We start from the raw sequence: 61,047 nt of genomic DNA on the forward strand, positions 1-61,047 counted from the left end.
GGGATGTCGCTGGGGCGTGAGTGTGACCCAAGCATTTGGGAGCTGGCAGAGGCTGGAAGAGATGAACGGGTGGATATTCCTGGTGGAAGCCTGTGGATGTTGGCAGGCGAAACTTTGTGATGAAGTTGCCAGAACATTGGCCGGTGGATACGCCTGGGCTGAAGCCGGCTGACGGCAGGGGACGAGCTGTCCTCTTAGTTGTTTTTTACTCTCTTGTTCTCTTGCAGGGCCTGAAGCTTCCTCTTCCCCAGGGGGATGCGAGGGACCAGAAGGCAGGCGTCCTGCTGGAGCTGAACCAGGCCCTTGTCTCCCCTGAGGATACCCATTTAGCCTCTTTTCCAAAACCAATAAAAGAATTTTTCCATAATGGTTTTGAAGTGCTGTCTTGTTTGTCAGGGGCTGTCATGGGATTCTCTTCCCCGTCCCCTCATTATATCTGGGGCCCAATGCCTGGGGTGGGTCTTGCTGAAGACATGGTTTGGAGCCTTGTGATGTCACAGGAATTGGGAACATAATATTTCTCCATGCATGTGTGAGGGAGTGAGTTAGGCATTGTGGCCTCCCTGCCTGAGTTCCCAAGCAAGTATATTATGTATCGTGTTGGACAGACACAGGAAGCCAGCGAGCCCTGGTGCCATTCAGAGAGGGTTGGAGTTGGGTACCCAAACACTATGGCCACCCCTTAACAATAAACGAGACTCGCTCCTTCCCTTCCACCTCTGCTCCTCACATTTGTTTTCCTGGCCTGGAGATTCAGGGGAGCCCTGCCATTTCCTGGCACAGCAGCTCATTCTCTGAGACCTGGCAAGCCTCATCATCATCAACACCATGAGCACTCCATGGACAGCTCCTTGCAGAGTACGTTTAGTCGTTTAGCCGTGTCCGACTCTTCGTGACCCCATGGACCAGAGCACGCCAGGCCCTCCTATCTTCTACTGCCTCCCGGAGTTGTGTCAAATTCATGCTGGTTGCTTCGCAGACACTGTCCAGCCATCTCATCCTTGGTCGTCCCCTTCTCCTCTTGCCATCACACTTTCCCAACATCAGGGTCTTTTCCAGGGAGTCTTTTCTTCTCATTAGATGGCCAAAGTACTGGAGCCTCAGCTTCAGGATCTGTCCTTCCAGTGAGCACTCAGGGCTGATTTCCTTTAGTACGGATAGATTTGTTCTCCTTGCAGTCCAGGGGATTCTCAAGAGTCTCCTCCAGCACCACAATTCAAAGGCATCAATTTGTCGGCGGTCTGCTTTCTTTATGGTCCAGCTCTCACTTCCATACATCACGACAGGAAAAACCATAGCTTTGACTATTCGGACTTTTGTTGGCAAGGTGATGTCTCTGCTTTGCAGAGTACAAGTGGGGAGAAAATATATGCCACTTCAAAGATGCTTCCAGTCCAACCTCTCACGCCAGTGCCTAAACCGAGGAAATGGAGATGGGCAATGATTTGGAGATGAGCGTACATTAAAATTCATGTGGATCCATGCCATGGAGAGATGGCAAAAATACACGGGTACTGCAAAATCTGCTGCCTGAGGGCAGTGGCTGCCTCTGAGTGCCTAGTGCAGGGATCGTGAACCTTTTTGAGCCCGTGTGCCCAAACTGCAACACAAAATCAACTTATTTATTTCAAAGTGGCAATACTGCAATTAAAACCTGAATGCTGAGGTTTATTTTAGAAAAACAACAGCTACTCCTGCACTGGAAGGGTGAAATGCTGGGGTCCCCCCATGGGCAGTATTAACAAATAAATACTTACTGGTCCTCCAATCCCCCATTGGGCTAGACCGGTAATGGTCGCCATTGCACCCCTCCATTGGATCACTGCACCAGCAGAGGGGAGTGCCGAAATCCGGGATCGGAGGACAGGTAAGTATTTTTCTATGGCTTGTGTGCCCACAGAGAGGGTTCTGTGTGCCAGGTGTGGCACACGTGCCATAGGTTTGCCATCCCTCTCCAATCCTAAGCTATCTAGCCAGCAGAGTGGCTGTAGGAAGTGCAAAAACGAGGCTTGACTCCTTCAGCACCAGCACCATGATTCATTGAGGGATACTGCCTCTAAATATGGAGGCTCTGTATAACCATCATGAAGTCATGGATAAGATTTACATTGTCAGTAGTTTGTCAAGCCAGACTGGACACATCTCTGACAGAAACCGAGTTGGCTATCTATAAAGTGATACAGTTCACTTGTGGAAAGCTGTGAAAGCCCATACATCCAGCTTTATGAGAAAGATGTGCTAATCAGTTGCCTGTTTTGCTTCTCTTAATGTGGAATAATGCCTTAGGTCACAGCTGACACTTGTTAGTGTGTTTGGATGCTAAATGCAGCTATGTTGTTTCCAAAATGCCTTTCATGAAGATACCGGAGTCAAATAGGGCAAAGTGAGCTTTTTGTTGTTGTTGTGTTATTTTTCTCCATTACCCTGGCCTAAACACAGTGTGGTTCTTTTATTACAACCTCTATGCCGCTGGCTAAAGGAATAAGAGTGCCCTTAAGTCTTTTGTCTCTTTTCTTTATGGGTTATTGCACCGACTTTTAGCTTGCGACCAAGCAAATCGTGACGAATTTAGTTCTATAAAGCATCCCAGATTTGATCTGATTTGTTAACCAATCCATTTATTACGACAATACTTGAAATAATATATTATTTCTTTCTAGTAACCCTGGGCACTGGGAGGTTCCTGATTTACTCCACAGGACAAGGACTATAATCCCTTACCATTTCACAAGCTGGTAGCACCGATGGGAAAAGGACCCCTTAAATATCTGGAGGGCACCTCCCTTGCCACAGAAAATCTCAGTGTTTGAAACGTACTGATGTTGCATCAAAGTGACTAGAAAAGTGCCTCAACTGCGAATCAAAAGGGGTGTGTTCCTAACTTGGATTTCCTGAAATCATAGGACTAAGTAAAAGTGGTAGTGCATTAATTCTCCTAAACTTAGATTCAGTGTGAGTTTGGGCTGGCTTAATATGCTTGTCCGTGATGGAAGTCAGCCACAGAGCCACAGATGCTAGGTCAATACAAAACAGTGATGTGCTCTCTGTTTTTAAAAAATTCAGTAGTCCTCTGGCGGCATTATATGAAAGTCAGTGGTAGGCAGCAGGGAGGAAAAAAATATTGATGACTCCTAACGCTATTGATTACCAAAATGCCCCCTTGCATGTTTTGTGGATGGGTGTCTCTTTTTTGTGACTTTTTGCCTTTAGGAAGTGAGTTTCACTGCGCTTTCTCCTGAATGCATTAGGAAACCACCCTTTCAAAATTAAAGCTGTTTTTGAGGCAGTTTAGCATGAGGAACAGAAGGCAGGGTCCTAAATACTGTCCTTTGTGACTAATGAACATGTTTAGTCCTCATTGACCCATTTTTGGATTGACATGTTTTTACCTACCTTAGGTTATGTATTGTTGACCACTAATGATTACTGGCATTTCTAAATACACCAGGTTTCTTCTAAACATCTTGATGGACTTGTCTCTCATTGCCCTATTTAACCATAACCCCATCAGTGATCTCTAGTTAAAGGACGGTTTTTAACCCAGTGCATTTGGGAATTCTTGCAATTGTAGTCCAAAAAAGTAAAATGTCCAAACTCTGGGCTGAGCTCTCAGCAAGAGTAACTGGAATATTTAGCTAAGTATATTTGCAATCGATCCATCGATCCATCCATCCGTCCATCCATCCATCCAACCAATAATATTTCTACTCTACTTTTGTCCTTAAAAAGGACCCTAGGCAGCTTATATTTAAATACAGTATTTAAAGCTAACAATGCTGAGAATACAAATACAGAAAGGATTTAAAAATATTTAAAAACACAATCAACACGATAACACATTCAATGAAGTAAGGTACAACAATCCATTTAAAAAACCCACTCAGGCAGCCAGTCAATCAGGGAAAGCTTTCTGGAAGAGAAAGGTCTTTTCCTGCTTGCAAAAGGAGAGTAAAGATGTGGGGTCGTCTGGGCCTCCTGTGGGAGGGAGTTCCAAAGTCTGGGAGCAGCCACAGAGAAGGCCCTCTCTCATGTCCTCATCTGTGAAGGTGGCAGGACTGAGAGAAAAGCCTATCTTGATGATCTTGAGGAGTCTCATAAAGGAAGATGCGGACCTTGGGATAGCTTCGGCCCAAGCAATTTAGGCTTTTATAGGTTAGAACCAGTACTTTGAATTCAGCCCAGAAACTGATCAGCAGCCAGTGGAGCTGCTGTACAGGGAGGAGTTATCGTGTGATTCCTGTGGCCAGCCCCAGTGAGCAATCTAGTTGTTGCATTTTCGACCCACTGAAGTTCCCTGACACTTTCTGTAGGGTGCATTACAGTCATCTAGCCACGATGTAACTAAGGCTTGTGTCACCGTGGCCATATCAGACCTCTCCAGGAACCGACACAGCTGGCGCACTAGTTTTAATCATACAAAAGCACTCCTGGCCACCGCTGAAACCTGGGCATCCAGGCTCAGAGACAAATCCAGGAGCACCCCGAAAAGCTGAGCATCTGTTTTCAGAGGGAGTAACTCCATCCAGTACAGTTTGCATTCCTGTTCTTTGATCTGCCTTTCGACTGCACAGGAGTACCTCTGTCTTGTCTAGATTAAGTTTCAGTGTATTCACCCATTACTAATGTCCATTACTGACATTAGACGCTGATCTACAGCCGGAATAGCGTCCTCGGATTTAGATGGCAAGGAGAGATAGAGTTGGGTGTCATCTGCAGACTGGTGACACCAAACCTCAAAACTCCGGACAATCTCTCCCAGCAGTTTCACATAGCAAAGCAAAAACAAAGCAAAGCGTGCTGCTTATATACCGCCCCATAGCGCTTCAAACACTCTCTGGGCGGTTTACAATTTAATTATGCAGGCTACACATTGCCCCCCCCCCAGCGAGCTGGGTACTCATTTTACCAACCTCGGAAGGATAGAAAGTTGAGTTAACCTTGAGCCATCTATCTGGGATTGAACCCCAGGTTGTGAGCACAGTTTTAGCTGCAGTACATACAGTAGATGTTAAATAACATAGGAGACAAAACTGAACCATGAGGGACCGGCAGGCCAGCAGCCAGGGTGTCCAAAACGAGTCCCCCAGGACCACAGTCCAAGTTCTCTCCTCCACAAAGGACCAATTATGAATTGTTTATAAAATACAATTTTACTTGCCTACAAAATAGGTTGTCTGACTTGGACTAAAGGAGTTTTATATAGGCATTAAAACAAATTAATGCACAACTAACAGATGCAAAAGTACAAGCTGGTGCTGCTTCTTACCAATTGAAGTGCTCACCCAAATCTGCATCACCTTTTACATACAGCTAAACACACATTTTTCGGCTGGAAAGTGTTTTTTTAAAAAACACACACCAAATTTGAATTGATTCTGATAGGCTTTTAAAAAATTGTTTTGTCATGTGTGATCACCTGTGCTGAAGTAATTGTGTCTGCAGAGTGTGTTAAATATTGGCTGCCAGGATCATGGGGTTTCAGAACTCTCACATTTATTTTCTATCTGTTTCTATTTTAGCACTGTGTCGCTTAAGCACTGGAAATTGCTGCCAGTTGCCTCGCTGGTGTTTTATCTTCTTGTACCTCACCAGTTCCTTAAGGTTCCAAATTATAACTGATATGCCTCCCTTTCTGATGAGGTGCTGAAAAATATCTGGCAAGACATTTTAAAATACAACTATCTGTAACATGCATCTAGCGCTATGCCACTTTGAAATACATTTAAAAATATAATAGTAAATATTAAAAATAATTAAATATAATGAAATTATGATTTACAGCAGCAGTAAATGATTCTGTATGCAAGGACAAAACACAACACAGAATAATAACATTGCTTTTGGGCATGACAAGAGACCTGGAAAAATAGGGATCTGCGGCACCAAGTTGCATATTCACTGCAAATGCAATGATTTTAAAGCCTGTACATTTCCCTAGAGTGATATACTGCACAGCTTACAACTGGATTAAAAGGTGTCCCAAGAGGACACACACGTTGACACAAAAACCATGTGACTTTAAATCAGCATCAACCCCCCCCCCGATCCAGCTTCCAAATCATTTCACCAGTGTAGCTGTACCCTGAGTGACTCTCTTCCTGCTTAATTTTACAGGTCTTGCATCGCAGAACTTCCTCACAAAAAATTAGCCCTGTGGATCAGATTTAGGAATGTGGAAAATACTTATTAAATTCTTTGTTTTGTTTTTTCAATCAGTTAAAGCTGTCTTGATAAGATCTATCTACAAGGAATTCTCAAGTCCTGCAAGATTCCTTGACTTTGGCAGGAGAGCATGATAAAGGGCTTTTTAAAAAAATGTCACGGCCTTAACATTTTGCTAGAAATGTCTCTGTGAAAAACTAGCATCTAGTCCCTTTTAGAATTACAACAGGAGCATATGACAAGCAGAGGAGGACTTAGTGATTGTTCAAAAAGACCCTCAAAACGCCATGAAACAAAGCTGCAGCCATTCTAGCTTTGTGCAGTTCGTGTTGCTCTATTAGCATACACCATTATTTCAGATGCAAAAATCATCAACCAAAAAAATTGTCACCTGCTTGCAGACAAGGAGGGCATTATGTTGAGGTTCTGGGTGGGTGGGTGGTAAGGCTGTTTCTTGTCCTCAAATACAGTTTTAAAAAAGATTTGCATTTACATTTTGCCAAAGGTTCTCTCTATCATCCCTCAGTTGTCACCTGAGACAAATACAGTACTTCACTTTGTCTCATGAGGCAGAGCTGCTTCCGTGACTACCTGAAAAAAAGATTGTCCTACCGTCCTTCAAAAGCACATCAGCTCATGCGTTAGTAGTTAGTGTTTCTGGGTTGGTGCACACAATAGAACTGTAGGGGATGATGTGTTTACTGACCTGATGCAAACACCACATTTACCCTTGCCTACTACCCTGGAATATAAGCATGTTCTCCGTATATAGTGGCCCCTCAACCATGACCTGACAGGATTGATTAGCACGTGCCCTGTGGCCTAAACTCCACACATGTGTGCTTTTCCAGCATTTGGGGAAAAAACCCAGCTGCCTGCAATGCTAGGCTGTTACTGCATAAAATGTATCACATTAGCAGGTGGAATCCTGAGATGCATACAGAAAAAAAACTCCATGCCATTTGGCATCAGCTTTGTGATCAAAATTATAGCACAGCAGTCCAAATTCAGCTGCTAACACCAACCATTGAATCCGGGGTCGCCCGGTCTCAGGGTGTTGGCTGAAGTAATTCTCCAGGTTTTCAGTCAGGGTAAGCAGCACAATGCAAAAGAGCGATCTTTGTGCGTAAGGTTTGTTTAAATCCTAGGCGCTCTTCTGTACAAACATTCACAAACCTCACTAGCTCTATTGAGAAAGTATGTTGCATTATCTCCCCTCAACTTTCGATGTGACACCATAATGATTTACCCCCATGGCATCACATCACTGTGGGACCTCCCTCTGATGGTATATGTTTGGTAATTCTTGCATCTTTCCTCATTTTCCTCTCTACCTGAATACTCCTCCATCCTCCTTCCTTCCAACCCCTGCTCTCGATATGGGTGTTTAATCAAGTGCTTTTTGCAACATTGCATATTTGATTACTTTGTATATTTGATTGCGACTTGGTGGCGCTGTGGATTAAACCGCAGAAGCCTCTGTGCTGCAAGGTCAGAAGAGCAGCAGTGGTAAGATCTGCGACGGAGTGAGCTCCCATCGCTTGTCCCAGCTCCTGCCAACCTAGCAGTTCGAAAGCATGTAAAAATGCAAGTAGATAAATAGGTACTGTGACAAACCCAGACCTACTGGGATATGCCACACGTTAACTAAGCTGCCACCAACCATTCCCTATAAGAAGTCACACAGACCAGGGATGGATTTTCAACAAATAAAAGAATAAGGTTTATTTAAAACAACACACAGGGAAAATAAAATGATCAGGTGAATAAGATATAGTAACGTGGCTTAGTTTCACTCATACATACACACAGTTTGGTTCACACAGAACCCTTAACTTGAAGCACAGACCCTGAACCTATCAGTTCTGGCTAACCAACAGACACCTGAACCTATCAGGTTGGTACTCTGACACACAGTAGTACCCTGTCTGACACACAGACTCCCACACCAGCTTCTTCTTCCCAGCTGCTGCTTCTTCACATCCCAGCATCTCCTAACTTCTCCACACACGCTTCACATATATATATAGTACAGCCCCTCCTCCTGATGTCCCGCCTTCCACTCTCCATAGGATGGAACTTTCCCTCCAAACCCATGACAGACAGGTAACATCAGTGCTGTATGTAACACCTCCCCTCTTTATAAGTTGTTTTGTAGGGGGAAAGCTAAGGTGCTTTTTCCCAAAAAACAACCTGGATAAAACACACAACAACAGTTATACATACCATATCATACTTACTTATACTTACATTCTAAGTTAACCATATCAATTAGGCATTTAACCATTTACCATATACATTACATCAATTTACCTTTATTCTTACAAACCAAATTCAAAAAATAGGTACATTTAACTTTTTGTCATCAATATATACACATAGTCCATGTTTCTTTCGCCGTCTTCATTCTTCAGGTCTTCTTGACAAGGCGTCAGCAACACAGTTCATTGACCCTCTGACCACCTTCACTTCAAAGTCATAGTCCTGTAGGTTTAAAGCCCACCTCATAAGTTTGCTATTGTGGGTTTTCATTGTCTTTAACCATTGCAGTGGTGAATGGTCAGTGCACAGAACAAAATGTCTTCCCCAGATGTAAGGCTTGGCCTTCTGGATCGCGTAGACTATGGCCAAACACTCCTTCTCCACGGTTGCCAAATGTCTCTCACCTTTTTGAAGTTTCCTACTCAGGTAGGACACTGGATGCTGGTCACCATTCTCATCCTCCTGGCACAGAACTGCTCCTACCCCGCTGTTAGACGCATCGGTGTAGATGATGAACTCCCGGTCGAAGTCTGGAGCACGCAGCACTGGATAGTTGATTAGCGCCTGCTTCAACCTCTGGAACGCCTCCTCACAGTCGCTGTTCCACGGGATGCGGTCATCAGCCTTCTTCCTCGTCAGATCGGTCAGCGGAGCCGCAATCTCGCTAAACCTCGGGATGAACTTTCTGTAGTAGCCCACCAACCCAAGAAATGATTTGACTTTTTTCTTGGTGTTGGGTCTGGGCCAATCACGAACGGCTTCTATTTTGGCCTCTAGGGGTTTTATCACTCCTCCCCCTACCATGTGACCCAAGTCTTTTGTTTCTGGGATACCCAGCTGCAGTTTGTTCTCTTTGCAGAGCCTAGGCCAAAGCACTTCCTCCCCTGGGTTAAAGTGCCTCTCTCTAGCTTTGTGGTCATACCATGTTTTCTGTCTGACCTTCTGAGCTTGCAGGTTTTCTGCTGCCAGCTCTAGATTTCTCTTTAGGTCATTCATCAAGGTGTCTATGTATGTCACAACGTCTTGTGGGTCATCCTGGGTGATCTGCTCCCAATTTTGTTTGATCAAATCAAGGGGCCCTTTCACCCTTCTCCCAAATAAAAGTTCAAATGGACTGAACCCGGTACTGGCTTGTGGCACTGATCGATAAGCAAACAAAAGGGATTGCAGCTTCTGGTCCCAATTGTTTGGATTCTCTGCCAAGTAAGCCCTAATCATGCGCATTAGAGTCCCATTGAACTTCTCAGTTAACCCATTACTTTCAGGATGATAGGCAGTGGTTTCCTTGTGCTTAATTCCACAGATTTGCCATAAGCGTTTCATGAGCTTTGATGTGAACGATGCGCCCAAATCTGTGATTATTTCTGAGGCAAATCCCATCCTGGACATATACCCCACCAAGGCATCTGCCACTGTGTTAGTTTCAATGTTAGTCAAGGGAATGGCTTCAGGGTACCGCGTGGCATGGTCCACAATGGTGAGAATGAACCTGTTCCCCCTCTTTGTGGCCTTGGGCAAAGGTCCCACAATATCCACCCCTATGCATTTGAACGGAGTGTCAATCACAGGCAAAGGGCACAACTTTGCTTTGGTCCTGTCGCGGTTATTCCCCTGCCTTTGACACACATCACATTGTTTACAGAACTCCCTGATCTGCTTCCCTATGTCGGGCCAGTAAAAATTCTGTGTGATTCTCTGCTGTGTTTTGTTCACCCCTAAGTGTGCAGCAAACATGTCAGAGTGCCCCCTTTGTAAGATCATGGGGCGATACTTTTCAGGTACCACTAGCTGACTTCTGATCCCATCTCCCCCTTTTGAGATATTCCTCAGGGTCTCTCTATACAAAATCCCCTTTTTCTCCAGAAATCTCACTGGGGTTTCAGGTGTTAGCTGGGCGTCAGTCACCTGTTCAAAACACTTTTGGAGAGTGGCGTCTGCCTTTGGCTCCTGTCCAAATCTGCTGTCTGTGGTTAAGGTTTCCACCACAGCTTCTGAACTCCCCCCACCTGCTTCCGTCTCTGGCTCATCAGTACCCCCCTGAACTGTCCCCGTGGTGGCTTGTGAACGTGTAATCACTAGCACCCGTTTCACATGTTCAGCCAGGTCATTTCCCACGAGCACGGCTGCTGGCAGAGTCGATGAAATCGCTAGCCGCCAAACTCCCCTCCAGCCTTGAAAGTTCACAGGTACCTCCGCGACTGGCAGTGAGATTACCTGCCCCTCAATCCCTGCCACCTTCATGCTCTCATTTGGGATCACATATTCCCTAGGAATAATATCTGGATGGCACAGGGTCACCTGAGAACAAGTGTCCCGCAGCCCCCTATACTGATGGTCAAGTATTCCTACGTCCACCCCTGCTGTCTCAAACAACTGAGAATCTGTTCTCACCAGCAGGCAGCGCCTGACCTCTACAAGAGGACCATTTTCCTCAGCCTGCTCAGCAGATGTAGCTGTTCCAGATTGAGTAGCCATGGCAACAGGCTCCCTCAGTGACAATGAGCCTTGCTCTTTCTGGACACAGAACACAGCTTTTGGCTTGGTTCCACTCGAATCCTGAGGCACAATTCCTTTTAGCTGCTTTAATTTCTCACACTCTGAGATTAGATGGCCCTTTCCCTGACAGAAATAACATTTTCTGGTGTATTTTGAGTCTCTCTCATCTTGTTTTGGTTTTCCCTCCAAAATCTGAGGTCTTGGTTTCATGTCTGAGGGCTTCCCTTCACCATGGGCCCCTCCCCCTTGCTGGCTTTTCCCTGGTCCCTGAGAGTACTTGCTGTAGGTTTCTTTAGGTTTTCCTACAGATTTCTCCTCACCTAAGGGCTTTCTTATCTGGTAAATAAAATCTGCGATCTCGGCTGCTTCTGCCACAGATTTTGGTTTCCTTTCCCTCACCTGGAATTTCAGTTCCCCATGCAGGACTGAATAGAACTGTTCCAGCGCTATCAAATCTTTAAGCTGCTGAAAGGTCTCTGTCCCCTCCTGAGATAGCCATTTCTCAAGCAGCCTCACCAATTGAGCCCCCACTTGGGTAAAAGTCTGCTCTGGTTTCTTTGTGAGGGACCTGAATCTTTGCCTCAGCTGTTCCGCATTTATCCCATGTCTTGCAAACACCAGTTTTTTAAACTCTGCAAAATCTCTCATCAGTTCCTGTGGCATCTCTGAATAAACCTCAGCCAGGCTACCACTGATTAAAGATCGCATGATGGTCATCTTCTCAGTTTCCCTCACTGAGAAGTCCACAAACGCTCTTTCCACTAAGGAAAAGAACACCTCAGGACAATCTCCCTTGTGGTACACAGGGAATTTCTTCAGGTCAGCTTTAGACAATTGGCCTCCCTCAGAATCCCTATTGTTATTATTGTTCTGGTTCATCATTTCCAATTTTCTTAACTCATACGCCATCCTTTCTTTTTCCAGAGCAATTTTCTCTCTCTCTAATCTTTCTTCTCTTTCCAATCTCTCAATCTCAAATTGCCTTCTTTCTCTCTCTAATCTTTCCTCCTTTTCCATTCTCTCTCTCTCTAATCTTTCCTCCATTTCCCTCACCCTCAGTTCATGCTGTTGGGCTAGGAGTAATTTTCTGAGTTCTGGGTTCTGCTCTCCTGTGCTGTCACCCTGCACTGAGCCAAATTCATCCTCAGAACCTTGGTCAACCTGGGGGTCTTTCACTTCACCCATTTCTGCCATTTGGCTTCGAGTCAAGGGCATAATCCCCCCTCAGAACAGGCTGCTTTAAAAAGTCAAGCCTCAAAATAAAACGACCACTTTTTTTTTTCTTTTGCCTCAGAAGCAGCTTTCCCTATAGATTGCTGCTGTCCTTCAGCACTAATTTGCAACAGTTGCGAGCTAGAGTCTACCCCCCTCTGCTGGGCCTCTCAGCAGACAAACTAGCTCACTGCTATTTCACAGTTTTGCCTCAGCTTTTTTCCCGCCAAAAACAGGTTGCCTCAGAGCTCCCTAATCTAGCCCCCAATCTGAGGTTACACGTTCTTCTACTAGTGCACCCCCCCGTGAGGCACACCTAGAAGATTACCTACGCGCTCTCAGATTGTCCCTGACTAGACCCCCCTTGCTCTGGGCACACTTGCCAAGGCTTTGCTGGACCGCTGGACTACTGGACCAGTCGTATCCCACACGCTGGACACCAATCAATGTGACAAACCCAGACCTACTGGGATATGCCACACGTTAACTAAGCTGCCACCAACCATTCCCTATAAGAAGTCACACAGACCAGGGATGGATTTTCAACAAATAAAAGAATAAGGTTTATTTAAAACAACACACAGGGAAAATAAAATGATCAGGTGAATAAGATATAGTAACGTGGCTTAGTTTCACTCATACATACACACAGTTTGGTTCACACAGAACCCTTAACTTGAAGCACAGACCCTGAACCTATCAGTTCTGGCTAACCAACAGACACCTGAACCTATCAGGTTGGTACTCTGACACACAGTAGTACCCTGTCTGACACACAGACTCCCACACCAGCTTCTTCTTCCCAGCTGCTGCTTCTTCACATCCCAGCATCTCCTAACTTCTCCACACACGCTTCACATATATATATAGTACAGCCCCTCCTCCTGATGTCCCGCCTTCCACTCTCCATAGGATGGAACTTTCCCTCCAAACCCATGACAGACAGGTAACATCAGTGCTGTATGTAACAGGTACCACCATGGTGGGAAGGTCACAGCGTTCTGCGTCTAGTCACGCTGGCCACGTGACCACAGAAGATTGTCTTCAGACAAAACGCTGGCTCTACGGCTTGGAGACTGGGATGAGCACCGCGCCTTAGAGTCGGACACGGCTGGATTAAATGTCAAGGGGAACCTTTACTTTACACATTTGAGTACTAAATAAAGAAGTTGAAAAGCAAATAAATCAGTAGGAGCAGCAATTCCTTGGCCTTTGTTCCTTGAAATTGGCACGAACCATCCTCAACTGTCTCTCTCCTACACTGACTAGTTTCAGATCAATACATTATGCCATTTTTAAGTAAAATTCTTAGAACCTGGCTTCCCTCCCCTCCCCTTCCAATTTCTGACCATATCGGTGGGATATAATTCTTTCTCATTCTTATTGTGTAAGTAAACACTCACACCCAAAAGACCAATAACAACAACAAAGTGTGTGTCCCTGCATGTGTGCTTGTTTCCTTTACGGCTCCATGACCGTGAAACCTAAACGTCTGAAGCTTGGCACAAATATCAAGGCGAACCTAAGGTTGTGTGCCCTGAGGTTGTTGTTTTTTTAAAGTGGATTACTTAATTTGAGTTCAGATCACAGCATGTGTGGAGGGGAAACTGCCAATACACTCGTGTGCACACTGTTGTTAGCCTTAAGGGAAAAACTTGCACTGGCGCCAAAGGATAAAAACCAACAATACTGAGAAAAGATCTGAGTGCCTACTTCTGGGAGTCCATCCTGAGACCTATCTCACTGCTGCATTTATTCTCCACTTTTCTGTCAAAAAAATGCCACAAAACTAAAAAAATTCAGTAGATAATAAACATGACATTTCACCATAACTGTCATAATAAAAACAGAGAGCTGCTCATTGTAACAATATAACCACTATTCTATGGAGAGTCCAAAAACATGGGAATCTCCACGTATGTGTCTGTTATATACGTATACATGTGCATGGTTATATACACATTATGTACATCCTCCATTATAACAAGCATAGCTCACAGCACAAGACTAAAGATTCATTCATTTATTTTAGTTTATTAAACTCTCTCTCTTTCTCTCTCTCTCCATTAGGCTTTGAAGCATTTTATTTTTCTTTTCAACTCAACAGTTCAGCATGATGAAGAGTCTCGGAAAACTCAAAAGCTTGCGCATTACTTTTGTGAGGCAGCCTAGTATTGGACTTAGACTCATGTTTTATAACTTGTGTGAATCACCACAGGTTGATTTATGAAAGGTGTTCCCCTATAGCTACCCATGAAGCTTGTTTTGTAAATGTGGCTGTGGTTATGACTTCGAAAACTCTTTTATAGGGTTGCCACCAGTCAGAGGTGTAACAACAGATTCGCAAAGGTCATAATCTTCCCCACTGGGGTTAAATGCATTGATTTTATTTCAATTATATTTTCTCCTTTTATTTCTGTACATAGGTATTGACAATAATCGTGTCAAGTCAATTCAGAGTTACCGCGACCATTTCCAGGGTTTTCCAGGTAGAGGATGCTCAGAAGTGGCTTACTGTTCCCTTCTTCTGGGGGTGCCCTGGGACTGCACAGCTTGCCCAAGGCTACCCAGGCTGGCTCTTCTCCCGGGAGGACCTGAACTCCCAACCTCTGGCTGTGCAGGCAGATCCCTAACCCATTGAGCCTATCCAGCCAGCTACAGTTGTGTTCAAAATTATTCAACCCCCACTGAAATTGAATGTTTTGGCCATTTTGACATTGATTTTGATCATTCAGTCATCTTGCTTACATTTACATGAAAGAGGCACTTGTAGGTCAGAGAAATATAACCTTAAGTTTATAATGAAATAACCACAAATGTCTTTTCTGTGCTCACATCATTATTAGTTTTTATTCAACCCCCAAGTGACATTCAATCTTAGTACTTAGTACAACATCCTTTTACACTTATAACAGCTTTTAAACGTGAAGCATAGCTTGACACAAGTGTCTTGCAGCGATCTACGGGTATCTTCGCCCATTCTTCATGGGCAAAAGCCTCCAGTTCAGTCAAATTCTTAGGCTTGCGCACTGCAACTGCTTTCTTTAAGTTCCACCAGAGGTTCTCAATCGGATTTAAGTCTGGTGACTGCGATGGCCACTCCAAAATGTTCCAGCCTTTCCTCTGCAACCATGCTCTAGTGGACTTGGAGGTATGCTTGGGATCATTGTCCTGTTGAAAGGTCCAACGTCTCCCAAGCCTCAGGTGTGTGACGGACTGCATCACATTTTCATCCAATATCTCCTGGTACTGAAGAGAATTCATGGTACCTTGTACACGCTGAAGCTTCCCTGTACCTGCAGAAGCAAAACAGCCCCAAAGCATTATTGACCCTCCGCCATGCTTCACAGTAGGCAAGGTGTTCTTTTCGTCATATGCCTTGTTCTTCCTCCTCCAAACATAGCGTTGATCCATGGGCCCAAACAGTTCTAATTTTGTTTCATCAGTCCACAGAACACTATCCCACAACTTTTGTGGTTTGCCCACATGACTATAGTCGACTGCATACTGCAGTCGACTCTTCTTATTCTTGGGAGACAGCAAGGGGGTGCGCCTGGGGGTTCTGGCATGGAGACCTTCATTACGCAGTGTGCGCCTTATTGTCTGAGCTGAAACTTCTATACCCACATCTGACAAATCTTTTTTCTGTTCCTCAGCAGTCACACGGGGACTTTTCACCACTCTACGCTTTAGGTAGCGCACAGCAGTCGAAGTCAGCATCTTCTTTCTTCCACGACCAGGTAGCATTTCAACAGTGCCCTTTGCCTTGAATTTGCGAATGATGCTTCCTATGGTGTCTCTTGGTATGTTTAACTTCTTTGCAATCTTCTTATAGCCATTGCCCTTCCTGTGAAGACAAATCACCTCTTCTCTTGTCTTCCTGGACCATTCTCTTGACTTCACCATGTTTGTAACCACACCAGTAAATGTCTAGAAGGAGCTGAGTATCACAGTCATTTTAAAGCTGCCTAATTGGTGCTTGTTATGCTTGATTGGTGCTCGGTGACATCCACAGGTGTTTTCAATACCTGATCGAAAACACCTGAATGAACCTCTCTTCTTCAGAGTGGTAGTCTTTAAGGGGTTGAATAATTGTGGCAATGAAGAAACCACAAAAGAAACATTTACTACTGTATTACATAAACAATTGATGTTATTTTAGTTGCATTTGGTTCTTTAAAACGTCCTTGTAGGATTTCATTCTGAATACAATTCCAAATGTACACTATAGTCCCTAAACCTCTTTACAGCATTGGGGGTTGAATAATTTTGAACACAACTGTACATATACAAAGAGGATGCCGGTTTATATAAAATTGCATATGCACACACATTAGCAAATACTGTACAGTTTTACATAAACCAGCATCCTCTTTTGACCTCTTTCTCTGGCGAGCTTTACACGCCCACCCTCAATAGCAGGCGAGTCCTTCGGCCACTTGGGTCCCACTATTCACACGTGACTCGCCTGCCTTTTGTCAGAAACGAGAAAGAGGCGTTTCCCCTGCTTCCCTTCCTCCGGGGCTTGCCTTTTCTCTCTCTCCTCGGCCCGCCCTCCTTCGCTTGGCCCAGCCCAGCGAACGTGTGGATGGGAGATGCTAGCAAGTGATTCGTTAGTTAAAAAAAAATAACACACACCCCCAAGCGTGGCAAGGGATGCGACGAGCGGGGTGGGTGAACCAGAGCAAGGAACTCCTCCACGCGGGTTGCGGCCGAGTGAGGGAATGCATTTAGTTTGCACCAACATGGCGGCTGCCTTCCGAGCTGCCAGCCGAGCCTGGCACCCATGTAAGTGAGTCGGCGGCGGCGTCTTTGCAAACAGCCTGGCTGTGCAACGAACTCTCTGGCGGGGAGGGCGTCTTGCTTTACCCCCCCCACCTCCTCTTGCCTCGGGTTTGGGAACTGGGCAGCATGGAGCCCCCTCTTAAAACGCTGGGCTGGCTGGCTTGCTCCCTCCTTGCCTGTCGGGTGTAACGGAGGCTGGGGTGCAATCCGGTTTGGCTCCGCTTTCTCTCCCACCCCTTCCAGCCTCGTGTACGTCGTGGTGGGAGATGCCCTTTCTAGTTGTTGGGGGAAGGTGGTGGTGGTGGTGGAGGCATATTTTGTGGGGTGCAGGGAGAAGAAACGGAGTTATGCAAACTGCAGTTTCCAAACGCATCTACCCGACTTCGCTTATGTAAGCATTTTTTTTGGCATGGATGCCAGAAAACACGGAAGCTGCCTTTGCAAATATGATTATTCTGCACAACTCCCCCCCCCCCTGCGGGATCAAGTCGCCTTTGAGGGTGGGGGGGCTTTTAAGAACTGAGTAGCACACGTCTGCTTTGAAAACGTTTTCAGCCCCCCTTTCGTAGATCCAAGCCGCCAAGGCTAGGGTTGAGTAAATCGAGGGGTTTTGCTCCTCCACGCCCCCTCCGACCGACCAGAGTAGACCTGCTAGTTCACGTTACACGCTTGTTTGCGGTCGGTGGTTGTTCCTGTTGCAATCGCCGGGACCTTGTTATACAACGTGTTTGTTGCGGGCGAGACTTTCCATAAAGAAGTTAAGCACCGTCACTCCAAGGCTTGTATCCCGCGTGCAAATGAGGGGGTCCCCAGCGGTGCTGAGAGAATTGCCCATCTGGTTATGGGTGAGAAATGTAGACATGATCTGCTTCCAGGGAGTAATTTCCAGAGCCTGAAAAAGTTACTGGTTAGGACTGCGACTCAAGCTTGCATGCAAGTGACCCTCTAGAAAGCCTGTCCACCCTGCCCAGTCATAGCAGCTTATGGTTACTCAACTGGTGTACTGTACTTGTGAGTTTTCTTGAGCTGTGAATACGAAAATGTAAAACCTCAGTTGTATGCCCTCAGATCCCTGCCAGTTTAGACCATCTGATTAATAACCTCCATCTTGGTCTGCTTAAGTATTGCAAAATAAAGACCATGGCCTCCTTTATGGAATCAGTCTATCTCATGTCATGGCTTCCTGTTTTGCTATGGCCTTATTATCTAGCTATTTATTGTCTTTTTCACTAAGTCTTCTCAGAATATCCTCCAGCTTAATCAGTTTAGCTTCTAGTGAATTAGGCTAGACTTGATTTAATAGTAATAATTGTATTCTGTCAAGTCAGTTCTGTCTTGGCAGTGACCCATTCTAGAGTGTTCTACGACTCTGTAGCTTGCCCAAGACTACACAGGCTGACTCTTCTCTTGGGTAGCATAGTGGGGAATTGAACTCCTTGTTGTTGTTGTTAAGTCGTGCCCGACTCTTCATGGACCAGAGCACGCCAGGCCCTCCTTTCTTCCACTGCCTCCCGGAGTTGGGTCAAATTCATGTTGGTCACTTCGATCACACTGTCCAACCATCTCGTCCTCTGTCATCCCCTTCTCCTCTTGCCTTCATGCTTTCCCAACATCAGGGTCTTTTCCAGGGAATCTTTTCTTCTCATGAGATGGCCAAAGTACAGTATTGGAGCCTCAGCTTCAGGATCTGTCCTTCCAGTGAGCACTCAGGGTAGATTTCCTTCAAAATGGATAGTTTTGTTGTATTTGCATTCCAGGGGACTCTCAAGAGTCTCATCCAGCACCACAATTCAAAAGCATCAATTCTTCGGCGGTCAGCCTTCTTTATGGTCCAGCTCTCACTTCCATACATCGCTACTGGAAAAACCATAGCTTTGACCTTGCGGACCTTTGTCAGCAAGGTGATGTCTCTGCTTTTTAAGATGCTGTCTAGGTTTGTCATTGCTTTGAACTCCTTAGGTAAAGGTTCCCCTTGACATTTTAGTCCAGTCGTGTCTGACTCTAGGGCTTGGTGTTCACTGAGCTATTTAGCCAGCTTCACTTATCTAGAACTCACTTACTTTATTTGTTTTTCTGGCATTCCATACCACGTAAAGTCTCCAGCACCCAACTTTGAATAAATCCATTTTCCCCCATCAGCTTTCTTTACTGTGTAGTCTTCATTGTGCATAGTAATCCAGAATACCATAGTATGGATGATCTTGACTTTAGTCTTCAGTGACCTATGTCTCTTTAAAGTACCGTATTGCTTAACTGAAGTTTCAAACTTCTTCAGATTACTTGGCTGTATTCTATATTTAGATTTGGGCTCAAATCAAGGTATAGCAACGTGAGCCCGAAAAACCCACAACAACTGATTTTTGTTTTGTTTTTTACAGTTCGTCTGTGGTTCTTTTTCTTTTCTGTAAGTAATGTTCAACTGTAATTTTGTTTCCCCTTTATTAGTAATGATTTAATTCAGTGCTGTTTTCTGTACCATCTGAATATCTTACATTATTGATGTTTCTCCCACCAGTTTTCTCTCATCCTTTCGCTGAGCCTAAGTCTGCTTTTTGAGTAGGTTCTGCACATAAATTGGATGATAAATAGCACACTTGCCTGATACCTTTTTCCAACTAGAAACCATTCTGTGCCTCCACATTATGTCCGAATAGTAGCCTCTTGTCCATAGTGTACGTTACACATTAGAATAAATAAGGGTCGTGGCACAGCCGTTTCTTTTACAACTTTCTGTAACTTTTCATGTGAAAAGCATTGCTGTAATCTGTAAAGTACAAAGCATTCTGTAGTCTATAAAGTGCTAATCTGAAACTTCTTGTGATGCTAGGGTAATACCAATATGTATCATCATCCCATTTCTTAAAATGCTTTTTCTTAAAAAGAAGCTAGGCATCCTGCAGGGTTCACATGCAAAAAGTTAAAACAATCGTGTAATATAAAGCAGCACCTTATCTAAAGAACAGATTACAGAGGAATCAGTCTAAATCCAATATTTTAAGTAAAATTAAAGTAAGCATAAGAACAGTGTAACTGTTTATTATGCTTTCAGGGTTTTTTTAAAAAATAAAGTTCACGATTGCAGGTTCCTTGTCAGGTTGTTGAATGAGCTATGGAATATCAACTGTTTGTTCTAAAAAATAAATTAAGAATATGATTTTCTGTTGTGTTTATGTTCTGATTAAAATTGAAGCAATATACTTACATATGCCAGTTTTTAATGGAAGTGCTATAGTTGAGGGGGTACTTTTTGTGTTCTGCACACACAACATTTCAGTTTTAAGCCATGGTAGACCAAAGGAATGTGTGCTGCCAGATGCCCTTGGACATCAGTTCCCATCAGCCCCAGCCGGCATGGTCAGTGGTGAGGGCTGATGGGAGTTGTAATCCAGCTGGATCTTAAGGGCTGCATGCTCTTCAGACCAGTCATGTAGGCAGTATGGAGCTGAGCTGCATCAATCATGGTAGTATAATGCAGCTTCTTATGTATTTCCCTATAAATAAAATATTTATTTTCAGAAATTAAAGTTCCCAGTTTGGTAATACAGAACCTGTTGTTTGTTGTGTTTTTCTTTGCTCTGTACAGTTGCAAGAAGCAACACCTGTGGTCAGCTGAGAGCCCAGTTGCCGTGGAGATGTCAGTCAACAGCAGCGGCGGCGGTCGAGGTGAAGAAGACAAAGCCTCAGGTTCAACCTGAAAAAAGGTGGGATAGCACCGTGTGTAAGAATTGATGGACGTTCTATCTATAGCTGTAACTTAAACTTTTATTATTTAGTGGCATGCTTGTTCTCCATGGATGACCAAGAAATCCAATCTATGCAGGTGAGATCTGGATGAATTATTTATTTATTTAACTTATATGCCGCCCACACTACCCGAAGGTCTCTGGGCGGCTTACAGCATTTAAAATACAATAAAAAGGCAAAATAAAAGGGCAAAATAATTAAAATGCAATTAAAATATATATTCTAAAAATTGCCATCAGACATACAGCTGATATTATTTCAGTTAAAAGCCATTTGAAACAGGAAGGTTTTGACCTGGCGCCGAAATGTCATCAGCATCGGCGCCAGACGAATCTCAGTCGGGAGGGCATTCCATAGTCTGGGGGCAGCTGCCGAAAAGGCCCTTTCTCTACAAGCCCTCCCTCTTATCTCCTTAAGGGATGGCTCTTTCGAAAGGGTCCCCTGGTTAGATCTTAACTGCCGGGTATGTTCATATGGAAGGAGGCAGTCCTTCAGGTATCCAGGGCCCAAGCCGTTTAGGGCTTTATATGTCAAAACAAGCACTTTGAATTGGGCTCGGGCAGCAACTGGTAACCAATGTAAATTAAACAGAATCGGCTTGATGTGATCTCTAGCAGCTCCACCACTCACCAGCCGCGCAGCTCGATTCTGGACCAGTTGCAGTCGCCGGACCGTCTTCAAAGGCAGCCCCACGTAGTCTCCTTTCTTTGCCTGCGCTGCTCAGATTCACTTCGCTTCCTCCACCGTCTTCGGCAGGACTTCATCCTGGTCTGTTCAGAGCCTAGCAGCCTGTTTAATCTACTGTATTTTTCGCTCCATAAGACGCACCTTTCCATAAGACGCACCATTTTTTTAGGAGAAGAAAACAGGAAAATATAATCTGTTTTCTTCACTCCATAAGACGCACAGACTTTCCACCCCCCCCTGTTTTGTGGGAAAAAAGTGCATCTTATGGTGCGAAAAATACGGTACTTTACGTGAATTTATGAGCTGGCCTCAGAAGAGAGGCCTTTGTCTGTGTCACGGGCAACATCCCCTGGCTACTAGTGTTCTGTCGGGCTGATAAGGAAAATGGTGCTCACGACTTATGTGGGCTTATTGCAAACCTGGTTAAGAGTCAAAACTGTGGAACAGAGAACAGGAACCTTCATCCAGTTTGCCTGCCAAGCCTGTGGTCTGCGCCTCTGAAGGAGCTGGCTGCAACATCTTGTGCTAAGTAAGACTTGTTAGTCTGTTAAGGTTTTTGCTGCAACACTAATGTGGCTACTTCCCTGGGAATCGAAAAATAATGTACTAAAACATTTAAACTTGTGTTCTCTTTCTCATATTCACAGGAAGCCCAAAACAGGCATCTTGATGTTGAACATGGGAGGACCAGAGACTCTGGAAGATGTCCATGATTTCCTCCTCAGACTTTTCCTTGACAGAGACCTAATGACGCTTCCAGTCCAGAAGTAAGGAATACCTGGAATATATCCCATGGGTAGCAGAAGCCATGATGAATTGTTTTCTATTTATGCAGTACAGTCGTGCCCCGTTTAACAATTACCCCGTATAATGACGAATCTGCAATTGTGATGGCAAAACAATGTTTTAATGGTTTTTTTTCGCTTTGCGACGATCAGTTCCCTGCTTTGGGAACTGATACCTTGCATTATGACAATCAAAACAGCTAATTGTCGGGTTTTCAAAATGGCTGCCGGCTGCTCAAAATGGCTCCCCACTGTTTTTAGGAGGCATTTTTTGCTTAACAGGTACCTGAAAATGGCTGCTGTATGGAGGATCTTCGCTGGACGAGCAGGTATTCAGCCCATTGGAACACATTGAACAGTTTTCAATGCATTTCAATGGGCTTTTTTATTTTGCTTGACGGCGTTTTTGCTCTACAGCGATTTTGCTGGAATGAATTAACGTCGTCAAGCGAGGCACCACTGTTCTGTCTTATATTAATGTATTTAAAAAGTCTGGCATTGGCTTATCATTGGGTAGAGTGTGGCATCTACCTCAGGGAACAGAAACTGGTTGCATTATGGAAGGATAGCCAATATGGTGGTTATTTACTTGTTTTATGATAGGTTTAGCTACCAGGAAGCAGTATATCGGGGCAGAGATGTTCCAATTATTTATTTTTACTCCATCTCCCAGAATTTTCTGAGAATTCTTGGCGTTTCAGCCCACAGGTCTGCATCTACAGACATCTTCATTTTGCTCACCAGCAAAAAAAGCCTAGTCGCAAGGTCTACTGGATTCTTTGGGTTCATTTCCTGTCACTGTGCTGCCTGGGAGGAAGCTGCTCTTATGCTTCCTGGGGATCAGAGTCTTGTTGCCATTTTTAAGCTCTATAAAAAGTGCCTGCTGAAGAACTATCACACCTAAGAAGCACTGAAGCATCTTTCTCCCAGGCAGCATTGTGGCGGGAAAGGAAGGCATAGAATCTGATGGAGCGTTGGAAGGCTAGGCCTTTTTCCAGGCGAGCAAAAGGAAGAAACCTATGACGGTCTATGAACAGAAATTCCCAGAATTCTGACTGGAGAATTCTTGGAGAATCCTGCAAGTGGGTGTCCAAAAAACAAGAAACAAATGGCATATTCGTAATCTGGGATTTTCTGCCATAATAACTTAGTAAACCTTGGATGCTATGTACTTTGACTTCCAGAATGGTGGCAGCATCATTTACAGTTTAGTCTCCGGCAGCAAACATCTTTGGCTGGCCCATATCTTTTTCTGAATTGGATTGATCATCTAATTCTGTACATATAGTGACTGAGGCCTGATTTAAGCAGTACACTGAAGTAAATCCATTGTTGGTCCCCACTGGTGCAGCCTCATGAAAATCATGTTTGCTGCACATGAGTAACAAACACCATTCATGTTCGTGGCTCTGTCTCATTTGGGGCTCATTTTGAGATCTTTGGCTATAAGATGAGATAGAAATATTTTAGTTAGTTAATTAATTAATCAGATAATCTTGGGTCCAGCTCACTGTCTTTAGAGTTCTAAACTGGCTTAGAGTTCTAAGGGGGGAGAAGGTCGCAAGACGTGGCTTGGTGTCCTGACCGCTATCCCTCAATGTTTCAGTAAGCTGGCACCTTTCATTGCAAAGCGACGCACTCCTAAAATCCAGGAACAATATAGTCGGATTGGTGGAGGATCGCCAATTAAGAAATGGACGGCTACTCAGGGAGAAGGCATGGTGAAACTGCTGGACGAAATGTCTCCTCATTCTGGTATTTGAGACCTTTCTTGTTTGAACTTTCTTTCATGGTTGTTGTTCTCCTTCATGTTGTCGTTTTAGTAGAAGACTTGTTTTGGGTGTGGGTGCAGGCAAAGAGTTTAGTGTTCTGTGGAAGATACTAGCCTAAGCCAGTCTGGTTTTTATATTTCAGCTAGGAAGTTCTAGACCAAGGGTGGGCGATTTCAGAGTTTGAGGGCTGGATTTGTTATTCCATCTCGCTCTGAAGGCCATATTTTGTTGGGGAATGACAGCTGTCGGCCATTTTTTTGTTAAATAAATAAACAGGAAGGGTTCAGATAGCAACTTGTGGTTTTGTTTTGTTCTGGAGAGGGTTTGTGGGGGGGAGACAACCCTCCCCAGGTCCTGATGTAAAAACTGCTGAAATGGAAACACCCAACAGAGAAACTCCTAGGAGGACTAAGGGGTTCACAAAAATGCCTCTGGGCCCCCCACACTTGACCAGCCTTGGTCAAGGCCAAAACCTTCCATCTTAGCTGTAAATTCGTTACTGTTCAAACTGTGTTTAGGTGATCCCTTTAAGATCTGGCCAGAGTTTTCATTTGGATTGTTGATCTTACTTGCTGGGGGATTCTGGGAGTTGTAGTCAAAACTCTGCCTGATCTTGTCTTGTGATTGCTCTCATCCCAAAGAAAAGCCATCACCCGAGGCTTTCTTTCTTTATTGATGGCTTGCATGGATTCCATGGCTGTGTGGATCCACCCGCTATCAGCTTCAATTGAGGCTCCATGTTTCTTGGTCTTGTAATCAGCTGGTGCGATTTGTTGAAGTGGTATTTTCAGAATTTTAAAATGTCCTTTGTGAATGCAACTATAGATTTGTCTAGTTGAATCCTGTGTTCAGGAGCGTGAAACCTGCTGAAGTTCTCAAGCACAGGACCTGGTGAAGAGACTAGTCATGAAAGGCAACTTAAGAGATTATCTAGTCATAAGGGACTTGCCATAGTAAATCCATGGCGGCAGCATCTTTGATAGCTGTCTAACTGGGCTTTCTTCCCTTTTATCTGCCGCTGAGGTGGCCACCATACAACATACTGAAATGGAAAAATTTGGATGGAAACAAATGGATGCAGTTCCATTGAGCTGTAGAGCCGTCTCCTATTTTGTCCCTTGCATTCGCTAAGTAGAAATATAGTACAGTACATTTTGCTGTGTTTTGGACTTCCCATGAGATGTCTTTATTTACGAGATGGGGGAAAGGCTTCTATCATCAGCTCTCCCATCTAAAATAGCGCAGGAACAATGGTGAAATTAGTTCTGAAATACTCAAGGGCCCTTTTTGATTTTTTAAAAAAGCTTTATCCAGGGCACATTTTGCCAAGTGATGGGGAGCTACTGGCCCTCCTATGTTGAACTACATCCTCTCATAGGCCTCATAGGCATCCTTCAGTCTCGAGAGACTGTGGTAACATGCTCTGAATCGAGGAGTGTCCTCTCCAGAGCATGAAGCCCGGGTAAGGTAATATGGAGGATAGGCTGTTACCCAAGCAGCAGATCCCCCCTCTCCACATCGCTGAAATGGTCCAATGGAAAGGCAAGAGCCAATACAACTGGTTCCAGCAATGTCGCAGGAGTTGGCAGAACGACACATGCTGCCTTCGGGACTCCAGCTCCGGATTTTGCCTCGAGGTTAACTCCTGAAGCCTTTTCCATGAGTGGATATAGCCACAAGGCAGTGGAGGTTTGAAATTGGAGTTTTCCTTCTCCTGTTGAACTACAAATCCTAGCCAATATCATAAGTGGAAATGGATTATGAGAGTTGTTCCTGGTGTTGTAGCATCATATGTTCATGCCTGCATATTTACAATGTACATGAGGCACCACTTAGTATCTAGTCCAGTGGTTTCCACCCTTGGGTCCTCAGATGTTCTTGGACTGAAACCCCCAGAAGCCTTTGCCCCTCGCTGCCCTGGCCAGGGTTTTTTTTTTTTTGAGAGAGATTCAGACCACCTGGGGCCCAAGATGTTCTGGGAACCCCTGATCGAGTCAGTTTGGCTGGTGTGGGCTATTCCCCATCTTGTGCAGTTAAGCGGAGGAGCTGCCCTTGGCTCCACCTGATAGCTAGGAGGTTCTTCCTTTGAGTAAAGCCAAGCAGATAAGGAAGGCGTAACGGCTTGCCTGGCAATAACGCCCGCCACTCTGCACGCATGCTTCTGTGTGCATTCTGCTCAGTGCCTGTGACTTACAGAAGCATGTCAGAGCTGATTCAGATATCAAGGACTCGCAGGTGGTGATATTCTTCTGGAAAATAAAATGCTAGATTGTCAGATAAGGGGTTCAACTAGGCTGAAACCTGCTATCTTTGTGCACAGGGAATTTTCAGCACTGGGAGGATTCTGTCAGACAGAGAGCGTGGGGTGGGGTGGGGGGACAGGAGAGATTCTGAAGCAACTAGCCTAAGACAGTGCTTCTGTTCATTGCTCAGGTGGGTTTTGTTGGCCACAAAGAGAAGCAGAAGCGCGACTGAGGAGCCTCCTTTTTTGAACTTGAACATAAATGCACGGGGGACTTTTAATGTCTGGTGGAGCTGAACAAAGAACAGTCTGGTTAACATGCACAGATTATGCCCTCCTTCATTCATCACAGTCTCTAGTGAAGTGCAAAGGAGCCCACTCTAGATCAAACCCACCAACAGATCTTTGATACCGGTCCAAACATGATGCTTTTAAATTGAATCTTCTCTCATCATTGCTCTGGAAATGTGTGGTGCAAGCATTTGTGAATTGCTGGAATGGAACTTGCATCTCTATTGCTTTGACACGGGGAAGCCAAAGTGTGACAGATCTGAAGAATCAGTCTCAACAAGTCCCTTATTCTGCAGGCACATCATAGCCTTCTTAATAAAATTAGCCTCGTTGAGGGGCCGGGGACTCAGGAGCACGGAGTTAATGGTTTAGGGAGTGTTATCTCCTCTTGTCAGCCCTCATCACTCCCTCTTATTTTACAATGTGGTCTCCCAACTGAAAGCTGCCCTGTCACTATCTATTTGTACATCCTTTGCATCTTAACTTGGTCTCCCATTATGTCAGTGAGGCGTGTTCTACCATGGCTGCATGCTAATGTGTTTTGCTAGGGAGATATGCAGGGAAGCGAAGTTCAGACTCACACGTGTAAAACTTTGCCCCGCCCTAACATTAAACAAGAGATTGGGGTTCACCTCAGAGAGCAGATTTGAGGAAAGATAGCAAAGTGTTACTCAGCTTTAATATTTTATTTTAACTGCCACAAAGATCAGATGTCCTGCCTTAGATTTTGGAATTATTTGATTGGCCTTGAGTGTTTTGGATCTTGAATTGAGTGAGGCTGGATGTATTTGCTGCTCTGCCTCAGGCAGTGAAATGTCTTGGGCTGGCTTGAGTCCATCATGGGGGACATTTTCCTCCACTGGGAGATTTATTTTAGAACAGAATCATTTGCTTCTGTTTTTCTTTTCTGCAGGTCAATCTTGGTTTTGCTTTCATAGTTCATTGTCGGGGCCTTTTGTAATATTTTCCTTTTCCTCGCTCTTTTAAAGAGAAATGCAGCTCTTTCAAAGAAAAATACACAAACCAGACATTTGCCATTATGCATCAAAGCCCAAAGGTTCTATGGCGTAATGCAGCCAAATGAATTGGCTGTATTTAAATCTTAGTTTAGCTGAGCTGGCCACTGAAGTTGTTGTCTGTGGATAGATTTTTCTCAAATTATGTAAGTGAATGATAGTAAATGCTTAATTTCAGGGCCCTTTCCACACAGCCCTTCGGCATCCTTTCTAGGATCCAAAAGCAGAAATGTTGTGTTCCCCTTCCAGAACCTCCAGCGGCAGCATAAGTCATTATGACTGGGAGCCTCTAGGAGCCTGGTACCTGAATTTATCTAATCTTCCTTGAAAACATCTTCTTTGCTTTTCTACTCTGTGGCTGTTGCTGCTCCTAGATATTTATTTATTATTGCGTACTGTATTTGTTTGAGTGAGTGCAACATGACATACATTGTATTCGCGAAGGCTTTCACGGCCGGGATCTAATGGTTGTTGTGGGTTTTTCGGGCTGTTTGGCCGTGTTCTGAAGGTTGTTCTTCCTAACGTTTCGCTAGTCTCTGTGGCCGGCATCTTCAGAGGACAGGAGTTTTCATTCCTAATAGGAGCAGATCTTTTGTAAAGCAAAAGGATCTTAATGGAACAAGACCAAGTCATTCCCCAGATCCTTTGCATAATAGCAAAGGTTGCTTACAACAACACAAGGGTGCAAGGAACCCTGTGAGGGTTGCCATTAAAAATTCCAAGGAATCATGGAGCAGGGAAAGCGCCTGAAAAATCCACAACAACCATGGCATACATTCTTTTCCTGTTCCCGACATTTTCTTCTTAACAGCTCTTTGAAGTTGGCCAGTTTGAGAAAAAGTGACCAGTGCAGGGTCACCTAGTGACTTTCATGGTGAATGATTAAGACAGGCCCATCCATTCTTCCTCTATAACCCAGAATGGAACCTAGCTGGCTACTACAGAAGGGACTGTGGTCATGACTGGGGGTTCTATCCCAGGTAGCCTGCTCAAGGTTGACTCAGCCTTCTCTCCTTCTGAGGTCAGTGAAATAAATTTAAAATCAGCTGGCCATTCGAAAGACAGATTTCTCTTTACAGCCTCTGCTATCCCCAGCAAGCTTGTTATGACAAAAGTTTTTTTTTCCAGGTAGAATTATTTTGTCAGCTTACTTATAAGGCTGTAATGGAACTTCTTTTGCACTTGCTTGATAATTTTATTTTGGTAATTCTCACAGCAATCCTGTAAAAGTAGGCCAGGATTATGATTGTCCTGCTGTACATTTTGGTTAGGGTGAGGAAACATGATAATACAGTGGTCCGCCTGAGGATATCTATTGAGGGTAGTTCTTCAGATTAGTTCCTTGAATTGTATGCATTGTATCACATCAACAAAAGTAATCCCTACAGTGCAGCACAATTAAAAATAATCACATGATGTCAAGTTGATTGCAACTTAGGGTGACTCTTTCCAGGGTTTTTTTAAGGTATAGAATACTCACAAGTAGCTTACCATTTCTTTCTTCTGGGGCTGCTCTGGATTGTGCTGCTTGCCCAAAGCTACGTAGCCTGGCTGTTTTCCTGAGAGACACTGTTTCCCTGGGAGACGCCTCAAAATAAGATCCCACACCTTGTAGCTTGAAGCTCTGGATACTTCCAGTTCAAAGGATCACGTAGCTTGAAGCTTTGAAGAACTGCAACTGGAAAAGATAGACCTGGCCAGATACCTGAGCTTCATGATACCAGGTGGGGATAACATGATGGCACTCTTCCTCTCCTTTGGTGTACAAAATCCAATAAGCCTGCCATTTTGAATGTACGTATGCTATATAGTTATAGCAGCGTGAAGTCTGAGGAATCCTGAGGTTTGTCGTTTGAATGAAATACTTAGAATTGCATGCAAGAGAGCTTTAGCTGCATTCCTCTGAACTGCAAGAGAGAATTGTAAGCACCTTCATAAAGTACATGTTTCAACGATCCTTAGGAAAGCAAAGTGTGCTGCTAAAATACCCCAACATAATGCTTAAATCCCTCTCTGGGTGGTGTACAATTTATGGTGGCGCTGCAGGTTAAACCGCAGAAGCCTCTGTGCTGCAAGTTTGGAAGACCAGCAGTTGTAAGATCAAATCCACGCGACGGAGTGAGCGCCCGTCGCTTGTCCCAGCTCCTGCCAACCTAGCAGTTCGAAAGCATGTAAATGCGAGTAGATAAATAGGTACCACCGTGGTGGGAAGGTAACAGCGTTCTGTGTCTAGTCGCACTGACCATGTGACCACTGGGCCTCCTGTGAGTAGAGCCAGCCTGTGTAGCCTTGGGCAAGCAGCACAGTCCAAAAGAAGGAAATCATAAACCGCTTCTGAGTAGTCTCTTTCTGAAAAACCCTGAAAAGGGCTGCCATAAGTCATAATTGACTTGACAGCACCTGATTATTAGATCTGGCTGGATAGCTCAGTGAGTTAGAGGTTGGGAGTTTGATTCCCCTTTGTGTATCGCAGAAGAGCCAGCCTGTTTGGCCTTGGGCAAGCTGCACAGTCCCAGGAGGCCCTTGGAACCACTTCTGAATTTTCTCTGCCTGGAAAACCCTGGAAAGGGTCACCATAAATCAGAATTGAGTTGACAGCACACAGTTGTTATTAGGCATAGATAATTTCCATTACTATGGTTAGTGGATGTTCTGCACAATAAACAATAAGCGGAAAAAGACATGAGATCCTCTAACTTTCCCTCCCCTGCTTAATTCATAAATTGGCAGGTAACTCACCAGCTGACTTCTCCTTCCAGCCCCTCACAAGTATTACATTGGTTTCCGCTACGTCCATCCCCTGACGGAAGAAGCCATTGAAGAGATGGAGGAAGACGGGGTTGAGAGAGCCGTCGCTTTCACACAATATCCACAGTATAGTTGCTCCACCACAGGTAAGCATGTCTCGAAAAGACACTCATCGGCAGTTCCCAAATGTGCTTGTTGCTTAAAGCGAGGAGGGTGAACCCTGAGGCAGTTAATGCTGTGGTTCAAAGCCTGGAGTGAATGAAGTGATGGCAAAGAATCTGCCTATAGGTACGGCTGAAGTGTTTTTGCCGTCTCTGTTGAAAAGAAACACACTCCACTCTGCCCAGCTGGTATTAAGGGCCAGGCTAGCCTCTCATGACTAAAAACTAGGTATGTTTAGCTTAACGAAGAGAAGGCTGAGGGGAGAGATGATAGCAGTCTTCCAGTATCTGGAGGGTTGCCACAGGGAAGAGAGCATCGATTTATTCTCCATTGCGCCTGAGGGTAGGACAAGAACCAGTGGGTGGAAACTCATCCGAGGGAGATCCAACCTGGAAATAAGGTGGAATTTCCTGATGGTGAGAACCATTAAGCAGTGGAACAGCTTGCCTCCCGATGTTGTGGGTGCCCCATTGCTGGAGGTTTTCAAGAAAAGATTGGACAGCTATCTGTCTGGGATGGTATGAGGTCTGGGATTGTATGAGGTCTCCTGCCTTGGGCAGGGGGTTGGACTAGAAGACCTCCCAAGGTCCCTTCCAACCCTATGACGATTCTATAATTCAACACGTTCCTAGAATTAAAATTGTTCTGAACAAGTTCCTCTTGAGTTTTGACAGCTCACTTGACCAGTTTTGTCCATCTTCAGCCTGTGCTGCTGTTATTTTGGGGTACGAAGGGGTTATCACATGGAGTTCACAGGAAAGCCTAGGGCTCTGTCTTCTACTGATTCAGAGACCTTGTGACCCAGTATTGTTTGCACTTTCCCATTTTCAGTGTTTACACTTACCCATTCCCACTCTGTGACTTTAGGCTTCGGTCATCTCTTGACCAAGCTGACTGGGCTTAATAGGAGATTTTAGAGTGCAACATCCCAAGGGGACCATGTTGGGGGATGCTGGTGGATGCTTATGGGCAGCAGCTTCCAAGAAGTTGCAAGGGATTGATCCTGGGTAGACATGGGATATTTGTATTTGTCTCCCAGGGGAGCGAACAGCACCGTTGATGACCTGGATGCAATGGACTTCAGATAAAGCAGCCTTTCTTCTTGTCTTTCTGATCAGCTCAGTAGATCCACTTTCTGCAACCTTTTTTAAAAAAATTTGTATTCCAGGGAGCAGTTTAAATGCTATTTATCGGTACTACAGCACAAAAGGGGAGAAGCCCAAGATGAAGTGGAGCACAATTGACAGGTGGCCGACACATCCGCTTCTCATTCAGGTATGGAATCCCTGGGGGAAATCAAAGCCAGAAAAGGGGGTGTGTTGTGTGTGTGTGGCTTTTAAAATGTTTTCAAAATGAAGCGACTTGTAGGAGAGCCAAGGGAGACACGAAGTAGGCGAGTCTTCTCCCCCGGCACCTTCCGGACATGCAGCTCTGAGTACTCCCAATATCTCATGGCTGTCTGGCTGGAGATGATGGGGGCAGCACATTTGAAGTACATCAGATGGAGGAGGTTGGCTTAGGAGCTGGTATTGACACTTCCTCTTCAGTCTTGCTTTCAGGCAGCCCTCTGATTGTATCCTTTCTGCCATTCTATGTTAGTCAATGTAGAGAGAAAAACTTGATTTGAGTCTGGCTTGAATGTTGATTCATCCTGAGGACTAGTTAGGGATGTGAACTTAAGTCTCCCAAGTCTAAAGCCGCACTTTCTGTCCACTACGCTAAGGGTTTGGCCTGCCACCCTGTAGCCAACATGGTGCTGCTGTTTTTATCTCTGGTCAGGGTTTGGAAATAAGAGAGAAGGGGCTTTTTTAAAGGCCAGAAATCCCTTGCATTTGCAGCCAAGGAATCATCTTACCTGGTACTGAAGTCCTTGCAGCCTAGGAAGTTTCTCCGGGGAAGCTCCTCTCCCACGGCTGTAATGCCGCTTCTAAGAGTCTTCCCCAGGTGGGAGTGATCTGAGATGTTCTCTGATCTATACAAACTGGAAGGAGGTTTCAGCATGCCAGCTATGGGGAGAAGTCCAAGGAGTTCTGGTAGTCTCATTCTGTTTTTTTTTTTAAAGGCTTAAGACTACGGATCCTTAAACACAGCGATCATGAGACCTGGGAAGCTCCTTTGTGCAGTTAGACTATCTGTCCCACTCCCACCCACCCCCCCAATTGTCTACTCTGAAAAGCAGTGTCTCTTTTCAGGAACTCAGTTGGATGTCTTTTTCCATCCTTTCTCTTTGAGATGCCAAGGACTGACTTAACAAGGGAACGTCTGGCTACCAAGCAGTGTTCTTTGCTACTGAGGATGATCAGGGGACTGGAAACCAAGCCTTATGAGGAAAGACTGATGGGACTGGACCTGTTTAGCCTTGAGAAAAGAAGACTGAAGGGGAAATAGGAGAGCACTCTTCTCAAAGACTCGAACGGGAGTCAAACAGAGGAAGGGACAGGATCTGTTCTCAGTTATCCCAAAGTGAAGGACACTGAACAATAGGCTCAAGCTACAGGGAACCAGATTTAGGTTGAATAGCAGGGAAAATGTCTTTAACTGTTAGAGCAGTATGACAATGGAACCCATGACCTCAGGAGGTGATGAGCACTCGCATGATAGAGGCATTGAAGAGAAAATTGGACCACCCTCTGTTAGAGATCTGCTTTGATTTGGACTCCATGGCCTTGTAAGCCATTGTTCTGATTCTATGACCACAGCTTTGAAGAGTGGCTTTTTTGGGGGGTCTACACATTTCAGACTCTCTCAGCCCCCTCTGTCTTGCTGAGGCTCTTTCCTGAGACAAATTTGTTGTCAAGAAGTAAGCTGCATGGTATACCCGGTATTCAGTGTTCTTAAAAGGACTAATTTAGACCAGTGGTTCTTAAACTTGGGTTATTCAGGTGTTTTTGAACTGCAACTCCCAGAAACCCCAGCCAGCACAGCTGGTGGTGAAGGCTTCTGGGAGTTGCAGTCCAAAAACACCTGAGTAACCCAAGGTTAAGAACCACTGATTTAGACCACAGTCAGTCCAAATCTGCAGCAGAAAACAGTGGATTCTGTGACCTGTTGGTTAGAACAGTTGGCTTTTTTCCCCATATGCCTTGCACTACCCCTTCCCCTTCAAAGTCCTCCTCAGCCTTTACCAGATTTCACCAGGCATAGAATCAAGTGTTACAGGCAGTGAGAAGAGAAACAGACTATAGTTTAGAGACAGGGTGTGTGCTTTTGTGTATGTGAAATTTTGGTGGGATGAAGAGGAACCCTCTTAGAAACCAGTTTGGGGCTCCATTATTTGTCGGACTATCTTTCCTTAGGAACACCAATCCTTATCACCCATTCTTAACAGGCTTCACTTCTTCGAGAAAGGCAGAAGACGGCCACCAGAAATTGCGACGTCTTGGTCACGGACCCTTCCCTTTGCAATAGGTTCCCAGTGCCTATCCGTCCCCTTTCTATCATCTTTTAAAAGGATGCTGAAAGCAGTCCTTTTTCAAGAGGCATTTGGTGATATTCTCCTCTAGGCTCACAACTTTTTCCTTTCCACCATCTTTGGGATTTTGAAATTGTTAATTTACGGTCTATGTTTACTTGTTCATGTCTAATGTTGGTGTGTGAGGAATGGGTTTACTATTTTTTTAAACTTATTGTTTATGGTCTTTTACTCTCTTTGTAAACCACTTAGAGTAATCCTTAGCACTAAGTCAGAGGTATAGAAATGTATGAAATAAATAAATTATGAAATAAATCAACCGTGGAGGAGCATTACCTATCAGTATAGACAAGGACATAATTTTTATATATAAAGGAACATATTTGTATACTGAAATTTTTGCCTTATTTGAGCATAATTGTCATCCTTGGGGAAGATGGAGTTTCATTAGTTCTACTAAAGCAGAACCATTGAAATCCATTGGAATCATGGTCGTTGTGACTGACATCCCATCCATTTTAACTGGACTAATGCTGGATTTAGCCCATGGGAGTTAACCCTCTCTTTCTTTCTTTTTTTAACCCATGCTTTCAGTGCTTTGCAGACCACATACAGAAGGAGCTGTCCCTTTTCCCACCTGATCGAAGGAAAGATGTCGTTATTCTTTTTTCTGCTCACTCTCTACCAATGTCTGTGAGTAAATGGCAATCCATTTCTGAAATCGTTGTCTTCTTGTTAAAAGAGTCTTCTAGCTTTCTTTCTTTCTGTCTGTCTGTCTGCCCCCCACGCTCTCTAGCCCTCTCCCTAAAATCTCTTCCCATTTTTTAAAATTTGCTGTTCTGGGTAATCAAGTTGCATCTGACTTATGGCAATGCTAATAGGGTTTAGAAGATGTTTGAGCTATTTAAGGAGTGGTTTTACTTTCTGCTACTCCCCATGGCCAAGCAGTGATTTGAACCCAGGTCTCCTGAGTCTTGGTCTGTCACTCTATGCACTGCACCATGCTGGCTTTGATATTGTAATGGAATATAGCTTGGCTTCAATCTGTTCACCTGTTTGTCTTGCTGTGCCCCAAAAAAGTAATCTGCCATTGGTTGTATAAAAGCAGTTCGAACCGTATTCAACCATTACTTACCTTGTTGATCCAGCATGCGAAAAGGGGACACCTACTCCATCATTATCATGGAAAACAGAAACTCTTAGAAGGAGAGGTTCCTGTATACATGGATACTGTCCACCTCCCCCAGGACAATCAGTGTTAGATCAATGTGGTTAAGTAAATGCCTCAGTAGGGTTTCTGAGTCTGGACCTTTGATGTAGTAGTCAAGACCTGTTAGCTAAATAAAACAGGAAGCTTCCACAATAGTCAGAGAGAGAGAGCACATTGCAAAAGTAACTGTAAAAGTAACTGCTAGTAAGGAAATGGAGAAGATGACTACGGTGTAAATGGTAAATCCCCATCCAGGTTTTGGGGCTGCTAAACAGCAGTGAGTGGACTGGATAAAGCTAATCGTCTCTCCCCCCCCCCCTTCTGCCAGCCCAAGGTCATCTACTGAAGTTGAATGGGGTTCAGGACAGATAAATGGAAAAGCTGTCACTTAAAACATTGTTATACTTTGGACGTGGGATACCACTCCCTTCTTCTGGGGCTGCCTTGCTGATTATAAAGTTTTCCAATAGTATTTTCATAAAACAGCTTGTCTGAGTGCAAGAGATATGCTGATCGTAATTTGTTCGCCAAAAGGAATGGGGCAATCTCAGAAATGTCCTGGTTATTTCCCCCCCTTTCTCCTCTCCCAAGCATATCAGAATAATTTTGCTGTTTATAGAAATTTGGTGCCATCTAGTGGTTCTCAAGATCAGCAAAAAATATATATTACAGTATACAGAAAAACACAGATAAGTTTGTAGTTTGAAGGGGGGAAATCAAGACGATAAAGAAGGTTAAATTGTTCTTAATATCCCTTGGCAAAGACCACACTGAAAATGTTTTGTGTTAAACTCCCCTATAGACTTACACTGAATTTAAAATTATATCTCAAGTTCAGAGTGACTCTTGATCTTTATAAACGGCAGCTTGCATCATCTGTACACTGAAGGGAGGTATGAATATATTGATGGGAGTGCTACATTTTGGAGAAGCATCAGCCTCTCCACCCCAGCTTTTAGAAATAAAATTAAAGGAGAAGACCTCCACACCAGACCTCTGCTCAGGGGCTAGTTAAAAGGGAAAGGAGGGTGGAAACCCCATAAGGTTGAGAAATGGAACAGAGCAGCTGGCTAGCTAGAACCCTGAATGCAGATGCTTTGCACTGTGAGAAGTCACCTGTTTTCTCAGTATGTATTGAGCTCCTTTTGTTACTGGTTCCCCTTGACAATTTTTGTCCAGTCGTGTCCGACTCTAGGGGGCGGCGCTCATCCCGCTCTTCAAGCCATAGAGCCAGCGTTTGTCCGAAGACAATCTTTCCGTGGTCACATGGCCAGTGTGATTTAGACACGGAACGCTGTTTACCTTCCCACCGAGATGGTACCTATTTATCTACTCGCATTTGCATGCTTCAGTGGGATATCTCGGTGACACACAGCTCCAAATGCATAAATGTCCTCCCTTAGGACATTAAAAAAAGAGAGAGATTGTTGTTTAAAATGGCCAAAATTCAAACAGCTTACTGAAAGAGGCCCAAGGTATTCTGCTGCCTGAAGTGAAGAACAGGAGGACCTTCTGTCATACATATGGAAGGTGTCGGAACTGGCTTGTGTCTCATTCTTTGGCACTGGCAAAGGGGGAAATGTCTTCTACTATGCTAGGCAGGCTAGCTAGCTTGGCAGGTTGCCTAGGGATCGCCACGTGGCACACAGCTCTCTCCTCCTGTATCTTGCCATTGCTTTCCACCATCAACAGCCCAAAACTGTGCATGCCCTTTGTTTAATGGTAGGGCAGGGCCTGCCAATGAGCTTTGAGTCCATTATTGGTTATAGTGTTTTCAGTGGTGCTTTTTCAGAGAGGTTTGCCTGGCCCTTGTATTGCATTCTTTCTGGTACTAGGTAAGGAACTCCCCACTTTTTTTTACTCCTGCAGTTTTACAGATGTGTTAGTGCCTTCTAGATTTTTCCACTCTTCATGGACTAACCTGCAAGACTAACATTCCCACTCACCTTTTCTGTGGTCTCCTCATTCTTTACAGAAGGCCCTACAGCCTCCTGTAAGATCTGGATGTTTGAGACTCGTTATAAAGGAACAGATACCTGTCTTAAGGAATGAATGTAATGGGATGAGGATAGGCAGGTACAGAATCTTGACACAGGAATAACATGTGAAATCAATATTCCTGTTGGCATTCCCAAAAAATAGTATATAGCCCTTATAGAAAAAGCCATGTTTTTTCTCACATTTTTTTAAAACAGGCCTTAAAGACATGAATGTTCGAGGCTGCATTTTAATACCTGGATTCAATCTTTATGTCATAAATAGGAGCTTTTACTGTTTGCTGTTTTAAATGTTTTATGATACTGTTTAAGTAATTATGTTTTAGTGGCCAAAATCTTGTTGCATAGCACAGTAGATTGCTCTGGAGTAGACCCATTGAATCAGTGGGGATTTGGTGACTCAGCTCCTCCTTTTTAAGTGTCTCTGATTCAAATGGGGCTACTCTAGTTTTGACTTCATATGCTAAAGCAAGTAGCATTTAGAGTGGGCTTATTTGAATAAATTGAACTTACGGAGTTGACTCACCAACTCAAGTTGATCGAGTAGGCCTCTTCTCATAGTACAGTTTACTACACTAAGCAGCAGGATTTGGGCCATTGTTTTACAGTTCCACCTTATAATGGGCCTTGATCAGGCTTTGCCTTAAAAGGCAGTATGAAAATGTTCCATAATTAAGACAGTTAGGGGGAATCCTTTGATCTGGATGTGTTTTTGTAAATGTGGGCTAATTTTTGCATGTACCCTGGCATCGGAAAAGTTTTATGTTGTTTATTTTAATCCAACAGAATTTCTATTTTAAAAATTTAACAGATTCAAAATTAATAGTTTTAATTTTTTTTTCTGCAACAGGTAGTTAATCGTGGCGATCCATATCCTCAAGAGGTGGGAGCAACTGTTCAAAGAGTTATGGAGAAGCTCAACTATTCCAACCCATATAGACTTGTTTGGCAATCCAAGGTACTGTGTTTCCCTGAAAATAAGACAGGGTCTTATATTAATTTTTGCTCCAAAAATGGCATTAGGGCCTATTTTCAGGGGATGTTTTATTTTTCCATGGACAACAATCTACACTTATTCAAATACAGTCATGAAATCTTCTGATTGCTGCACAAGGGTGGAGGGCGGGGTTTCATTTAATTGGGGCTTATTTTTGGGGTGGGGCTTATATTACGAGCATCCTGGAAAATCCTACTAGGTCTTATTTTCAGGTTAGGTTTTATTCCATAGCCAGCTGCTGTAACTTTGTATGTGTTCTCTTTGCCCCAGCCATGCTTGCTGTTAACTGTGTCTGTTGCAAAATAAGTGCTAGGTGCCATGCATCACACATAACAAAGGCAGAGGCTTAAGTATTGCATTTTAAGAACCAATTAAAACATTCAAGAAGATTGCATGGTACAGTTCCCTGTCACTATACTTCTATGTTCTTCTACTGAAACCCTGGCCTGAACAGCTATGTCAAAGGTTTCTGGAAGTTGCAACCCAAGAACACTTGGGTTACCCAAAGTTGGGAATTGCTGCACTGCACAAGCAAGAGACATGAGCATGGGGGAATGTTTCTGTTTTATTCTATGTACCCAAATACCTTGCATGAGAAAACATAGTATGTTAGAATGAAGGCAAAAAGTAGGAGTGTGTCCCCCTTGATATTTTAACTTTCCCCGTGAATGGAGTTGGGCCTTCAAAGATACGGGTCTGTCCTCTGCTAGGCACCTGGTGCCGTTTTTCATTTTAGTGGTGCTGCTGCAGGTTCATTCATTCATTCATTCATTCATTCATTCATTCATTCATTCATTCATTCATTCATTCTATTTGTACTCCGCCTATCTGGTCAAAACGACCACTCATTTTTGACCGATGGCAACTTTTGCCTCTTCCTTCCTATCCTAGTTGCCTTTCCTTGTTGTCTATCTTCTAAGAAACTCTTTTTTGCTATAAAAGCCTGTGTCTGTTGACTGATGGCATTTTAGAAATAGCCCCAAAATGTTCATGCATTTTTTTTTTTACTTTTGCCTTCTTTCTTTCTTTTTTTTCGTAGGTTGGCCCAATGCCCTGGTTGGGCCCTCAGACAGATGAGACCATCAAAGGCCTTTGTGAGAGAGGAAAGAAAAACATCTTGTTGGTTCCAATAGCATTTACTAGTGACCACATTGAAACACTGTATGAGTTGGACATTGAATATGCCCAGGTCTTAGCCAATGAGGTAAAAGCATAAGCTGTTCTGCTGCAATGACACCTTGAGCAGGGGGTGGTGAAAAGCTGGTGACTGAAGACTGCATCTCCAGGTTACAGCCTTTGCCCTTGCCTAGTGGCTTTCAGGCACATTTCCCATCATCCTCACTCATCATGGCCAATGGCATCATGTTTAAGAAGGCTGACTTGGTGGGAAGCAAGCAGACACTGAACTGGGTGATATTTACTTCAGAGTAAATGCCCAGGTTGTATGTTCTAATGTATTTCTATTCTGTCTTTCATCCGAGACCAACTCCCTACATTCTTTTCAAAAGTTAATTTATTATTTATTTGCTTAAAATATTTTAACCCCACCTTTCTCCTTAAAAGGACCCAAGTTAGCATAGAATCCTAGAGAAGTGAAGTTGTCAGGGGCCTACAAGGCCATCAAGTCCAACACCCTGCTCAATGCAGGAATACAATCAAAGCATATCTGCCAGGTGATTATCTAAGTTTTTCTTGAATGTCTCCAGTGTTGGAGCACTCACCGACTCTCAAGTTAACTGGTTCCACTGTCGTACTGCTCTAACAGTTGGGAGGTTTTTCCTGATACTCAACTGATATCTGGCTTCCTTTAACTTGAGCCCATTGTTGCGTGTCCTGCACTCTGGGATGAACGTGCAACACAACAGCCAGAATCCTTTGGAGGAGGTGAATTGCCCCAAATTAAGAACTCACCACAGACCTTGTCTCTCAGTGCTGAGTTGTGTTACTCTGTGTGCAACAGATAATGCCCATCATGATTTCTTAAACTTGAAGCGATTTGCCTCCAGATGTTAGGGTTTTCCATTATCCTGGTGCAAAATCCCAGTAGGGTTTTGGCCAACGCTGCAATGTATGAAAGATAAATTGAGAATTTGTGACATGTAGCACTGGTGTCACATTTCCTGCCTTTTTCCTCCAGAAGATGGAGTAGCAGGCAATGGAGACTGACATTAAACAGGCCAGTGTAGAGAAGCAACCTTTTCATTGATGTGCTGCTGGTCAGACGTGACCACTAAATATCTAGTGTGGGTTATAGAAAATTAGAAATACTTAGCCCCATTTAACAAAAATGGAGCATGTGGAGTAGACAAACTGTTGGTGCCATTTAAATCCATGGTTTTGCTCTTCCCCACCGATCCAGTCTCTTGACAATCTCCTGTTTGCAGAAAGGTTCTTAATGCTCTGAAAGTTGCAACAGCATGGGGGCAACCTGCAGGAAACCAACTTTCCTCCAGTGTGAGTCACAAATTCATTGAGCCCTTTTCTAACGCCTTCAGTCTTAACTGCTGCCCAGTTCCTCCTTGACAGAGAAGTATTTCATGTAGGGCCGAAACCAAGGAGGTGGATTACCTTGTCTTTAACCAGTCTCTTCCTCTCTCTTTCTCCAGTGTGGTGTTGAAAACATCAGAAGAGCAGAATCTCTTAATGGAAATCCACTGTTTGCCAAGGTAATTAATTGACGGCGAATCCTGGTTCATCAGGGAACTGGTGCAAGGACGGATTCCCCTTTCTCCAGTACCTTAATCCACAAAGATTCCCCAGTAGCCACCCCATTTTTTCAGGTCTTCGCTTCACACTTTCTGGCCGGTGTCTGTATGCAAAGGGTAGACTGTCCCTACAGAGTCAATTCTGTACTGAATTCTTTGGGAAGAAAGAACAGAGAGAAATATTTCAGCACGCAGCTAGAGGCAAATTGCTTCATCTTTCTCTTAGTTCGGCATCTATATTGGTTTGGGATACGAATTAAAAAGAGATGCAAGTATGAGATATTATAATATTAAGTAGCTAACTTAAAACATATGAGTTAAAGACAAGCATTGCATTAAAACCAGAGATGGGGGTATTCGTATACAAATACAAATACCCCTGCACAGATGGATATGAGGAGGGTCCGGCATCTATCCTTGATGCTGTTAAATGCCTTAATATGCTTTAAATAAGGCCCAGTTAATTCAAGACTTGATCTTGGACAAAATAGTAGATCTGGCTTGTATTACTGAGACCTGGTGGGCACATTAATTTGTCCACCTGGATATTCCATCCAACACCAAGGTAGACTGGAGGGTCGGGGAGGGGGAGTTGCTATTGTTTATAAAAACTCTTCAGAGGTTGTTAGGCTCTCTACCTTGAGCATCCCAGACCTTGAGGCCATTCACGTGTCGGTGGGGACCTGGGATGGTGCTGGTTTACCATGCTTCCTGCGATTCAGCACTTTCCTTTCCAGAGCTGGTGGACTTCATCTCGGTGGCAGCACTGAGATTCCCTCAAACTAATTGTCCTGGGTGACTTCAATGTCCATGCTGAGGTTGGGGCCGCAGGCTCAGCTCCTGAGTTCTTGGAAACCATGGTTTCCTTGGACATGTCCCAGTTTGTCAACGGTCCTACCCACATGGTGGGTCACACATTAGATCTGGTGTTCTCAACATGCCAGGAGAGAGTGGACCAATGGTGAACGATAAAAATAGTAGCTATGCGACTTAGTGGTAAGAATCCTATTGGTTACAGTCATGGCCAAAAATATTGGCATCCTTGCAATTCTGTCAGAAAGTGCAACCCTTCTCTCAGAAAACTGTTGCAGTTGCAAATGTTTTGGTACTCACGTGTTCATTTCTTTGGTTTGTGTTGGAACAACACCAAAAACCCCACAAAAAACAGAAGAAAAGTTGAATCTGATACAATCCTACACAGGAACCCATAAATGCAGTGGCCAAAATTATTGGCACCCTGTCTAAATTGTAAGAAATAATGGCTTTTCAAGCATGTGATGCTCCTTTAATTTGTATTTAGACACACCTGTCACAAGTAAGAGATGTGGACAATATAGTAATCACACTTTCAACCAGTTAAGGTGGAGAAACGTTGACTCAACCTTTGTGTTGTGTGTGACACTGAGCATGGAGAAAAGAATGAAGTGTAAAGAGTTGTCTGTTGATTTGAGAGAAAAAATTGTGGAAAAACATTGACAATCTCAAGGCTACAAGTCCATCTCGAGAGATCTTAATGTTTCTGCGTCCACTGTGTGCAATATCATCAAGAGGTTTACAGCCTATGGCACTGTAGCTAACCTCCCTGGACGTGGATGGGAGAGCAAAATTAGTGAAAAATTACAACGAAGGGTTGTTCAAATGGATTAACTTCCAAATAAATTCAAGATGATCTGCAGACACAGGGTACAACAGTGTCAGCTCACACTATCCATCGCCATCTGAATGAAAAGGGACGCTATGGTAGGAGACCCAGGAGGACACCACTGCTGACACAAAGGCATAAAAAAGCAAGACTGGAGTATTCCAAAACTTATGTGACAAAACCACAATTCTTCTGGGAGAACATACTATGGACAGATGAGACAAAAGTAGAGCTTCTTGGTAAAGGACATCATGGCACTGTTTACAGAAAAAGAAATGAGGCATTCAACGAAAAGAACACAGTCCCTACAGTCAAACATGTTGGAGGTTCAAAGATGTTTGGGGTTGCTTTGCTGCTTCTGGCACTGGATGCCTTCACTGTGTGAACGGTATCATGAAATCTGATGATTACCAAAGAATTTCAGGGTGCAACGTAGTGGCCAGTGTCAGAAAGTGGCGTCTCCTCCAGAGGTCATGGGTCTTCCAGCAGGACAATGACCCAAAACACATTTCAAAAAGCACTCAGAAATGGTTACAAACAAAACGCTGGAGAGTTCTGAAATGGCCAGCATTGAGTCCAGATATGAATCCCATAGAACACCTGTGGGGAGTGTTACATAACAGCACTGATGTTACCTGTCTGTCATGGGTTTGGAGGGAAAGTTCCATCCTATGGGGAGTGGAAGGCGGGACATCAGGAGGAGGGGCTGTACTGTATAAATATGTGATGCCTGTGTGGTGAAGAGGAGATGCTGAGACAGACTGTGAGACACTGGGTTGGGACGAAGCAGCAGCTGGGGAAGAAGAAGCTGTTGTGGGAGTCTGGGTGTCTGACAGGGTACTACTGTGTGTCAGAGTACCAGCCTGAAAGGTTCAGGGGTCTGTTGGTTAGCCAGAACTGATGGGTTCAGGGTCTGTGCTTTAAGTTAAAGGTTCTAGGTGAACCAAACTGTATGCTTGTGTGTGTGAGAATAAGCCACGTTACTTTATTTTATTCACCTGATTGTTTTATTTACCCTGTTTGTATTTAAAATAAACCTTATTCTTTTATTGTTTAAAAATCCATCCCTGGTCTGTGTGACTTATTATAGGGAATGGTTGGTGGCAGCTTAGTAACTGTGTGATAGATCCCAGTAGGTCTGGGTTTGTCACATTGATAATCAATGTGACAAACCCAGACCTACTGGGATCTATCACACAGTTACTAAGCTGCCACCAACCATTCCCTATAATAAGTCACACAGACCAGGGATGGATTTTTAAACAATAAAAGAATAAGGTTTATTTTAAATACAAACAGGGTAAATAAAACAATCAGGTGAATAAAATAAAGTAACGTGGCTTATTCTCACACACACAAGCATACAGTTTGGTTCACCTAGAACCTTTAACTTAAAGCACAGACCCTGAACCCATCAGTTCTGGCTAACCAACAGACCCCTGAACCTTTCAGGCTGGTACTCTGACACACAGTAGTACCCTGTCAGACACCCAGACTCCCACAACAGCTTCTTCTTCCCCAGCTGCTGCTTCGTCCCAACCCAGTGTCTCACAGTCTGTCTCAGCATCTCCTCTTCACCACACAGGCATCACATATTTATACAGTACAGCCCCTCCTCCTGATGTCCCGCCTTCCACTCCCCATAGGATGGAACTTTCCCTCCAAACCCATGACAGACAGGTAACATCAGTGCTGTTATGTAACACCTCCCCTCTTTAAAAGTTGTTTTGTAGGGGGAAAGCTAAAAGTGCTTTTCACCAAAAAACAACCTGCATAAAATACACAACAACATTTATACATACCATATAATACTTACATATACTTACACTCCAAGTTAACCATAGCAAATATGCATTTAAACATTTTACCATATACAGTACATCAATTTACCTTTATTAATACCAACCAAATTCAAAACCAGGTACATTTTAACTTTTTGTTCACCATTATATACATATAGTCCATGTTCTTTCGCCGTCTTCAGTTTTCAGGTCTTCTTGATAAGGCGTCAGCAACACAGTTCACTGACCCTCTGACCACCTTCACTTCAAAGTCATAGTCCTGTAAGTTCAAAGCCCACCTCATAAGTTTGCTATTGTGGGTTTTCATCGTCTTTAACCATTGCAATGGTGAATGGTCAGTACACAGAATAAAATGTCTTCCCCAGATGTAAGGCTTGGCCTTCTGGATCGCGTAGACTATGGCCAAACACTCCTTCTCCACGGTTGCCAAATGTCTCTCACCTTTTTGAAGTTTCCTACTCAGGTAGGACACTGGATGCTGGTCACCATTCTCATCCTCCTGGCACAGAACCGCTCCTACCCCGCTGTTAGACGCATCGGTGTAGATGATGAACTCCCGGTCGAAGTCTGGAGCACGCAGGACAGGATAGTTGATTAACGCCTCCTTCAACCTCTGGAACGCCGCCTCACAGTCGCTGGTCCACGGGATGCTGTCATCAGTCTTCTTCCTCGTCAGATCGGTCAGCGGAGCCGCAATCTCGCCAAACCTCGGGATGAACTTTCTGTAGTAGCCCACCAACCCAAGAAATGATTTGACTTTTTTCTTGGTGTTGGGTCTGGGCCAATCACGAACAGCTTCTATTTTGGCCTCCAGGGGTTTTATCACTCCTCCCCCTACCTTGTGACCCAAGTATTTTCTTTCTGGGATACCCAGCTGCAGTTTGCTCTCTCTGCAGAGCCTAGGCCAAAGCACTTCCTCCCCTGGGTTAAAGCGCCTCTCCCTGCCTTCCTGGTCATCCCAAGCTTTCTTTCTGACCTTTTGAGCTGGCAGGGTCTCTGCTGCTAGCTCTAGGTTTCTCCTTAGGTCATTCATCAAGGTGTCTATGTAAGTCACAACGTCTTGTGGGTCATCCTGGGTGATCTGCTCCCAATTTTGTTTGATCAAATCAAGGGGCCCTTTCACCCTTCTCCCAAATAAAAGTTCGAATGGACTGAACCCGGTACTGGCTTGTGGCACTGATCGATAAGCAAACAAAAGGGATTGCAGCTTCTGGTCCCAATTGTTTGGATTCTCTGCCAAGAAAGCCCTAATCATGCGCATTAGAGTCCCATTGAACTTCTCAGTTACCCCATCACTTTCAGGATGATAGGCAGTGGCTTCCCTGAGCTTAATTCCACAGATTTGCCATAAGCGTTTCATGAGCTTTGACGTGAACGATGTGCCCAAATCTGTGATTATCTCTGAGGCAAATCCCATCCTGGACATGTACCCCACCAAAGCATCGGCCACTGTGTTAGTTTCGATGTTTGTCAAGGGTATGGCTTCAGGATACCTTGTGGCATGGTCCACAATTGTTAGTATGAACCTATTCCCCCTCTTTGTGGCCTTGGGCAAAGGTCCCACAATATCCACCCCTATGCATTTGAACGGAGTGTCAATCACAGGCAAAGGGCACAACTTTGCTTTGGTCCTGTCGCGGTTATTCCCCTGCCTTTGACACACATCACATTGTTTACAGAACTCCCTGATCTGCTTCCCTATGTCAGGCCAGTAGAAATTCTGTGTGATTCTCTGCTGTGTTTTGTTCACTCCTAAGTGTGCAGCAAACATGTCAGAGTGACCCCTTTGTAAGATCATGGGGCGATACTTTTCAGGTACCACTAGCTGACTCCTGATCCCATCTCCCCCTTTTGAGATATTCCTCAGGGTCTCTCTATACAGAATCCCCTTTTTCTCCAGAAATCTCACTGGGGTTTCAGGTGCTAGCTGGGCGTCAGTCACCTGTTCAAAACACTTTTGGAGAGTGGCGTCTGCCTTCTGCTCCTGTCCAAATCTGCTGTCTGTGGTTAAGGTTTCCACCACAGCTTCTGAACTTCCCCCACCTGCTTCCGTCTCTGGCTCATCATTACCCCCTTGAACTGTCCCTGTGGTGGCTTGTGAGCGTGTAATCACTAGCACCCGTTTCACATGTTCAGCCAGGTCATTTCCCACGAGCACGGCTGCTGGCAGAGTCGATGAAATCGCTATCCGCCAATCTCCCCTCCAGCCTTGAAAGTTGACAGGTACCTCTGCTACTGGCAGAGAGATTATCTGCCCCTCAATCCCTGCCACCTTCATGCTCTCATTTGGGATTATAAACTCCCTAGGAATAATATCTGGATGGCACAGGGTTACCTGGGAACAAGTGTCCCGCAGCCCCCTATACTGACGGTCAAGTATTCCTACGTCCACCCCTGCTGTCTCAAACAACTGAGAATCTGTTTTTATCAGCAAGCAGCGCTTTACCTCCAGAAGAGGACCATTTTCCTCAGCCTGATCAGCATAGGTAGCTGTTCCAGACTGAGTAGTCATGGCAACAGGCTCCCTGTGTGACAATGAGCTTTGCTCTTTCTGGACACAGAACACAGCTTTTGGCTTGGTCCCACTAGAATTCTGAGGCACCATTCCTTTTAGCTGCTTCAATTTCTCACACTCTGAGATCAGATGACCCTTTCCCTGACAGAAATAGCATTTTCTAGTGCATTTGGATTCCCTCTCCTCTTGTTTCGGTTTTCCCTCCAAATTCTGAGGGCTTGGTTTCATGCCTGAGGGCTTCCCTTCACCATGGGCCCCTCCCCCTTGCTGGCTTTTCCCTGGTCCCTGAGAGTACTTGCTGTAGGTTTCTTTGGGTTTACCTACAGATTTCCCCTCACCCAAGGGCTTTCTTATTTGGGAGATAAAATCTGCGATCTCTGCGGCTGCTGCCACAGATTTCGGTTTCCTTTCCCTCACCTGGAATTTCAATTCCCCCTGCAGGACTGAATAGAACTGTTCCAGGGCTATCAAGTCTTTAAGCTGCTCATAGGTCTCTATTCCCTCCTGCGATAGCCATTTCTCAAGCAGCCTCACCAATTGGGCCCCCACTTGGGTAAAAGTCTGTTCTGGTTTTTTAGTGAGGGACCTGAATCTTTGTCTCAGCTGCTCTGCATTTATCCCATGTCTTGCAAACACCAGTTTTTTAAACTCTGCAAAATCTTTCATCAATTCCTCAGGCATCTCGGCATAAACCTCAGCCAGGCTACCACTGATTAAAGACCGCATGATGGTCATCTTCTCAGTTTCCCTCACTGAGAAGTCCACAAACGCTCTTTCCACTAAGGAAAAGAACACCTCAGGACAATCTCCCTTGTGGTACACAGGGAATTTCTTCAGGTCAGCCTTAGACAGTTGGCCTCCCTCAGAATCCCTATTATTATTATTGTTCTGGTTCATCATTTCCAGTTTTCTTAACTCATACGCCATCCTTTCTTTTTCCAGAGCAATTTTCTCTCTCTCCATTCTTTCTTCCCTCTCCATTCTCTCTCTCTCTCGCTCTAATTCAAATGCCATTTTCTCTCTCTCTAATCTTTCCTCCATTTCCCTCACCCTCAGTTCATGCTGTTGGGCTAGGAGTATTTTCCTGAGTTCTGGGTCCTGCTCTCCTGTGCTGTCACCCTGCACTGAGCCAAATTCATCCTCAGAACCTTGGTCAATCTGGGGGTCTTTCACTTCACTCATGTCTGCTACTTGGCTTCGAGTCAAGGGCATAACCCCCCCCTCAGAACAGGCTGCTTTAAAAAGTCAAGCCTCAAAATAAAACGACCACTTTTTTTCCTTCTTGCCTCAGAACCAGCTCTCCCTAGAGACTGCTGCTGTTCTTCAGCACTACTTGCAACAGTATCGAGTCAGAGCCTACCCCCCTCTGCTGGGCCTCTCAGCTGGCAAGCTAGCTCACTGTTGCTACGCAGTTTTGCCTCAGCGTTTTCCCGCCAAAATCAGGCTGCCTCAGAGCACCTTAATCTAAGTCTCCCCAGTTGGCACGTTCTTCTACTAGTGCACCTCCCCGTGAGGTACACCTAGAAGATTACCTACGCGCCTCAGACTGTCCCTGACTAGACCCCCCTTGCTCTGGGCACACTTGCCAAGGCTTTGCTGGACCGCTGGACAACTGGACCAGTCGTATCCCACACGCTGGACACCAATCAATGTGACAAACCCAGACCTACTGGGATCTATCACACAGTTACTAAGCTGCCACCAACCATTCCCTATAATAAGTCACACAGACCAGGGATGGATTTTTAAACAATAAAAGAATAAGGTTTATTTTAAATACAAACAGGGTAAATAAAACAATCAGGTGAATAAAATAAAGTAACGTGGCTTATTCTCACACACACAAGCATACAGTTTGGTTCACCTAGAACCTTTAACTTAAAGCACAGACCCTGAACCCATCAGTTCTGGCTAACCAACAGACCCCTGAACCTTTCAGGCTGGTACTCTGACACACAGTAGTACCCTGTCAGACACCCAGACTCCCACAACAGCTTCTTCTTCCCCAGCTGCTGCTTCGTCCCAACCCAGTGTCTCACAGTCTGTCTCAGCATCTCCTCTTCACCACACAGGCATCACATATTTATACAGTACAGCCCCTCCTCCTGATGTCCCGCCTTCCACTCCCCATAGGATGGAACTTTCCCTCCAAACCCATGACAGACAGGTAACATCAGTGCTGTTATGTAACAGGGAGATCTCAAAACAGCAGTTGGGAGAAGGCATCCTTCAAATCTGAAGGCCCTGGGACAGTTTGCAAAAGAAGAGTGGTCCAAAATTCCAGTAGAGGGGCATAAGAAACTCATTCATGGTTACAGGAAGCAATTGATTTCAGTTATTTTTTCCAAAGGGGTGCTACCAAATATTAAGTTAAGGGTGCCAATAATTTTGGCCAGTGCATTTTTGGGTTTGTGTGTGGGATTGTATCAGATTTGACTCCTCCTCCTCCTCCTCCTCCTCCTCCTCCTCCTCCTTCTTCTTCTTCTTCTTCTTCTGTTCCAATGAAAACTAAAGAAATGAACATGTGAGTACCAAAACATTTGCAACTTCAACCATTTTCTGAGAGAAAGGTTGCATTTTCTGACAGAATTGCACGGGTGTCAATATTTTGGGCCATGACTGTATATATGCTGAAATCGAATGGAATCTGTCATAATGCTAAATTGCTGCTGGTTAAGGAGTTAGCCCTTGTGTTCTTCATCATGTGTCAGTTGTGTAACTTGCCACATGACAAGGAATATAACCTAAACTAGTGACAGCTCACCTCTGCAGCTGATGCCTTTTGACTTACTCCAGTGTACAAAAGTGGAAATATTCTGGCTGGTGTTCATTCTTTTGAAACACACGTGAGAAATTCTGTGCACTAAGGAATTCCTCTTCTGGATTTCCGCTAGCTCCTGATCGCCGTTCCCTTTTTTTTTCTTTTCCTTTTGGGTATGTGTGTGTGTCTGTTTTGATTACAGCTGCTAATAATAATCCCAAGTGCTCTATACAAGCAGTGGACTCACTAGCTTTTTTCTTTCTCTAGCTTCCTTTAGCTTGCTTGTTATTTGGAAGTCCAATATAGATTTTATTTTTTTTGTTAAGACATCTTTTATCTTTTCAGGCCTTGGCAGATCTGGTCTATTCACATCTCCAGTCAAATAAAATATGTTCTACGCAGTTAACGCTCAGCTGCCCGTTGTGTGTGAATCCCACTTGCCGAAAGGCAAAAGCATTCTTTACCAGTCAAGAGTTGTGAAGGTGTATCTGCAGAGAAGTGGACTCGAGGCCTCTGTGGAGCAACCCCCGTGGATCCTGCAAAGCGTGCTGACAGCTTCTGCTTTCCTCCGCCCTTTGGTCCATCTCACATACAGTGTTTTGCCTTCTGTGTGGAAGTGGATCCCAAGTGGCATTTGCACTGGCATGAAAGAGGGACGGACTTGAAACCTTTCTTCTTTCCTTTGTTCCCTTCCTCTTTCGTTCTTTTACCAAAGGCTCTCATATTGGGAGGGAAGTTGCATTTCAAGGGCTTCATCCTTTGGGTTGCTGAGAACACTTGTCTTCCTATAAAACTGATAGGCATTCGGGGGCTCTTAGCACCCCACAGTATCAAGCCTACTTCAGGTGCTGAACCATAAGCAAAAGGCTTAGGACAGGCTCCTCACTGTGAACTGCAAATACTGGAGTAAGATCTGGCTCCGTCACTGATTCAGCAATGACATTGAATAGCCGGTGAGTAAATTAGGAACTGGTGCCTCCTTTCAAGAGCTTTTGGTCTTACTCCAGAGATTTGGGTCTTCGGGTGGCAGTCTTGACCTCTTCGCAGAAAGCTCTTGAATGTCGGACCTTGGAAAGGTTACTTTTCCAGACTGAACTATCCCTAGTCCTTCAGTTACCATGAACAATGATGATGGAATTTTGGGACTCATTATCTAAAATCTCTCCAAGCTCTGCTTAAATATGCATTCGTCATTTTAAAAATTCATGTCAGTCCTTCCATGTAGGAGATTTACTACTTTTGTGGGTTTTTTAAAACTGAGCATTGTCGCTAACACACTTGACTAGCCTGCTGCTCTTATTTTTTTTTTCCAAAATGGAGTTTGATGATCAAGTCATATCAGGTTGTTTTTAAACTAAGTTTTTCTTTATAAATGAGAAATTACTTTTTGTGGGAGGGGGTTGTCTTCTCCTTTCCACAGTGCAGAACAACTTAGCAAGGCTCTGTTTCCTTGGACCACAAAGTACTCCAAACTATATTTACATAATTTGATTTGTTTGAAAGTTCAGTGATTATAGCGTTTGTATGAAGGAAAGGTTTGTTGGGAAGTGCACTATGGAAAGGAAGTGCTGTGCCTTCTGATTCGTAGTTGAAGTTGTTTGGATGAACATCAAGGATGAGGCTCATGGAGATGCTTTCAGTCATGCAGGAGGCTAGTTCATCCCCGTGAGGAATGGTTGGTCATCCAGATGTTTTGCAGTTCACCTCTCAGGAGCTCTAATTAGTGTGGCTTATGGTAAAGGATGCATCCGGGCCCTCAAAATTTCTCTGCCACTGTTGGCCCTGTGAATTGAGATTAATCTTAGCATCTTCTGAGACGACTTGACAAGACCTGTGAACAGGTTGTATGGATCACTGTTTAATATGGAAGCCTTCCATGTATATATGTTGCAGTAGCTGTGCATCAGTCAAGTAATTTTCATAAACACTAGTGATTGTACTGTTACACAAGAAAAGATGGAAAAGATGGAAGCATGTGTAGATTGACATCGCTGGGGAATGTGGCCCATTAAAAATGGGTAATTAGAGAAAGGAAATCAACCAGAGAGGTCTTCAGTGTATAGTTTTCCTGTAACCACTCTTATGTTACTCTGAGAAAAAGCATAGTCCCCACGAGAGGAGAATGTGCATGGTGAACATACAGTCTGATGAACATTATTCATTTTTACATCTTATGTGTTATTTGAAGACTATGCATATGATCTGGGGACTGTGAAAAGACTCTTCTATGCCACCTGTAAACATTCCCAATGATAATGTTTAGTTACAATCATGAGTGTTTATGCACTTAACTGCAAATGTATATGTCTATGTTTGTTGGAGGGGGTTTGCGATCTTTACAACTGGACCTGTCCAGAAATGGTGGCTCTCCTTATGAGACTGCTTGTGTTTGAGAATGTGTCCCTTTTCTAGGGATGATCTGTAAGCAAGGTGTCAGATTTGGTAAATGTTGGCATTTTATTGGTAGTTCTAGAGATTTTAGGAGGCCCAGTGGTAAGTGCCTGAAATGCTTTTGAGATTTTATACTAGGTGAGTGATAGAACGAAGGATGAGATTTGAGCATTTGGATAGTAGGGCACTTTGAGATTTGCTGGTAAATGTCAAGATTTACTATAGTTCTGTCATATTCTCTTAAATTCTAAGAATCACCAGTACAGAATAAGTAAATACATTTGTTGAATGTTTGACACTTAATTACAATATGTACAGCCAACCTATCAGTGAAAGTTGCTTAAGAAGCAGACCCACTAATGTCAACTGTTTCAATGAAGTACCTGTGCAGAGCAAATAAAAATGTAGATTAGTTGTTATATTTCTGTGTGAGTGTTCACAGGTCAAGTGTCTGAGGAAGTGGACATAATCCATGAAAATTAACTTGAAAATGTAGCAGTCTTTAAGGTGCGACTACATTAAAAATATATATATTTTTTGCTTTTATCTGGATATATTTTGGAACTGACAGTTGTCACGGCGCACAATGCAGCTGCAAGGGGTCTCGTCCCTGTGACCAGCATTCTATTTCTCATGAAGAGCTTCCTTCACTTTTGAACAAGTGAGAATATGAGGCTCCTCTACAGAGCTGCTTTATAGATCTGCTTATTGCTTTTCCAGCTGTCAAGCCACTATGGTTTTTGTGGGATTTCTTCGGCTGCAAATTGATTTAGATTTAATTCCTGTTGTCAATTAAACCTCAGATGATCTATTAAGAGTTTTCTTGCCTTGTTTCTTTAAACTCATGGTGACCGCATGGAACAATCTGTTTGCAAGCAGAAAAAGTTATAAGTGTCCTGAATTGGGATAAAGACTCTGTGTGTCCGTGCATTATAGAATTATTATAGAATTAGGAATGAGGTGGAGAGTGGAAGATTGGAAATAGAAGACTGGTGCTGTTTATGTCATTTTGTCAGCAAAAGTTTGCTTTGAAACGGGGTGAGCCTTTCACTCGCCAGATGTTGATGGCCCACAACTCGCATCATCCCTCAACTTTGGCCAAGCTGGCTAAGGCTGATGGAGTCCAATGGCATCTGGAAGACCACAGGCCTTATTCTTAGTTTCCACAGCCTCTAGAATTGATGCTTAAAGCAGCCACTTCCTCCATTTCTTAACTAGGAACTCTGCATGCCTGAAACACTGTTTTTCCTCAATTGCTGCTTTTCCTCTGCATTCTGCATATCAGTTCCTTACAGGGATGTACATATTCCTCAGTGTAGTGTCCACAAAGAGCTTTGGAAATTTACCAAAAGTTAGGTAGATTATAATACTATAATAATATGGTATAAAGTATTTTAAGATACCAAGTGTGGTGTAGTCATAGAATCATAGAAATCATAGAAAAGTGAAGTTGGAAGGGGCCTACAAGGCCATCAAGTCCCACACCCTGCTCAACGCAGGAATACAATCAAAACATATCTGCCAGGTGATTATCTAAGTTTTTCTTGAATGCCTCCAGTGTTGCAGCACTCATCAACTCCCGAGGTAAATGGTTCCGCTGTCGTACTGCTCTATAGAGTGATGGACTAAGACTCTGTAGAACAGGGACTGAATCCCCACTCAGCCATGGAAACTGACCTGTGGAGTAGAACAAGTAAAACCACTTCTTAAATATCTCACTTACCTTGAAAGCCTATTAGGATTGCTATAAATTAGTTTCCACTTGATGTCACATAACAACATCAAAGTATTATTGTTAATATGGTCAACCTTCTCTGCCACTTCTGTTTCCGGCAGTTGTAGTCCAGGTGCTAGGTTTGGCCCAGTAATTGTCAGCCAGGTCCCTCCCACAAATTGTGACTAAGGCACTTCACACTTCAAAAAAATTAATTTTTCTACGCACTGTTTCTCTCTGTGCATCTTTTGCAACTGTACACATGTTGAGCTGTTCAAATTTTTTAAAAATTGAAGTGACCTTTTACATTCATTTTATTGTTCTGAAACTCCCTGCAAGCAGATGGGTGTATTTTTGGGACAACGTGCACTTCATGTCAAACAGGTCTTGGAAGTGCAAAACAGATGCTTCTATTGAGAATTTAAAGTGCAACGAAACTATTTTTAGTTCCTCTTTCTCTGCTTGTAATTTTAGCTTGACAGAGAAATCAAGCAGATGTAAAGTTTTAGCCAGCACTAAATGGAAATGCTAAAGGCTTTCTCTACCTGGAGTCAGTTGTCAAAATTGAGATCAGAAGACCAGCGTAGAAGGGTAGCCATGAAGGAACTAGAAAAGATCTTAAAGTGTAAAAATGTGTCACTGGAGGTAAAGGCCAAGATCATCTCTGATCACTATGTCGAAATGTCATAGCTGAACAGTGAAGAGAGCTGAGAAGGAAAAAAAAGTAATTCATTCAATATGTGGTGTTGAAGGAAAGCTTCACAGATACCTTGGATCACCAGAAAAAATAAGTGTGTTCGAGATCAGTTGGCTGGCTGGTTCAGTGCTTTAAGATACCTAGTTACAGAGTCAGAGTTGGGGAGGTTGATTCTCCATTGTGGAAAAGAGCCAGCCTTTGTGGCCTTGGGCAAGCTGCAGAGTCCCAGGGCATCCCTGGAAGAAGGGAAAGGTAAGTCACTTCTGAGTACTCAGTACCTAGGAAACCTTGGAAAGAGTCGCGGTAAGTCAAAATTGACCTGATGGCAATATCACCCTCATACCTTAATTGGCATAATAGAATAAAATAGTAAATTGAGAATCAATAAATAAAATCCAGCTGGTCAAAGTTTATGGAAAATCTATCTATCTATCTATCTATCTATCTATCTATCTATCTATCTATCTATCTATCTATCTATCTATCTATCTATCTATCTATCTATCTATATATCTATCTATCTATCTATCTATCTATCTATCTATCTATCTATCAACGTATATGCCGCCCACTCTACCCAAAGGTCTCTGGGCAGCTTACAACAATTAAAATACATTAAAAGATAAAACGATTAAAATGCAATTAAAATATGCACCCACAAGCACAAGTACATGCTCATGAAATGTATAGAGCTGTGCAAATCCTGGCTTAGAATTTAACATCCGCTATGATACATAAACAAATGCAAAACCAATGAACAAATAAGGCCAACAATTATTATTATTGATCAAGTCAAGCCTCAACTCACTACAGGCTAAAGTGAAGCTATTGTACTTTAGATGTGCTGTGAGAAGACAAGATTATTGAAAAAGACCGCCATGACAGTAGGAAAATAGGAAGACCTAACATTTATTTATTTATTTTATTTTATTTATATGCCGCCCACTCTACCCAAAGGTCTCTGGGCGGCTTACAACAATTAAAATTCAATTGAAATACAATAAAAGATAAAATGATTACAATTAAAATTGCCATCAGGACCCACAGTTGATGTTACTTCAATTAAAAGCCTTCTGGAACAGGAAGGTTTTGACCTGGTGCCGAAATGTCAACATCAGCGCCACGAATTTCAGTCGGGAGGGCATTCCATAGTCTGGGGGCAGCTGCCGAAAAGGCCCTTTGTCTACAAGCCATCCCTCTTACTTCCTTGAGGGACGGCTCTTTCAAAAGGGCCCCCTGGCTAGATCTTAACTGCCGGGTAGGCTCATATGGAAAGAGGCGGTCCTTCAGGTATCCAGGGCCCAAGCCATTTAGGGCTTTATATGTCAAAACAAGCACTTTGAATTGGGCCCAGGCAGCAACTGGTAGCCAATGTAACTTAAACAGAATTGGCTTGATGTGTTCTCTAGCGGCCCCACCACTCACCAGCCGCACAGCTCGATTCTGGACCAGTTGCAGTTGCCGGAACGTCTTCAAAGGCAGCCCCACGTAGAGTGCATTGCAATAATCTATACGAGGTGTTACCAGTGCTTGTGTAACTGTCATGATACTCTGCTCGTCCAGGTAGGGCCGTAGCTGGTACAATTTCCGCAGCTGAACGAAGGCGCCCCTGGCCACCAAGTCCACCTGGGCTTACAGAGTTAGACTGGAGTCCAGGAGCACCCCCAGGCTGTGGACCCTGTCCCTTAGGGGGAGTGTAACTCCATTCAGGACAGGGAAATGGCCCCCCAACCTGTCCGGTGAAGCACTAAGAGCACTTCCGTCTTGTCTGGATTGAGTTTCAATTTATTAACCCTCATCCAGTCCGTTATCAGGTCCAGAAACGAGTTCAGCACAGAAACTGCCTCACCTGGGTTGGTGGAAAATGAGAGGTAGAGCTGAGTGTCGTCAGCATATTGCTGACTCCTCAGCCCAGACCTCCTGATGACCTCTCCCAGCGGTTTCATGTAGATGTTAAACAGTTAAACATGAGAGGGATTGATGCAGTTTAAAAAAAAACCAAACAAACTATGGCTTTTAGTTTTCAAGACCTGGGCATGGTTTTTATAATAGGATGTTTTGGAAGTCATTCATAGGATTGCAATAAGTTGGGAATGACTTGATGGCACATAAGGTCAACAAGAGATGCTGATCTTATAGGGGCAGAGACTTCTTTCGAAAATGGTGCAGTAATAACTAGAGGCCAACATGGATTTGTCAAGAATGAATCCTGCCAGACAAATATGATCTCATTTTTTGATTGGGTAACCTCTCTGATAGATAGAACAGTATATCATGTCTTCAGCAAAGCTTTTGACAAAATGCCTCTTAATATTCTGATTAGTAAGCTAATTAGGTGTGGGTTGGATAAAACTACTGCCAGGTAGATACACAGTTGGCTATGGAATTGTACACAGAGAGTGACGATTAATGGCTCCTCCTCAAACTGGGAGAAGGTGACAGGTGGGCTACCCCAGGGCTCAGTCCTGGTCCCAAGGCTCTTCCACATTTTTATTAATGAGCTGGATCATGGAGTGCAGAGAATGCTAATCAAATCAGCGGATGGCACAAAATTGGATGGAATAGCTAATACCCTGGAAGACAGAAACACTCAAAATAATCTAGATAACCTTGAGCTGAAAACAATAGAATGAAATTCAACAGAGATAAGTGCGAAGTACAGCACCTAAGGGAAAAAAACCAAACATCAAGAAGGATCTTGGAGCTGTAGATCATAAGCTGAAGATGAGCCAACAGTGTGATGTGGCTACCCAAAAGGCAAATTTTAGGCTGCAGAGGTACAGTCTCCAAATTGTGCAAGGTACTAGTGCCCCTCTATTCAACACTGGTTAGGCCTTATCTTGAGTACTGTGTCCACTTCAAGAAGGCAGACAAATTTGCAGACAAGTTGGAACAAGTTCAGAGAAGGGCAACAAGGATGATCAGGGAAATCAAGCGCTAAGAGGAAAGACTGAAATAAATTGACATATTTAGCCTTGGGAAAAGAAGACTGAAGGAAGATATGATAGCACTTTTCAAATACATACAGAGGAAGGGCAGGATCTGTTCTTGAACATCCCCAAGTACAACAGTGGGCTAAAGTTACAGGAAGCCAGATTTCAGTTGAATATCAGGAGAAACTTCATATTACAACAGTACGGCAATGAAACCAATGACCACGAGTGATGGTGAGTGCTCCAACATTGGAGGCATTCAAGAGAAATTTAGACAACCACCTGGCAGACATCCTTTGATTTGTATTCCTGCACTGAGCAGGGGGCCGGACTCGATGGCCTTATAGGCTGCTTCCAACTTCATGATTCTAGGATTTTATGAAAGAAGAAATAGAGATCTAATTAAACCTCTCTGTGTATTGATAATAAATTATACTTCTATCCATGTGATGAAAAGCCTTTTTTTTTAATGGGCCACACACTTGAGCCAGACCCAATCCAAGGGGGTCACGAACATTTTCCTGAAGCCTTTGCTGACAACACAGAGCCTGTTCTATATATTGCTTGGCTGATCGGTTGTGAAATCAGTGCAGACTTGAAAACAGAAGACTTGAGTTTTGTGGGAATGTTATAATGGCTATAAAAATTGATTGGCTTTTTATCTTTGTACCAAAGAAGCAAGGCAGAATTAGCTGGCATTAATTATGAGGCATCTTGTTTTATCCCACAGTAGCAGGCGGTATTTAAAATTCAATTTTTATGTACCCTTAACCTCAAGTGAGATAATTACCCCAACCTGTTTGGTTTACTTTTTGCTATTAGCCTGTAATGCAGACAACAATTAATTTTCTAGCTTCTAACCGACAAGATTATGATGGGGTGAGGAGAGCTGGTGGTTTTTGATTAGCAGGGAATGTACAATTAGGGTGCATGCTTTCTTCTGCCACATTGGTTGAGCTGGCATTTCTTCAACAGCATCAGTTCAATAACTTTTAATTGTTTCTCTTTGGATTTGAAAAGCATGGGGAAAGCAAAATCTCAGGATTAATTACTTATCCAAATCAGTCCATCTTTTTTAATGGACTGCTTTGGAAAGTGGTATTTTTGTTATACGTAATGCACAACTTAATGTAGAGCTAACTCTGGGGAGAACGGGGGGGGGGGAGAAATGAGAAACTGAAAATTCTGCTTCTGCCTATAACACTACAGCCCAGTCTTATTGCCTGTCTTAAGAACGTATTGCATGTCACAAATAATCCCTTAACTGCAGCAGAAGTCATGTCAGAAATCTACAAAAATAATTTAGGCAGACCTTTGTGTGTGAGAATTCAGATTTCCAAATGATGCCCGTTTTGTTGTTTTTTCACAAAACAAAGCTAGCTAATTTGCAAACTTCAAAATGTGAAAAAAAGCTGCCACTATGACAACCACATGCTTTGAACAGTTATGGAATAAACTCTTCTAACGAGAGGTTATCTGCAATGTCTAGTTCAGACCTTAGTTTTCTCCTTAGTAGCATATCGGGAACCTGGTAAGAGTGTGATGATCAATTGTGTCACTGTTAGCAGAATGTGAAAAAGTTCCCTTCTGGGTTTATAACTCCTGGTGGTCATGATAAATGTAAGATTCTAGGAGTTGTTACCCAGAAAAGATAACTCAAAGGCCATCTAGACCAACCTTCTGCGGATACAGAAATGCATTCTTATAACATACCTGGCATTTACTTGTTAGGTCACGGATTCTGATGCCTTGAACATCCAAGATCCTGACAGAACTTTATAGACCTCTGGGGAAGAATGAGAAGCCTCTGTATGTCATTACTGGCATTAACCCAAGGTAAAAAAGGTAAAGGTTCCCCTTGACAATTTTTGTCCAGTCGTGTTCGACTCTAGGGGGCGGTGCTCATCCCCGTTTCCAAGCCATAGAGCCAGCGTTTGTCCGAAGACAATCTTCCGTGGTCACATGGCCAGTGCGACTTAGACACAGAACGCTGTTACCTTCCCACCAAGGTGGTCCCTATTAATCTACTCACATTTGCATGCTTTCGAACCGCTAGGTTGGCGGGAGCTGGGACAAGCGACGGGAGCTCACTCTATCGCGTGGATTCGATCTTACGACTGCTTGGTCTTCTGACCCTGCAGCACAGGCTTCTGCGGTTTAGCCCGCAGCGCCACCACTAAGGGTTAATTCCAAAATGAAACCAGACAAGCATTCTCCATCATATCAAAATTCTTTTGAGTATCAAGGTTTACAGTAAGTCTTTTCATTGTTGCAATAATTTCAGGCAACATCAGCTTGTCCAGTTCTATGAGCTATATTTATGTACATTGCTTCTATGTTCCATAAGTTCCGAAACACTTCAGAGTTCTTATAAAATGTCCTGCAGCTATGGAAAAAACTAGGCCCCAATGCTTAAGAATATCTGAAAATTAAACTTAAACTGCAGACAAATACTTAAATTATGCAAAAATGTATTTCATTTGTAAGCTTTGAGCAATAAAAGTCACAGACAAGAATTTAAATCATATTTGATTAAAAATTGAAGGAGCTTATCACCTAAAAGAGGCATATTGAAAAGTAAAGTATACACTGTATCTTAAAATAGCAAAGTCATTACAATTAAAAATACATTAAAGAAAATGACTTTCCTAGCCTCTTAACATATTTCACACATGAAAATTATTTTCAGTGCTCACTCGGTCAAACCAGTTTGAATCCATGCAGGAAAATCCATGTTAATTGTTTTTGTTGTTCTCTGGGAATGAAGCCTGCTATTGTACTGCTACATGATTGTTGTTGATATTCAGTGGGTATGGCATAGCATAAAGTTATCTCGTGATTATGAGTCGAATACGTGTTAGTGTGTATTCATGTTCTCACCTATAGTTCTTTCCATTGTTTTCCTTTCCCTCCAAACCATAAACAATTTTTTCTCTAGAGGCCTGGAGATCCCAGAAAAAAAAGTAATAGATGATTCTATTCTTGTTGCAACTACTGTGACTCCAAAGGTCTGTAACTTGGAATCTGGCATGCTGCCATTCTAAAGATAACATTGTTTTGAGTAAAATTCTGCAGAGTTGGAGGAATAAAAAGCCTCTCACCGCATAGAGCTAGCGTTTGTCCGCAGACAATCCTTCGTGGTCACATGGCCAGCGTGACTAGACACAGAAGGCCGTTTACCTTCCCACCGAGGTGGTACCTATTTATCAACTTGCATTTTTGCATTTTGCATGCTTTCAAACTGCTAGGTTGGCGGGAGCTGGGACAAGCAACAGGGCCTCACTCCGTCGTGTGGATTTGATCTTACGACTGCAGATCTTCGGACCTTGCAGCAGAGGCTTCTGTGGTTTAACCTGCATGAATCGTCAACTTGCTTCTGCAGAACGGTCAGCTCAGCCGGCACCCTCTTGGCAAATGACCTGCTGCACACAATTTCTCATCCTCTTATCAAAAATCAGCTCAAACCCAAGGACAGCGTTAACAAAGAGCCTTTAAAAAACAGCATTGGGGGTGGGCTGGGGAGTGAGAAGGGAGAGCCAGCAATTTGACCTTGTCTGAAATGAAAACCCACCCACAACTGTTAATTTATTTGGTTATCTATTAACAGTCTCTAGGCAGCTTAGTTTTTACGTTTAAAATTAAGTGCTTGATTGATTATTTTCAGGAACAGTGATGGGATGTTGTTTTATACTTAAGCCAATCCATTAGTGAGTGCTCATTACTGATCTCTGGTGTGTGTGTGTGTGTCTGTGTGTCTCTCTGTGTGTCTGTGTGCTTATTTATGTAGCAAAGACATGCAGTTGGAGGTTGAAGAGAGACCAGCGTGCATTCAGAACCAAGAAGTTATGAACAATCTTTTTAGACAGCGAAGTCCACCCAGTGAACTGCAAATCTGGCATTTCGCATT

At 43.8% G+C, this 61,047-nt stretch overlaps 1 protein-coding gene across 1 annotated transcript; it reads left to right on the plus strand.

Moving 5' to 3' along the window:
* Nucleotides 1–16,646: 16,646 nt before the first annotated feature.
* Nucleotides 16,647–52,611, plus strand: FECH (ferrochelatase). The gene is made up of 11 exons (XM_020778275.3): nt 16,647–16,920; nt 20,501–20,618; nt 21,996–22,115; nt 23,740–23,888; nt 30,214–30,348; nt 31,533–31,639; nt 34,371–34,469; nt 37,834–37,941; nt 39,020–39,184; nt 40,587–40,646; nt 49,751–52,611. Exons 1-11 carry the CDS (start codon nt 16,857–16,859, stop codon nt 49,883–49,885), a joined length of 1,260 nt encoding a protein of 419 aa, XP_020633934.3. The 5' UTR covers nt 16,647–16,856; the 3' UTR covers nt 49,886–52,611.
* The last annotated feature ends 8,436 nt before the right edge of the window (nt 52,612–61,047 follow it).

The sequence above is a fragment of the Pogona vitticeps genome, chromosome 2 (genome assembly GCF_051106095.1).
Source record: "Pogona vitticeps strain Pit_001003342236 chromosome 2, PviZW2.1, whole genome shotgun sequence".
Taxonomy (NCBI): Eukaryota; Metazoa; Chordata; class Lepidosauria; order Squamata; family Agamidae; genus Pogona; species Pogona vitticeps.

Coding starts and splice junctions, on each gene's coding strand:
- FECH (XM_020778275.3), top strand. CDS start 16,857: ATGCATTTAGTTTGCACCAACATGGCGGCTGCCTTCCGAGCTGCCAGC. Junction 34,470..37,833: donor CTCACTCTCTACCAATGTCT/GTGAGTAAATGG, acceptor TTTCTGCAACAG/GTAGTTAATCGTGGCGATCC. Junction 40,647..49,750: donor GAAATCCACTGTTTGCCAAG/GTAATTAATTGA, acceptor TTATCTTTTCAG/GCCTTGGCAGATCTGGTCTA.